The sequence below is a fragment of the Bos grunniens genome, chromosome 25 (genome assembly GCF_055505025.1).
Source record: "Bos grunniens cultivar Pamir isolate PY7600 chromosome 25, Bosgru_T2T1.0, whole genome shotgun sequence".
Lineage (NCBI taxonomy): Eukaryota > Metazoa > Chordata > Mammalia > Artiodactyla > Bovidae > Bos > Bos grunniens.
The window spans coordinates 588,544-657,333 of NC_141189.1; the positions used below are offsets into that span (position 1 = coordinate 588,544).

The window sequence follows — 68,790 nt, forward strand, 5'->3', positions numbered from 1 at the left end:
GACTTGATGGACATGAGTTTCGGCAGGCTCCAAGAGATGGTGAAAGACAGGGAAGCCTAGAGTGCTCCAGTCCATGGGGTCGCAAAGAGTCGAACACGACTGAGCGACTGAACAACAAAGCTGTGGTCTGCGCCAGAATCACCTGGGACTTTATGAACATGCAGATTCCTGGGGCCTGTGGAGTGAGATCTGTGGTAGAGACCCTGCCGTCTGCATTTAACAAGCTTCCTCAGTGAATCCCACGTTCATGGGAGCTTGAGAAGGAAAGGCATTTGTTGGTGATGGGAGCCACGGGAGCTGAGAGAGGCTCCCCCTGTTCCCAGCCAGATGACCCTGGGCACCTCCCTGCCCATCTGTTCAGGGCTTCTGGCTGCCAGACCAAAGATGCCACAGACTGGTCTTTACTGGTCACAGTTCTGGGTCCAAGACCAGGGCACCAGCAGGGTCAGGGCAGGGCCCCCTCCCCTGGTTCAGAGACGGCCATCTCCTGGCCTTGTCCTCACTCGGCGGAAGCGCACGGGGGACCCAGTGTCTTCTTAGAAGGGCACTCACCCCATTTGTGAGGGCTCTGCCCCCATGACTTGGTTGCCTCCCAAAGGCCAGCGCAGACACCATGCCACAGGGGTTAGGATTTCACCATATGAATCTGGGGGCTTGAACATTCAGCCCACTGTATCATGTGAGTCTCACTTCTCTATTACAGAAGGAAGTAGCATCTCTCTAAGATTCTTCTGGTTTGAAATAAGATAAGTCAAAGCCAAACTAAATCAGACAAAATACAAAGTAAACATAATTTTATTAGCTCACATCATTGAAAATTTCCAGAAGCTGGACTCTGGCAGACAGATTGGCCTAGACACCACAGAGCCTCTGAGCCCTCCATCCCTCGTCTTCAGGACTGCTCCCTGGGTGCAGCCTCGCCCTCCAGAAGCTCCTCCACAAATGTCAGCAAGACCTATTCTGGACTTACCTCTCTTGAGCTGGTGATCTTGAGAAACAGACCTTTCCTCTCTGTTCCAAACGTGAGTTCACATCAGCCTGTGAGGCAGTCTCTGAGGCCTTGGGGCTATGCTGAGCCAGGGCACATCACACACTGGAAGGACCAGGGGCTCAGACTGGCCAGCCTCAGCCAGGTACCTGCCCACCAGGTCCCACCAGATCCACAAGGTCCCACCAGGCCCCACCAGGCCCCTCCAGGCCCCACCAGGCCCCTCCAGGCCACTGCAGGCCCCTCCAGGCCCCTCCAGGCCCCTCCAGGCCCCTCCAGGCCCCACCAGGCCCTGCCAGATGGCACCAGATCCAGGAAGAGCCCAGGCTGCTCCCGCAGCAGAGCTCATCTGAGGCCTCGGACGAAGCCCACCCCTGGCCTCACACAGGGAGGAGCTGGCGAGTTTGTGCCTGTGAAGGACACAGCCTGCATCTGTCAGGGCGAGGGCTCTCTCAGTCCAGCTCGGTGTGGTCATGTCGTGTGTCACATTCACGGGTCTGCGTGGCCCTGGCTACTTCTAGGACCCAGAACCTAAGCAGACGGTACCAGAGCAAAAGCAGGACAGTCCTCTTAGCCTCACACCCACGTCTCCTACCAGTTCTCCCGGCTCCACAGGTGGACATCCAGGCCCTGCTGGACCAGGGGGTGGGCATCGCCCCACACGCACCAGGAGACCATGCTGGGTGTGCTGGGCAGACCTCCCCAAGTAGCCTTCTGATCTGCAAAGTAGAAGCAACAGCTCCTGGCCACTGTTTGCCAGAAGACAAAGAAATTGTTACCAAAATCTCGGCTCCCAGCCCACCGATGCTGAACAGAAATAGGGAGACAGAGTTTGGAAGAAACAGAGTGGCCTTATTGCTTTTCCCGGAGGAAGAACACGGCAGGCTAGCACCTCAAGAACTCTGCCCCCTCCCAGGGGATCATAAGGAGCCTTCCAGGTGGAACTCATAGTCCAGGGTAAGTGGTTAGGATCAAAGAGGTGAAGTTTGCACCCTTCTTCTCCTCGCGTTGTTTTAAAAGTCACCACTGAGGTCAGGCAGCCGGGTAGCTGGGTCCGCTCGTCTCTGGGTTATCGGCCTGGGGCCTTCTTTCTGCAAATGCAAACAGCTCTGAGGGGTGATTTGCTGTAAGATAGTGCAGGTGGAGCAAATACCAGCTGCAGGACGTGGTGTACACAGCGTCAGGGGGTGACAGGCCAGCTTCATGAAGGACAAGCCTAGTTATGGACACTACAGATTAGTAAAGTTAAAATGAAACTAAGGCTGAGGAACGCTTCACAACCACCCAGGAGTGTGGGTGGGTCTCGGGGCTTAGGCGAACACCCGGGGCCACAGCAGCTCCAGAGGACCAGCCAGGGCTCCTCAGATCTCGCACGGAGCAGATGCACGTCACAGGGCTTTGTCTTTAGCATTTCTACCCCGGCTGGGTCAGGCCTGCAGGTCCGCCCTCACACCCGGCCGGCACACTGGCCTGCTCTGCCTCAGAAACGTGCGCAGGGAAGTCAGGCAGCCCACGAACGCGCAGCTGCAGCAACGGCACCGGCGTGCCCAGCGTTCTTAAAAGCAGAGGTGCTCGTGTCCTCCGGAGGACACGGGCGTGGAGCGGGGTGCACAGCGTCTCCGTGGAGGCGGCCGTCTGGCCCCGCTGTGCTGCTGACGTCGGTGGGCTGATCACTGCTGCCCGAGTGGTCAGAGCCAGGGAGGTCAGTCCGCAGGATCCCTGTGCGCCTTTCTTCTGGCCTGCAGGGCAGGCAGAGGAGGCTCGGCCTCCGATGGGGGAGCAGAGCCAGCACCAGCAGGAGAAACAGGTCCTGGAGGGCCTCTCCATGGCCGTGGCAGTCGCCCACCCACTCCGTGCGAGGGTCGCTCATCCACCACCCCAGCTGTCTGGCAGTTACGTGATGTCCATGGTTCAGTGGTCTCTCAGGCAGCACAGTCCTCTTGGTCACGGAGACCATGCTTCTGTCCAGACCAACCAGCCTCCCAAACTGGAGTCTGCTTGCGGGGAGCCCCCGCCTTGGGTACCCCTGTGTGGTCTGGCTGGCTGCTCCCAATCTAAAGGGCCCAGGGTCTCCCCAGAGCCCCTCAGACCCTGCAGTGGTGTAGGGGTGTCCCTGGGCCCGCCAAAATCAGGGTCGAGAGGTTCCAGGGTCCCCATCCCTTGCAGTTCCTTCAGCAACTCCATTTTGATGTTTTATCCACTTTTATTTACGTATGTTTTTGGTTATCTATTCATCCGATCAATCTGTCAGGGTTGAACTTTAACTTTTTTAAATTTTTACTTTATACTGGAGAGTGGTAAAAGAACCCGCCTGCCGATGCAGGAGACGTAAGACACACTGGTTCAATCCCTGGGCTGGGAAGGTCCCTGGAAGAGGGCATGGCAGTCCCCGTGGACAGAGGTCCTGGCGGACTGCAGTCCACAGGGTCACAAAGAGCCAGACACGACTGACGCGACTTGGAACAGCACAGAGTTGATTAACAGGGCTGTGCTAGTTTCAGGTATACGGCAAAGTGATGCACTCTCGCATGTACAGGTATCTATTCTTTCTCAAATTCTTCTCCCATTTAGGTTATTAGAAAATATCGAGCAGCATTCCATGTAGAGCCTTGTTCGTCATCTGTGTTGAATACAGCAGTGTGTGCGTGTCAGTCCCAAACTCCCTAACTATCCCCCCGCCTCAGCTCTCCCCGCCAGTAACTGTAAATTCCTTACCTAAGTCTGTGAGTCCGCTTCTGTTTTGTAAATAAGTTCATTTGTATCCTTTTTTTTTTTTTTTGATTCTACACATAAATAATATCGTATGATATTTGTCTTCCTCTGGTTCCTATTAAATCTTTGAATGTGACGTGGGTTGAAAAAGGCTCATGAAGTCAGGCTGCTCCTGTCCTGATGCCCGGGAGGGGGGTGTGTCTGTCCCTCGGAGGCTCCAGCCGCCCCCGCCCCCACGCATGAGGCTGCCCTGCAGTTTCCTTGCTGTGTGGGCTCCAGCCTGGCCCTAGTCGCACCCACAGGATTGCAGGCAGAGGAAATGGGCCCCCGACTCTGTGCGGATAAGGATTCCCTGAATGTTCCCGCTGACCTTGGCTAAGTCCAGCCTCCTCAGCAGTGCATAAGTTCAAGCTCTCCTCAAGGTCAAAGCAGGACTGGGTGTCCGCTGTGCCTGCTTAACGAGCCATGAAATGAGCCGGGTGGGCAGTTGCTTCTCACGTCCCAGCCTGAGCTTGAATGAGGGCCTGGACGTTGGGGGAGGGAAGCTTCTTGTCACAACAGCTCCAGGCACTGCCCTGTGTGACCACCTCTGACTGAAGGATGAACATATATGCACACACCCCATTTCCCATTATCTTGAATTTTTCCTGTAATTAGTTCCTCCATTATCATTTTGGGAGAATGTTAACATCATTGATCTTCGTTTTTTTGTTATGAGGAGCCTGGATGGGAGGCCCCCAGAGTTGGGGCTCCCTCACTCAGACGCTCTCCCGACCTCCCCCCACAGACCCCCCTGCGCCCCGAGCCCCCAGGCCCTTCTGGCTCAGTGAGGACCCCCAGCCCTGAGCTCTTGTCTCCTCTGTTAGCAAAGCCTGGGTCTCTCTGTTGGAGAGAAATCTGAGGAAACACCACCCGTAATCCTGTGACTGTAACAAATCCTTTTCCACATTTTCAGCACTAATGTGGACACTGCACGTGACCTCTGTCTCAGCACACATACCATTGTTCTAGAACGTACTTGACACTGTTTCTCAAGACCCAAGTCACGTTGGAGCCTGTTGTGACTACATCGTATTCAATAGCTTCCTCCGCTGCGATTCGCCTCCCGCCCTCCAGCGCTGAAAGGTCCTCTTCCTCCGTGTGTGCGTTTTACACATTTTGTTTGTTTGTTCGTTTGTTTAGTTGTGAAGTTGTGTCTGACTCTTTTTGACCCCGTGGACTGTAGCCCACCAGGCTCCTCTGTCTCTGGACTTCTCTAGGCAGGAGTCCTGGAGCAGGAGCCATTGCCTCCTCCAGGGGATCTTCCCAAACCAGCGATCGATCTCCTGTCTCCTGCATTGCAGGCGAGTTTTTTACCGCTGAGCCACTGGGGAAGCCATTACCACAAATATCTTTAGGAATGGAGGCCTTTTTGTTGTTGCTATTATGTTTTTATTTTTCAACTGAATAGTTTCCTTCTGAGGTCGATGGGATGAATAGTTTTAAGAGTCTTGACTTTCAGAAAGGCTGACTGACAGACTGCAGGGCTGTGACACTTGCCTCTGGGGGGGACCCGGGTGGGTCCTCAGGATGGAGCTGAGGCAGGCACTTGGGACAGAGGACAGGCCCGGCTCTGGGGTCCCCCGCAAGTGTCACGTCTCGGCGTCATCATCCCCAACAGGAGGCACCCTCCTGCAGCCCCTCACCGAGTGCGTGGCCAGGACCCTGGTCTAGGTTCTGCGGGACAGTGCAGGGCAGAGGCCTCCTCAGAGCTCAGTGATCCGGTTCTGACACCCCCACCTCCCTCCCTCTCTCTTCCCCTCCCTCTCTCTCTCTCGATTCTGCTGTGAGCAGAAGGAGGCAGAGAGGCCCATGTGACCTGGACCTACCCCACCCCTTGACGGCCCTCAAGGCTGGAGACTCACCAGGCCACCAGAGCCCTGAGCACGGGAAGCATGAGAGGCCACACGCTGTCGAATTACGACGCTGAGCCTTGGGCTCAGCCGCGCCCGCTGTGGGCCAGTTCACACTTCCGTGCTTTCCCCCGTCAGGGGTCCACACGTCTGCCCTGGCCAGCCAGCTTTGCAGCTGCCCACCGCAGGGCAAGGCCACGCTAGCCCAGGGCTGTCTGCGGGACGGGGCCCTGCTGTAGGAAGCAGCCTCCGCCCTGAGAGGCTGTCGTGGAGCCTCCAAGAAAGTGATTCTGGGGCCCCTGCTCACCCTGGAGAAGGAGCGAGGCGCCGCTTGCCTGGCCGTGAGCGGAGCCCCAGGCAGCCGTCCGGGGGTCCCGGGCCTCTCAGTCCTGGACGCAGCCACGCTCAAGGGCTGAGTGCGCCCGGCTCCCTGTGGGCGCGGTGCCACGTACGCTCAGCCAACAAACAGGTGAGTGGTCCAGAGGGTTAATCAAGATGTGTGAAAGTGCAGGGCCTCAACCCCAGGGGGCCCTTTCCAGGGAGCCATGGCCAGCAGCACGGGTGGAGGTGGGCGGGCGGGGCCGCCCAGGACCCGCAGGAGGACGGGGCCGACGGCCGTCCTGCTGCCTCTGCTTGCTGCCCAGGGCTCCTGAACGGCTCCAGGCTGGAGCAGATGCCGCCTCCCAGGGGGAGACAAGAGCGGAGAGGGGGCTGTGGCCCTGGGGCATCAGTGGAGGTGACCCTTCCAGACCAGCAGGGTCCGAGGGACTTGGACCCTCTCGGGTGATTCTAGCACTCGGTACAGCAGGGCCCGTGGCCCCGGGGGTCACTCGCCTCCAGGCAGCTGCTCTAGGATACAGCCGACACCCAGCCTCCTGGATGGGGAGGAGCAGGGGCTTCCTGACCTCTGGGCCCGGGACAGGGCCCTGCACACGCTTGGTAGCTCAGCTGGTAAAGAATCCTCCTGCCTAAAAACCACTACAACATTGTAAAGTAATTAGCCTCCAATTAAAATAAATTAATCAATTGGAAAAAAAAAAAGAATCGGCCTGCAATGTTCAATCCCCTGGTGAAGGGATAGGCTGCCTGCTCCAGCTTTCTTGCCTGGAGAATCCCATGGACAGAGGTGTCTGGCGGGCTACAGTCCATGGAGTTGCAAAGAGTCAGACACGACTGACCGACTGAGCACAGCACATGTGTACACATAGCAACACCCACATGTGTGCACACGTATGTCAATGCACCGGCACACATGTACATGCATCAGTACACATGTGTGCACACACCCCACACAGGAATGCGTGTACACACGTGCACACCCATCCACATCTGTGTGTGCACACGTATGTCCCTTTTCCTTCAGCTCCTCCCAAAGGGGCACGTCCTGATTTCCCTGTGATGGGCCTGAGTGCCCAGCGTCTGAGCCCTCGGGCACTGCTTGGGAAGGCCCTCCCCAGTGTCAGAGCCCTGTGGGTGGCAGCTCTGCTCGCGCGGCTCCCCTGCCATCAGGACCAAGACCTGGGCCTTCTGGCCACCGGGGCCTGTGTTTCGGGGGTACCAGTACCCATGGCTCCAGGGCCTCCGTCTCAGGCCAACCCTGGTGTGCCCACCTCGGTTTACCCACTTGTGCAGCGAGCTGAGGGGCCACCAACCCTGGTAGGGGACGACACAGTGCCACTTGCCCAGATCCTGGCCGGTTTTTCCTGCATCCCTGCGGTTTCCTGACAAAGGGGAGCATGTTAGCATTTGAAGTGTTCTCACCTCTTGCTATTTTTGCAAGAGGCCTGAGCACAATTGTTAAAAATAGAAATAATGAGGGAAAGCAGAAGCTCTGACCTTGAGTCCTGAGGCCGGGACAGGGTTCCCAGTCCCCTCTCTGGCTTGAGATGATAAATGATCATGGTGCTGTGTCTGCCCTTAGCTAATTTATCCTTGGCTTAAAGAGAAAGGTTCTGCCTTTTTTTCTTTGTGGGGGCAGGAGCTGGAACGGTGCTCAGGCCTCACTGCTGAATCCGGTCTTCTGAGGCATCCTCTGCCTGGACCTGCTGTGGGGACCCAATTCCAGGACCCCCAGGAGCCTCACACCCCCTATACTGGCTGAAGACCAGTGTGTCCCTCCCAGACATCTGAGGATGTGCAGGAAATCAGCCTCCACCTCCTGCCGCCAAGCTGCACGTAAACGCTGCCAAGGGATCAGAAGACAGGCCCTCCTGCACCCGCGCCAGTGGGACCAGGGCGTCGTGCCCGCTATTCGCCTCCTGGGCTTGTTTGCAGCAGGTTGGAGATCTGGTATGTGGGGCGCACTGACCCTTCTGGGCTCTCCGGGGGCCCCAGCGGGCTCCTGAGGCCCCAGTGGGCTCCTGAGTCAGGAGGACCTGTGGGAGGACCCGGGTAGAGGCCTGGGACTCTTTTCCAGTTCCCACACCTGCGTACGGCTGTGTGCCAGTCCCCAGTCCAGGACCCGAGTCTCTGAAGTGCACGCACAGCTCTGTACAAGCTCCAGAGCAAGCTCCCCGCCGCTGCGGAGCCAGAGAGCTGATGCCTCTGACCTCACATGGAGCCTGGGCCACCACTCGCCTCCCTCAGCTGGTGGCCACCCCTTAGCACGTGGGGTCCTTTGGGCAGAAGGAGCTGCAGAGGGTGGGTGGGGTGGCCGGCCCGTGTGGTCTGATACGTGTGAGCTGGGGGCTGCGTGGTCTCAGGAGCTGCCCCCACCAAGGCTCTGGGACGGGTGGCCTGAGGCCCAGAAGTCTAGGAGGGAATCTCCAAATTCTGCAGCAGGCGTGCTCCTCGAGTAACACGGCCGTCTTTAAAAAAAATGTGCATAAACAGAAACTTTATACAATATTCTGGTACATAAAATTATGCAAACCAAAGTGTCTCTTTAAGAAGAGCCATCTGAGGCCGGGGCAGGATACTGCAGTTCTGGAATCCTGTTCTGCTTCCATCTTCACTTAGCAGCGAACTGAAATGATTTTTGTATATATAAGTGGAGGGAACAGATATAAAGAAGACTCTCTCTTGATGTGCGAATCTTATGAAATTGAAGTTCCGGTGTCCATGGTGAAGTTTCGTTGGGCCCCAGCCTCCCACCAGTGACACCGGCAGAGGCTAAGTCATCCCAGAGCCCTGACCTCCTGCGTTGGGCTTGATGAAGGGCTGGGGAGAGCCGAGGAGGCTGGTGACCCAGGCATCCCGGAGGCCCAGCTCTTCTAGGCAGAGGAGAAATGATGCATCTCAGGAACTGGGAATAACTTGCCCAGAGGCTGATGGATCGTGGCTGAAGCAGCCACTTCTTTGAGCGCCGTCTGGAGGCCAGCCAGGCCCGCCTGCCTGCACCCGAGTAGACACAGAAACGGCAGGTCTGCAGGTGGTGTGGGGCAGAGGGTGATCAGGCCCCAGAGGAGCAGCGGCTGGGTTGGCAGCTGGGCCGGCAGGGGCCCCAAGGAAGCCCCTCAGGGCCTCTCTGCTGGAAGAGGAGCTCTCTGGCCTCCCCTTCCCCTTCCAGCGCTCTTCCCGGGCCGCGTGCCATCCACCGGGTGCTGGTCTGAGTTTTGGGCACTTCCCACACTGTTCCGCTGCTCACGCTTCCCAGGTGGCTCAGGGGTAAAGAATCCACCTGCCAATGCAGGAGACACCTGGGTCAGGAAGACCCCCTGCAGGAGGGCATGGCAACCCACCCCAGTATTCTTGCCTGGAAAGCTCCATGGACAGAGGAGCCTGGTGGTCTCCCGCCCGTGGGGTCAAAAGAGTCGCACACAACTGAGCACGCGATACTCACTCCCTACTCACCCTGCTGCTGACGAGGTGGGCGGGCGGGATGGTGGCTGGTCCAAGCAGGGGTCCGTCTCCTTCTGTCTCACCGATGGGGCTCTGGGGTGAGACGAGACCCAGGCGTCTCTGCACCATTTCTACTGCAGACTGAGCATTTGGTTCCCCAACACATTTGGGTATTGAGGCCTAACACCCGAAGTGACTGTATCAGGAGATGGCTTTGGCGGGGCGGGTGAGGTCCATGCGGTGCAAGCCTCGTGAACGGGATCAGTGCCCTTGTGAGAGGAGACCCCAGGAAGCTCTTCTGCCCTTCGGCCAGGAGGACTCAGTGAGAAGGCAGCCAGCTGGTGACCAGGGAGGGAGACCTCACCAGACGCCTAGACCTAGACATCCAGCCTCCAGCAGAGAAATCAGCATTTCTGTTAAAGTCCCCTGACTGCCCTGAGAGACCCACGGGGACCACGGGAACTGAAGGGACGTGGACGCGGGCGCCCTGCACCCCGCCGCTGCTGAAGGGTCGTGGACGTGGGCGCCCTGCACCCCACCGCTGCTGAAGGGATGTGGACACGGGCGCCCTGCACCCCGCTGCTGCTGAAGGGACCTGGACGCGGGCGCCCTGCACCCCGCTGCTGCTGAAGGGATGTGGACGCGGGCACCCTGCACCCCGCTACTGCAGACATAGGACGGAGGCGGGACTGGAACAGGGGGCGGCGGGGGCGGTGAATATTCTGCTGCTTCCAAGCCCAGTGGTTTCAGAGAATGGTTTTGTTTTTCGATTGGCCTCGTAGGTATTTAAAACATCAGCCACACCCCAAATTCTTTGTTCTTGGTCCAAAGACACTGAACTGGGGTCACAGCTGAGGCTGCAGACCCTGGCGGTCTCCTCAGCCTTGTGGGAGCCTGGCGACCTTGTCCAAGGGGCCCTTCCCAGGTATTCAAGATGGAGCAATGGCCCCCAGTCGCGCCTCGGCCCCTGCTGCCCGTCGCTGCTGGCCGTGTGCCCAGAATCCGAGGGAGCTACTCCAGGTTCCTGTGAATTATGCAGGCCACACCCCTGCGGGCAACGCAGGGCCTTGGGAGCCTCTGAGGGAAACCAAACCCTGGGGTCTCCTCTCGCCCATCCTGCAGCACAAAGGGTGTGTGTCCAGCAGGGGATGCCAGCCCGGGGGCAGGAAGCCGCGTGACTACAGGGCGGAGTTTCTGGAGAGTCCCCATTCCTCTGTGTCATGGTGGGTACCAGTGTTTGTCCAGCCTTCCACTCCTGCCTCTTCACTTCTCATTAACCCTATTTTTACTCCAAAGTGCTGAGGCCTCTGAAAACCATTCAGATCTTCGCACCTGCCTTCTGAAGTGAGAGGGCAGGCTGAACGTCAGATGTGAAGGGGAAGAAGAGACCTTTGCCAAGGCTGTGTCCCAGGAAGGGTCCTCTCCCCTGCAGGCCCCCAAGGCCTGGGGCAGGGCACTTTTCAAAGAGAACTTGCTGCCCCCGCATCCTCTCAGAGGCCTCCCCTGGCTCCTCAGAGAAAATCAAGACAGCTCTGGGCGGCCCCAGTGTGGACCACAGTCAGACCCTGTCTGCGGGGCACACCCCAGGGAGGGCTCTGTTCAGAGGGACTGGTGGGGACGGTGGTCCGGGAGGTTCGGGGCGCCTGCTGTGTTGACTCAGGTCACAGAAGAGCTTGAGAGAAGTGAGCCCGCTTGGCACCTGGCTCTCCTCCCGCCTGGAGCTGGTGACATGGGCTTGGGCCACTGGGACCCCCTCCTGTCTTGGCCGGCCTCAGTCCCTCTGCCCCGACCTGGGATCAGTCCCCACCGAGGGCCCCGCCCTGCTGCTCCTGCCCTGGGTGCCACGCCCAGCCTTTCTCCAACCACTCCTCCTGTGGCTCAGCTGGTTCCCAGGAGCCAGCCCAGCTCTGGCGGGCCCATGTTCATCTTTGGAGAGAGTGCAGACGAGGAGCCGAAGCTTTGGGAAGAGGCTGAAGCCGCAGGCTCTTTTGGCCAAACACAGTGATTTCCCTGGAGCGCACTCAGCCCTGTCCTGATTCTGCTGCAGCACCGGTGAGGCTGGGGCAGGTCGGGCCTCAGTCACAGGAGCCCCGGGCCGGCGGGGGTCTGTCGACCTTGCATCCGACAGAGCAAGCGGAGGGGGGGTGCCTTTGGCTTTCACCCCTCGGTGAGGGCCTGGGCTGGAGAGGCTCAAAGAGGAGGAGCTGCTTTCCTTGTCTTCTCATAAAGAGAACGGGATTTGGCCAAGGAGGTTCCTGCAGGTGTCTGCAGAACAAAGGGGGAGGAGAGAGGCCAGAGGCCTCCGTGGGGCCCGGAGTGAATGCCGTCCCTGTGAGGCTGGTCTGGGCCAGGCCGTGCCCAGAGGCGGGGCGGGAGGGCATGGGCGCTCTCCTTGCTGCAACCGCTCGACGGGCAGGGAAGCTGGAGCGGGGAGCACACCTGGTCAGGCGTCACCTGGGCTGCCGCTCAAGGCTCGGTCCGCAGGCTCTGCCCACGTGTCCCAGGCAGCGCACCGCCTGTCACCACAGCGATGGCACAGAGGTGTGATGAAAGCCATCTGCCGTCGTAAAGCACGACATCGCTTTTCTGCTAAGCCAAGCCTAGGGCTCAGCCAAGAAACGGCCTATAAAATCCCAAATAATGACCTCACGGCATACTTTCCAATGTAAAGACCATTCTGGGCAGCTGTTTCCAGATTCTTTAGGTTAAGCCACTTTACACCCTGGCTTTTACCATGTTCGCCATCTGACCCTACCAAACGCTGTCCCGCAAGCCGTCTCAGGATGCAGGCCCCGTCCTTCTGGGTGACATGTGGCAAGGCTGTGCTCCTGAGCCATTTGCCCGCAGACGCCCCGGCAGGCTGGGCCAGAAACACCCGTGGCCTCCACGGTCTCCAGAGTGCCAGGAAGGAGGTTCCGGGCTCTGTTCTGTATCTGTTTCCATGGTAACAAAGAGAACACAGGTTTTGTCTGGTCTGGACATAAGGCCCTAATTCAGGGGGTTGCCCCTGGAGAGAGCTGTGGGAGGCCCCTCTGGCCAGGTCCCCCCGACTCTAGAGGAGTCATGGGATCTTCACAAGCTGGGTGGGGTCCTCAAACGTGGCTCGTCACTGGAAGCATGGCTGAGGCAGCCAGCAGTGTGTTGGACGGTGCCGTCAGGGTGGACCTGAAGCTGGAGGGGCGTCAGGGGACCCCAGGAGGACCGGCACCCCACCATGTCAGCAGGAGGTGTCTGCTCTAGAGCCAGAAAGTTGACAGCTCTGATTAAGAAGTTTTGCTGTAATTTATTCTCTCACTTGAATCTTGCATTTGCCTTTAAATATCAAATCTTATTTGTCTGATATTTTCATTCTAATCAGTAAGCCTGTAAATTACATTCATGCATAAAATAATGATGTTTGTTGAACACCTTTTTACAAAATGCCTGCTTCTAAAATTATTCCCCTACACCCAGGAAAACACAGAAAAGCGTCACTGGTAACTTGGAGACAAAATTATCTAGTCCGTCTTCTCAGTTTTGGCTTTTGACATTCAGATTAGCAGTGGACAACCAGTAAAGTCCCTCGGCCGTCGCAGGGAAAGGGACGACTCAGTGAATAATGTCTTTAGTTACCGGGCCCTCCTCCTGCCCGGATCTCCCAAACTGGGGGCCACGGCCTGGATGACGCAGGGCCCCAGTACCCGAGTGTGCCTTTCGGCTTGGGTTGAAGGCGCCTCCACTGTGGTGCCTGGTTGTTCCCAGGACGGAGCACTGTGCTGTTGCTGGTGCCGCAGCCGGCCGACCCGGCAAGCAGCGTCCAGCCCCAGACCCACAAACCAGCCCTGGAGCTCCTGGGGGAGCGTCTCTGCCCCGGCGCCCAGACGCTCCGCCAGACCCGAGTCCTCCTCCTCCACCTGCAGGTCTCCACCCTCGGGGCGCGCCCCGGGCCACGGAGATCTCACACAGTTCTGAGCACCCCGCCTTCCCCCACCCCCCCTATCCCAGAGGCCCGGCTTTCTCCTCTTTTCCGGCAGATTCCACAGCGTTTTCCCTCTCCCACTGGCCTTTTCAGAGAAATACCTCTTGTGTTACAACATCTGCCGTCCCCACTGTTTGCTTTCTACGGCATTTGGTCTCGGTTTGTTCTGCCGGAATCATCCCTTCTTTATTTGGGCTTGTTTCATTGTTCTTTTCCTAGTTTCTTTAGCTGAAAGTTCGGTTCACTCAGTCATCGCCGTTTCCCAGCAAACGCAGTTTTCACTGCAGGTTTCCTCTGAGGCCCCTCTGGCAGCCATGCATGGGTTTTCATAGGGACTATTCTCATAGTGCTCACTTTCAAATAGTCTAATTTGCCTTTTCGTTTCCTTCATAAACCCCAAATTATTTATAGCAGTATTTTCATTCGTGGTATTAATTTCCAGGTAGAAATATTTTTAAAGCTTACCTTTTTTTTTAAATGAAACTGCATTCTGTCCAGTGAACAGACTGTAGATGATACACGCCAAGTGTATCTGTATACACGTATGTGGGTATATGTAAATCCAGACTCCATGAACCAACCGTAGATTATATACGTTTATGTATGTGTATGCGCGCACACACACACATGCACACACACACTCAGAGAATAGACTATAAATTTCCTTCCTTTAAAATTTCTTGACAATCTCCCTGATAGTCAGATGGTCAGTTTTTGGTGGCTATATTATATGTGATAGAAAACAACATAAATTATGTATTTGAGCGATATCAAACGTACAAAATAAAGTCAAGCCTTTTTATTGTTTGATTCGCTCTTTCTCTTTTTTTCTGGCTTTTGATGTGTTGTGTTTTAGTTAGCACAAAGGGGCTCTGTTTCCCAGGGGCCCTCAGGCTCTGGCTGCACGCGGGGGAGTGAATGGGCCAGAGTCCCCGCAGGAGGTGCCTGATGGGCCGCCCGCCAGGTCAGGGGGCCGGGTTCATCCACAGGACGCTTCCCCCAACCCAGACGGCTCTGGTCTTCTTGTCCCCCTCCTGCTAGTGGTCAGAGTAAACCCCCTGCGGAGGCCCATCACTCCCACCAGCCCCAGGTCCAGGCAGGCGGGGAGGGCAGGGGTCTCCCCATGCTCTTTCGTCCCCTAGACGAGGGTTAAAGCCCCGAAGCCTGGGACGCCTGGGCAGGCACAAACGGATACCCTGTGCAGACCAGGACCCCGCCCACCACCCGGAGGCCAGCGTTCCCACCAGGCCAGCTGCCCCCACCCCCAGCTCCCGGAATAGCCTGTGGCCAGGGCAGGCCTGTGGTAAACAGCCCAGGAGCCTCCCCGGTGGGTCTCAGATGAGTCATCCTCTGAAAACACAGGACTGTGGGTGCCGGCCCAAGGCGGAGGGCAGGGCCCTGCAGGCCTCCTTCCTGCTCGGCAGGCTGGACACAGGCTGGGCCGGGGGCGGGCAGGCTGAGCGAGCCACAGGGAGGGGCAAGCCAACGGGCAGGCTACGCTGCTCTCCTCTGTGCCTCGGGAAGGATGGTCCTGGCCCCCCGGAATGTCCCCCGGGCACTGAGGCAGGACCACGTTCACCCCGCACCCAGCAGTCCTGCCCACCCGGCACGCAACGCCCACGTCAGGGCACAGGGCTCCTCCCAGCCTGGCCCAGCCGCCTGGGCACCCCTTCCCAGGTGACACTGGATTAGGTTCCAGGGCTGGTCCCACCGCCTCACACGTCATCCACGAGGTGCTCACAACACCTCTTCGGCACAAAGGCCGCCACTTCCCTGCCCTTCCCTGTCCAGGCACCAGCTTTCTTGCTTGAAAAGACTAACTGTGCCCCTGCCAGGCCCGCTGGCCTCTCCCTGCACCCCCGGGAGGTTGGCACACCAAAACGTTCACTTCCCTGAGGATGACGGTCTCACCGAGGCAGGACTCAAGGAGCACCTGGCAAGTGGGGAACCAGGGGTCCTAAACGGGTACGAGGCAGGGGCCTCACCCCTGGATCAATCCCCGGGACCTCGCCTCTCTCCGCCTGAAACACTCCCCCTGGTTGGGACTCCCCTTGTCCTCTGCCCAGCCCCTGCTTCCCGGGGCCCACCCAGCCCTGCAGCCAGCACCTCCTCCAGTCCTTGCAGGGCAGCCACGGGGCCCGCGGCAGATTGCCTTCAAGAAGCCCAGGGAGAGGTTGTCCAACAGAGAAAGGGGCTCCAGACCAGGATCCTCAACAGACACAGGACCGGGCTGGGCCTGCCCGGACGCCAGCCCCCCAGGCCTCCAAGCTGCTGTTCTCTCCAGGCCAGGTTTCTACACAAATGTCATTTTCTCAGGGGCTGTACCTGCTAAACAGCCATCTCCGCACCCAGAACGTGCGCTATTCCCTCTCTGGGGCACCAGCTTGATCTTTCCATGTAATTCCTGGGGCCGCTCGACTTGGCTAACACTGATGCGCTGGAGCGCCAGTCTTGGGAAGAAAGCCGTCCCCAGACCTGCCCCCTGGTCTCGGAGTAAGACATTTAGCCTCCCTGTGCCCTTCGTGAAGCAGCTCGCCTGGCCCAGTCTCTGCCCGGGACAGCACAGCGGAGGCCTGAGGGAGCTTCAGCCCCGCGCGTCTGTGTGCACATGTGCTTTACCGACTGCGCTGCAGCCTTTGACCGTGTGGGTCACAACAAGCTGCGGAACATTCTTAAAGAGAAGGGAATACCAGACCACCTGACTGCCTCCTGATAAATCTGTCTGCAGGCAAAGAAGCAACAGTTAGAACTGGACATGGAACAACAGACTGGTTCCAAATTGGGAAAGGAGTACGTCAAGGCTGTATATTGTCACCCTGTTTATTTAACTTCTATGCAGAGTACATCATGAGAAACACTGAGCTGGAGGAAGCACAAGCTGGAATCAAGATTGCTGGGAGAAATATCAATAACCTCAGATATGCAGATGACACCACCTTAATAGTAGAAAGCAAAGAGGAACTAAAGAGTCTCTTGAGGAAGGTGAAAAGGAAAGTGAAAAAGCTGGTTTAAAACTCAACATTCAAAAAACTAAGACCACTGGCATCTGGTCCCATCACTTCATGGCAAATAGATGGGGAAACAATGGAAACAGTGACAGACTTTATTTAATCACTGTGGATGGTGACTGCAGCCATGAAATTAAAAGATACTTGCTCCTTGGAGAAGGAAATGGCAACCCACTCCAGTGTTCTTGCCTGGAGAATCCCAGGGACGGAGAAGCCTGGTGGGCTGCCGTCTATGGGGTCGCACAGAGTCGGACATGACTGAAGCGACTTAGCAGCAGCAGCAGCAGCAGCTCCTTGGAGGGAAAGCTATGAACAATCTAGACAGCATATTAAAAATCAGAGACATCATTTTACCAATAAAAGTCCATATAGTCAAAGTTATAGTTTTCCAATAGTCATGTGCAGATGTGAAAGTTGGACCATAAAGAAGGCTGAGCACTGAAGAACTGATGTTTTCAAATTGTGTTGTTGGAGAAGACTCTTGAGAGTCCCTTGGACTGCAAGGAGATCATACCAGTCAATCCTAAAGGAAATCAACCCTAAATATTCATTGGAAGGATTGATGCTGAAGCTGAAGCTCCAATACTTTGGCCACCTGATGAGAAGAGTCCACTCACTGAAAGACCCTGATGCTCAGCAAAGTTGAGGGCAGGAGAAGCGGGTGACAGAGGGTGAGATGGTTCGATGACATCACTAACTCAATGGACATGAGTTTGAACAAATTCAGGGAGACAGTGATGGACACGGAGGCCTGGTGTGCTGCGTCCGTGGGGTTGCAGAGTCAGACATGACTGAGTGACTGAATAGCACAGTGCATACCCGTCTGTGTGTCTGCGTGTGTGTCGTCTGTCTGTGCCTGTGCCTCTCTGTGTGTGGGTGTGTATGTGTGTGTCTGTGCATGTCTGTGCATGTATATGTTTCCTTTTTGTGATTTCCGAGGATGAGTCCATTAAACCAAACCAAATTACTTCTCAGAGCAAAATATGAAGGAACCAGGCAGAAAGATTTGGCCAGGAGTTTCCATTCTCTGACCTCCTGCAGTGGTGGTGGTGGTTTAGTCGCTAAGTCATGTCCAACTCTTGCAACCCCAAGGACTGTAGCCCACCATGCTCTTCTGTCCATGGGATTCTCCGGGCAAGAGTACTGGAGTGGGTGGCCAGGGATCGAAACCGGGTCTCCTGCATTGCAGGCGAACTCTTTACCAACTGAGCGACAAAGGACGTCCCCTGACCTCCTGCGGTGAACACTCTGTTTTGAAAGGCTTCTGTCCTCTTTGCCTGTTGACACTGGACCCCAAGTTGGATAGTGGCTCGTGGTTCCTTCCTTGACACATGCCCTGCACCTGCCCAGGGCAAGGGTGTGAAGAAGGCACTGATCTCAGTGGAGCATGTGTATTTTGAGGGACAGAAACCATAAAAGAGAACAGAAGGTGGTTTGGTATCATGATGGCGTCAGTGGGAAAATAATTTGAGTGGCAGGTCGAGAAGAAGGTGGGTGGGGCTAGTGAGACAAGGCTTTTGCCAGATGCTAGTTGAAATAGAGCGAGAGCTGTGTGTGGGAGCCGTCGTATCTCCCAAGAGCATGGCGACTGTGCAGAGAGGTCACCGAAGTCACAGAGAGCCCCAGAGAGGCCCCCAGCCCTGACGTCCACGCTTTCTGGGGTCTGCCCACCCCATGGCCACTAAAGGACACTGAGTGTGCGAGGCCTGGGCCGTGGGGCTGGAGCCTACAGAACCCCAGGGCCAAGGGAGACACTCTGATGATCTCAGACCTAAGCGCCTTCCTGCCTGGTTCCCCTCCCCAGATGGGGGGCTGCTTCTCAACCTCCGACGCAGTTTGCGTCACCTCCTTGGTCTCTGAGTAACCCTGTGCAGAGCCTTATCTGCGCGCAAATGGCACTGTCAGTGTGAGAGGGGGGAAGGGATTCCACATCTGGGGGATGAATGCCCCCAAATCCCCATCTCCGGTCAAGCCCACCTCCGCCTTTTTTCCCCACCCACCCTCAGCGCTAGCCGCAACACATCACCCACACCAGCTCCAGGAGGGCTCAGCCTTCACCGGCTTCACATGGCCTCAGAAACATCTCTTTTACTGACTTGCTGGGCTGGGACTCCCTTTCTTCGCCTCAAGTATCTAATGGGCACCTTCTGACTGTCAGGCACTGAGATTCAGTGCCGAGTCTCAGGGAAAGTGGACCCTGAATTCACACTCGAGGAAACATCGGTCCTGAGAGAGCAATACAGTGAGTTGGTGGGACAGTAGGGGTCCCACCCAGGGCCCCCACCAGAGACCGGCCTCCCCTCAGTCCTGCCAGAGAGGCCTCATCTATTTGCTCTGGAAACTTGCAGGGCCTAAGGACAGGGGGCAGGGAGACTGGTGGTGGGTGTGTTTGTGACGTCTCCCTTGGCAAAGTTCACCTCCCGTCCCAACTATGATTTCAGGCAGAAATGCACATTAATATTTCCTACTGGGGGTCCAGAAGCTGCGTGGGCCGAGGGGTACCGCCCCTCTAGCTGTAGGTGGCCGATTCTGCTAATGTGGGGAGGTCAATGCATACACACACACACACACACACACACACACACACACACACTCTGTCCACACAAACACACACTGTCCCGCCCAAAGCGAGGGAGGTTCGGCACACCCAGGCCCCTCTCTCCGTGCCAGGCGGATTCTAACCCGGGCGCCGGCGGGGCCAGAGTTAAGGAGCAGGCTGGTCCCCTGGAGGTGGAGTGGCCTGCGCGCAGTAGCCCCGAGGCTGCGCAGGCCTCCCCTCCGGGTTTGGGCCAAACACCCCGCCCCCCTCATCTTCTCCAGGGGCGGCGGCCACAACACCCCCGCCTCCCCGTCCGCCCGGCCAGGGGCGCGGGACCCGCCCGAGGCGGGGGCGTGGGGCACAAGGTCGCCGCCCGGGGGGAGCTCGTTCGGCGGCGCAGACGCCCAGCGGCCTCAGGGAGGGACTTGGCCCGGGTTTCGGCCCTCGGCTCTTCCGGGAGAGCCGGGAGGCTGAAGCGGGCCGAGGTCGGGGCGCAGGGCCCCTCTCGGCGGAGCCTGCTCAGCGCGGTCCCCGCGCCCTCCGCCAGGCTCTCCGCGCTCCCTCGGCACACCGCGGGGAGGAGGCGCCCTCTCCGTAGCGGGCCCAGCGCTGCAGAGCATCGCGGGGCGCGGCCGAGGGGAGGAGAAAGGAGACAGCGGAGTAGGCCCGGGCTCCCGGGACGCCAGCTCCGCCAATCTGCGGGCGCTGACGCGGGGGGCGGCTCCGCGGCGCTCGGATATCTGCCCGCCCGCCGGGGCGCCGGGCGCCGAGAGGTTGGGCCGCGAGGGCGCCGCGCTCGGGGACGGCCGCTGCACCTGCCCGGGACCACGCCGGCCGCTCCGCGCGCCCTGCCCCCGCCGGCCCTGCTCCCGCCCTCTCCTCAGTCCCAGCGGCCCCGCGCCCTGGTTCCCTACCAGGTCCCCACCTGCGGGCCGCGGCGCGCGCGCGCGAGAGAGCGCCGACCCCTGCCCAGGGAGCCACCCCTTCGCCTGGCCGGCCGGGCACCCAGCGCGGCCCACGAAGCCGTGGAGACTGTTCCGAGCCTCGGATCGGATTGCGCCGCACGGTTGCCGCCGCCACCTCCGGGCCGCCGCGCCTGGGCCGGGATGGGCCTAAGTGTCCGGCCCCTGAGCGCCTGATGAGCGCGGCCGCGGCCCCGGAGACCCAAGCGGGCCGCTACGTGTGCGGGGCCTCACCAGGCTGTGCCCCTAGCTCCGCGGACCAGGACCGCTGGGCCGGGCCGGCCGAGGGCGCCGCCGCTCCGGAGAGGAGAGAGGGAACTGCCCGGACATGGCCGGGCGAGCGGGCGCTTTGGCGTCGGGCGCCCTCCGCATGGGACAGCCCCAGGGCTGGTAGCTGGCCGACGCCAGATGGACCTTGACCCGCGCGGCGGCACCGCGTTCGTGCCGAGTCAAGGCTAGAGGGGCACGGGCGGGCGGCGCTCCGGGGGCGCCCGGAGGTCCAGGCCGCGCTCGTCCGGGACCATGAAAATGATTCTGGTGCGCAGATTCCGCGTGCTCATCCTGATGGCCTTCCTGGCGGCTTGCGCGCTGCACCTCGTGCTGGATCTGCTGCCCAAGCTGGAGCGGAGCGCCGCGCGGCCCTCGGGGGAGCCCGGCTGCTCCTGCGCGCAGCCCGCGGCGGAGGCGGCGGCCCCCGGCTGGGCCCAGGCGCGCGGACACCCCGGAGGGGAGCTGGCGGCCGCAGCCTCCGCCGCCGGCGACGCGGGCTGGCCCAACAAGCACACGCTGCGCATCCTGCAGGACTTCAGCTCCGACCCTTCCTCCAATCTCACATCCCACTCGCTTGAGAAACTGCCCCCCGCAGCAGAAGCGGCCGAGGGCGCCCCGCCGGGGCAGGATCCTGGAGTCCGGCGCCCCCCAGATCCGGCTCACCGGCCGCTCCCCCGCGACCCTGGCCCGCGTGGACCTGTGCTGCCCCCTGGCCTGAGCGGGGACGGCTCCCTCCTAACCAGGCTGTTCCAGCACCCACTGTACCAGGTCCCCATTCCACCTCTAACGGAGGGCGATGTCCTCTTCAACGTGAACAGTGACATCAGGTTCAACCCCAAGGCAGCGACGGCGGAGAACCCAGACTGGTGAGTGGGGCGGTGGTCATTGAGGTGGGCGCTGGAAGGCTGGACTCCCGAGGCAGCCAGGAGCCATTTGAGAATCAAGACCCACCCAGGGCTGCTTCCTGGGAGGTGCCCTTGCACATCCGAGGTGCTGTGTACAGAGCGTCAGGGTCAGGGACTCCCCGGGGCGTGGACCCTGCAATAGGAGCCCCAGGAAGGGGAGTTTGGGGGCACGCAGTAGGCAGGCTCCAGGCACTGCCTTTGTCTCCAAAATGACCGCCTCCCTGAGGAGGACTGCTGGGCGGCTGGGAGCTCTTCCCTGTGGCCACTGGCCTGGAAGGCAGGCGGGGCAGGCGGGAGCCGGGAAGAGTCGGTTCTGCACTTCCCGGAAAGCAGTGCTGGCCTGCAGGGCCTGATCTCTGGCTCACAAAGGGACTCGGGCAGGGAGCGAAAGCGCTTCCTTGGGAAGCGACTGGCTGCCGGCTTCCGGGGACTTGGCAGCGCTGCTCTGGTGGACACGTCAGGAGGGTCTGAAGCAGCCTAAGGAGCTTTGTAAACCAGTCCCTGAGAACAAAATTAGTGAGGGCATGCTGACCCCCCTGAGGCATTACTGAGGGGTTCTCCCAGCCAGGGTGCCAACCTTGCCAGCTGCAGACAGCAGCGGCTCCCTAAAAGGCAAGTGGCGTCCCCCAGGGGCATCCCTTTAACCGCTTTAAACCCCTGCCCCCAAGGCCCTCGGCCACACAGACCAAAGTAAGCAGATGCTGCAGCCCAGGTGATGAAATATTAACCAGCAGCAAGGCCAACATAAATAACTACCTGCGAAAGGTTACCCAAGCAGCTGAGGGGAAAGGCCAGCTTTCCAAAACATCTCATAAAAGCCTTTCTCCTTTGCATTTGGATCAGGCCCAGGGTTTTCAGTCTAAACACACCAAGCTGTTTGGTAGCCTCTGAGCTTTGTCTGCTGGCCAGGTTCACCGAAATGCTCAGCAATTTGAGAGGCGGAGCCGTGAGCCAGGCCTGAGCCTCTTTGTAGGAGAGAGAGCGAGCCTGGAGCCAGCAGTCAGTGATGGGGCCCCTGGGCAGCTTCTTGTGACCGTCATGTCCGTCTTGGGGCAGCATTTGGCTGAAAAAGCCTCACTTGCAGGTGAATTAGCACTTCGACAAGTTCCGCTGTTCCCTCCGGCAGCAAACAGGCTCTGTCCTCCCTCCGACTGGCCCTTTGACTCCAGAGACAAGGACGGGCCACGTGGGCAGCAGGTCCTCGATTTGCGCCTGGGCTGGAGTGAGCACCACTTTCCTCTCTCCCCACCCAAGGCTGCTTCCTGAAAATCAAATTTAGCCTCTTGCATCATTGCTGCCCTGAAGCAGAATACCCAGCGAAGGCTTCCGCCAGACTGGGCTCATCTGCTCCCAGGAAGGCAGCAGCCCCTCATACCCCAGGCTGGCAACGTGCTTGTCAGGCTGTTTCAGAGACCCCAGGACAGACCCGGCGGGGCCAGGCCCTGACAGTCTGGGTCTGGTCTCCTTTAGTTATAGCTGTCTGCGGCGTCTCTCGAGGGTGAGAATTACGGGCCCTCAGATATGTTATTAGTCGGTTGAACAACAGCCACAGAAAAAGTGCGGACGTCGCAGGGTCCTGTTTGAGCAGAGGCTCCTCTAAATAAACCCACGTTTGTTTGGATCCACAGTGAAAACTTTGGCATCGGGGCCAACTCCCCCGTCCGTCCTGAGGCCTTGCTGTTTGTCCTTTCCCTGCTGACCTGGGTCACCTTCATTTGTGCAGGCCACACGAAGGTCCTGAGGATGAATTCCTGCCCACCGGGGAGGCGGCCGTGGACTCCTATCCCAACTGGCTCAAGTTCCACATCGGCATCAACCGATATGAGCTGTACTCTAGACACAACCCAGCAGTGGGGGCCCTGCTCCAAGACCTGGGCACCCAGAAGATCACCAGTGTGGGTAGGTGCCCTTGTGCCCGGCCGGCTCCTTGCTGAAGCATCACCTCCTGGGCGAGTTATACCAGCAGCCTTCCTGGAGGAGGCACCCGCAGGCCTTCAGTGCTCTCTGTAATTGAGGGGATGTGGGGGAGAGGGAAGGGCTGCTTTCTGCTCCAAAACAAGCGAGGCAGGACAAGATGCCGCCCAGCCCACCCTGTTGTCCTGCCGGGCAGGGGCGTGGGGGCCAACCCTGCAGGTGAGGAAGGGTCAGCCCTGGCAGCCGCAGGGAGACACCGCAGAGAGGCCAGAGGCTCCTGGAGCTCACATCTGCTCCTGGATTCGGGGTGGACGGGGAGTGACCGGGGCTCCACTCTGCCCGGGGCAGAGCGCCATGCACCGAGGTGACATCTCTGAGGACTTTGGGATCTGCAGAAGCAGAGGATTCAGGGCATCCAGTTACTGATTTCAAGAAAATGTGTCGGCGGTGGTCTCTAAGTGTGGAGGTTCGGTGCCATTGTTCTCGGGCCTGTAGGAGATTGTCTGTGAAGGTCCCCGGTTAGTCACCAGTGGCTCCCAGAGCAGAGGGGGCGGGCAGAGGCCCTGGGTGGGAGGAGAAGTCCTGGAAGGCCCAGAGGGTGGAGGAGGACTCGGGAGCATAGTGCTGGGAGCAGGGGGCTCCAGGCAACGTCTTCCTGACGTCGGGACTGTGCTGTGTCTTAAAGGTTCTGCTAACCCGGGTTCTGTCTGTCTCCGGTGCCAGGGAGCTGGGTGTTGCCTGCGAGGCTGGCGGCTGGGGGTTCCCAAAGCTCCTCAGAGGCCGCGCTGGGTGTCTCAGCCCGGCGCTGAGTTATTTCTGGCACCCGCCCTCTTCCTAGCTGTTCACCCTGAGAACATGATGAACACCCTCCCGGCCGGGGCAAGGTGGTGGTCTCCCCTCCTCGACGCCACCCAGGAGGAATCTAAGCGCCTCCAGCCCACCCGTGTGCTGGAAGGCGGTCTGTGCGGCCGGCGGGGACTGCTGGGGAGAAGCTGCAGCTGCCGCATCCCCTGCCCTCCTGAGCAGACGAGGCTGTTAGAGAAACGCCCAGTGTGGTGACCGCTTACGTCTGTTCAACAGGCTCTCTTGAGCACCTTCCGCGTCTCAGGGCCCTGTCTGGGCAGGCGGCTGGGGTAAGCCCAACCCCAGCAGGCTTCTGCAACATCCTGACTTGCTTGTTCCTGGGGGCCCGGAAGTGCACACAGGATGGGCAGAGAAAGTCCAGGGCGATAAGGGAGGAGGGGACCGCCAGCCCGCAGGACTGGGTCCTGGATGGGGCAAAGGCTTTCACAGTGGAAGCCAGCAGAGGACACAGGACTTTGGGGAGAAACTACACCAGCGTTTGAAAACTAGGGTTTAGGGGACCGAAGCATTCACGCTTGCAGGCCACTGCCCACCGTGGTCTCCCATCCGTCCAGTAGGCTTGGGCACATTGCGTCTTAGTCTGGGAAGCTGGCCTATGCGCCAGGCGTGTGCTGCACTGACTCGGGCTCTGAGCAGGGCCTTGGGCAGAGGCAGGGCTGGGAGGACCCCACAGGCTGGCCAGGCTCCCCTCAGTCCTCAGGGCACGGCCGGCCGCATCGCTCTCACCAGACGTTGCTCTGGGCCCAGGGGCCTGGGAGCCCTGGAGGAAGAGGATGGGCCTCGTCCGTGCCCTGGGGACTCACCTTGGGCCACCCCGTCGGGTCTGCCCGTCCCAGGCTTGGTGCCCAGGCTGCCTGACATCCCAGTGGCCCACCCCCAAGCCCCAGCCTGCTCTGTGCCCAGCAGTGGGGCCTGGACTGAGGGCCTGCCCAGCTGTGTCCTGCGGGCTGTTGGAGCTGCCCTCGCTGCTGGACGACCCTGGCCAGCTGGCCCTAATCTGTGGGCCGGTCAGAACCCAGGCTGGCACTCACAGGCGCCCAATGAGCATGGGAAGACTGGTGATGGTCCTGGGCGGCGTCCCCCGCAGTGAACAGCAGGCTCAGTGTGTCCCGGCTCCCCCAGTCATGGGCCGGAGTGGCTCTGGGCAGACAAATCCAGCTCTGTGGGCCTCCTGGAGTCTCTGCGGATCACAGAGGTGGTCATAACCTCGACCCTGTAATCTCCAGCTTGCAAATCCAAAATCATAACCCATTTGACAGCAAAACCCGACCCAACATGAACGGACATGGAGGCAAAACCTAAAATGAGAGGCTGTTTCTGAATCTTCGTTTTTCTCTCTTGGAGTAAACGTTCTCATGTTCCTCTGCGGACACGGCAGTGTGTTTAAGTCCCGGGCTCTGCCCCTGCCCCGCCCCGCCCCGCCCCAGCTGCAGGCCCTCTGGGCTGGATGCCCTAGAGGGTGTGTGTCTGAGGCCTGCCTCGAGGGCTGCTGAGAGGTGGGAACAGAGGCTGGGGCACCTCTGCACAGGGTGGCAGTGCTGGGCAACCCGGAGCCTGGTGAAGGCCTCAGCTGGACGCTCAGCCCCACTCTGCACGGCCTTGGGCCTGGAGGCACTCCTGGGAACTCACACTCAGGAGGAGACCCTCTTCCTGGAGAAGCAGAGCGTCTCACTGGGAGTGCGGCTGGTCTGGCCAGGCAGAGGGCTCCCCTGGAGAATGGACGCTTTCCCTGGGGCGGGGGCGGTGGGGTTGGCTCTCCCATCTGGCTGGACGTTTGGATTAAAAACCCCAGTGCTGAGACAGTGGCTTCTGCCTGGGCCCTTGGCCTCACAAAACCACAGGGTGGATTTAGAGACAGGGGTCCCTGGATGAGAGCTGTCTGCCGCTGGGGGCCCTGCCCTGGCACTACTCTGACCTGTGGGTGGGAGCAGCCCTCAGAGGCCCCTGGGAGCCTGGGGTGCAGCCCTTCGGGGAGCCTGGAACCGCCCTTGGGGTCAGGGTTCAGCACCGCCGTCCTTTTGAGCTTAGAATGGAAAAAGAGCTAGAAATCCAGCCTGTCTCCCAAGTCCCATCCTGCAAATAAGCGAACAGGCCTCCGAGAGGGCGGGCTTGCCCGTGGTCAGCTCATTCCCGCCCCCAGCTCCCGGCTCGGTCCCGCCCTGAGTGGTCTCTTCAGTCTTGGAACGTGAGAGAAGGTGTGGCAAAGAGAGTGGCTCCTTCCAGACCCCCAGAGACATTTCTTTACCGCTGGCTCCTGGCTGCGTGGTAATGGCCCTTGGCCGCCTTTAAAGAGTTCAGATATTGTCTGCCTCCGTGCAGCTTGAAGCCAGGCCTGTGGAGGTCTGGGCTTGCTGGTGACGGTGGTGACGATTAAATCGATATCGTGGACAATTACGCATACAGAGTAAATGACACAATTGACTACTCTGTGCTCTGAGTCATTTAAAAAGAAGTCACGTTGCAGGAGAGGATTCGGGCAGCCTCTGACCTGAAGCGCAGGCCCTGCTGTTGTTTGTCCAGGTCAGGACGGAGCTGTGGGTGGAGGTGAGCAGAGGAGATGGCTCCACTGGATGGACTCCCCGGACACTCACTGGCCTTCTCTGGCAGCTGCCCCAGGGGTCTGGGGGCCGTGAGGCCACCCTGCCTAGTGAGCAGGCCCCTCAGGAGGGCAGCTCCTGTTCCAGGAAGGCCACAGTCCCAGGCCCACTCGGGGACACCACTGCTTCGGGCCCTAGTGCCCGGAGCTCTTCCGACTCAGCGGCGGGGAATCAAGAGTGCCCTGTAAGCCGGATGCCCAGCCTGGGGCCAGAAGGCCTCCGTCATCCCGGAGGGAGGACCCAGGCGCCTCAGGGCTCCAGGGGGAGGCGGCGAACAGCTGCATCCCTTCCCTGTTCTCTCCGCTGTCGGGCGAAGCGAAACACAGAGTCCCCATGGTGCTGACCCAGCGCCCGCTCCGTCCACGCTGAGCTTACGGTGGCCGCGGCCCTGGGCTCCAGCCGACGGCGCTCTGAGTGGGTTCCCGAGCCCCAGGCGGGAGCTGCTTTCCAGCGGGGGTGCTGTGGTTTCCCTTTCCTGGGAGTGGGTCTCAGCCCTGCCCCAGCCCCATGGGGGTGCTGGGCGAGGGTGCAGAGCCCCCTTCGAGAGAGGCGGCTATGGGAGAGCGGGGAGCCAAGCGCCCCGCTCCCGTCTGCGGCCCTCCCATCCCTCCGATCCATCCACTGTCGCCCGTTTCCCAGGCCTGGCCACGCTCCTGCTACGGCTCCTCCAGCCCGGGCCCCCCTTCCTGACCCTGAACACGCTGCCTGTCTCAGGCCTCCGTTCCTGACCCGCCGCGCCCGGGTCTCCGGCTCCCCTGCCCACCAGTGCGTCTGCGCTCACAGGCCTCCGTGGGCAGCAGGTGACCAGGCTCCTTCCCTCCCACTGCAGCCATGAAGTCCGGCGGCACACAGCTCAAGCTCATCATGACCTTCCAGAACTACGGGCAGGCGCTGTTCAAACCCATGAAGTAAGTGCCGGGGCAGGGGGCGAGGGTCGTGAGGTTGCGTCTCAGCCGCTCAGCCCTGGTCTCCTCACCAGAAGGCAGCCAGGCTCTATGTGCATGGGCTCAGCTGTGCCCGTGAAGCTTTATTTCTGAAGCTAGCACGTCAGCTGATTTGACCCCTGATCCCTATTCCAGATAAAATAGAAACTGTGCTCCCAAAATCAAAAGGAAGCACTCAGTGGCATCTGAAAATTGTGGGGACGGTGGAGAAGGGACGTTTGGAAGGCAGACAGCCCCGGAGACTCAGCACGTGCATCTGTGGCCTGTGGTGTCCACCCTGGCGGTCCCGGGGCTTGGGTGTCTCCCGTGGGCTGTTCGGTTAGTTTCACATGGGCCATTTCTGTCCTGACGAGAGGGTTCATCGTGTTTAAAGCACAGGTTGCACCCCCAGGGGCCCATGAGGCCACTCTGTCAGTGTGGAAAGGAGTCCACGTTTCCTGTGGACTCGGGGAGACCGCTGGCCGACCGCTGCTCTATGACTGTGACGACCACCTGGGCTCACATGCCCCGTGCTCAGGAAGGGTGATGTGGGCTTCACGTGGGTCCCTCGGGCCCTGGAGGAGACGGAACTCCCTGGCACCGCGGGCACCTGCGTGCCCTCTCAGGCTGGAGCTTGAGTAGAGGGGCCCCTTCAGGCCCTTGATACCTCGGCGATGTGCTGGGGAGGAGGATGCTCTGGGCAGGGGCAGGCTCCTACACTCACTGCTGGCCCAGTGACCAGTGGGCCTGGCCCTCCCTGGCAGTCACAGGAATCCAGGACAAGAACCAAAACCCACCACGTCCTTGTCACCCCCTCAGCTGCACTTTGGGGCACAGGCCTCTCATCTCCAAGATGCATCAAACACAGTCCAGCAGATCAACCCCAGGTGTGCGCAGAGCCGCGGGGTGGGGAGGGGGGGCACGCCTGGCCCTGGAGGGCAGGAGTCCAGTGGTGCGGGCAGGGCAGCCTCTGCAGGGGCCCCAGGGCTCGGGGCTTTGTGTTGCTGGGACTCTGGCGGCCCACCAGGGCGGTGGCTCTGGGCTCCGCACCTTGGCTTGGGGTGGGGGTAGGGGCTCTCGGGGGACTGTCCCGGGTCAGTCCTCACCTTGGGCGTCCAGCCGTGCTGTGCGTGCAGGTGCCTTGGGGCCACGCCCGTGTTGAGGGCTTGCACACTGTGGTTTGGTGCTCAAGCATCTCTGTGGGTTAGAGGACACGCCACTGTTGTCATTGTTCTGCCACGTAAAGATGCGGGAACCAGGGCTTGGCAAGGCGGTGCAGACCACCCAAGGCTGACCCAGACTCTGGAGCCTCCCAAGGCCAGGGCGCCCAGCCTTGAGCCCCTCTCGGCCTCCCCAGCCTCCCCCTACCGCGAGGTGACCGTCACCTCTGTGGTCACAGGAGGCGTGAGTGGCAGCCTCTGTGCCCTGGCAGCGGGGGCAGCCAGGCTCCGGAGGCCGCTTGGAAAGGCTGCAGAGTTCACACCTGCCCTGAACTCTCTGCCCTCAGCCTGTGTGTCCTGGGAAGGACGTCAAAGTTCCTGTCGGAAGGCTGCGCACGGAGGGACAGCCTAGGGTGTGGCCCGTGTCCCATGGGCTGAGGCTGAGGCCGGGCTGAAGCGTGGAAACGGTGGGGAACCCCCCGGGGGCCGGGGAGGCTGAGGCCGGAGGACAGGTGTGCGCACGGCCAGCCTCCCTGCACGCTGCACTCCCGGGCAGCTGGCCCTGGCCGCAGGGCAGGCTCTGCTAGGCTCACGCTGCTGACCTCATGCGCTGGCCAGCCCTCCTGCCACCCTGGCTGGCCTGGCCCAAGCCGACCCTGGCTCTGGGCTCTGACCCACCCCAAATCCGGCATCCGCTGAGGTCTGGTCACTGGCAGCCGCCACCCTCCCGATGACCCTGGGGCACACCGTTCCTGCCCCTGCGGCCGTGTTCTGAGCAGGAAAGCAGCTGTGGTTTCTGACCATAGCATTAAGAAAATAAATATATGATTAATAATTCCCTTAAAAAAAAAAAAAACCAACTTTCTTCTGTGAGCTCGTAATAGCTCTGCAAGCTGAATGTTCTGAATTAATCAGGTGGTAGTTTTTCTCTGAGATCCTGAAGGACGTGTGCTGAGAGGACCCAGACAGGAGCGGTCCTGGGGCGGGAGGGGAGCCTGGCAGGGCTGCAGGCTGCGGTCCCCGTGGTGTGAGGGGGCCACTCATGGTCTAATGGGTATATTTTAATAGACGTTGAAAAATGGATAACTAGCACGTTGGTCTGTCAGTTGCTGGATAGTCTTGCTTTTAGTGTTAGAGTAAGATGTTTTAACACCTTTATCCACATACAATTCGCATAGATCGCAATTCAGCCACTTGGAGTCTGTCACCCAGTAGCTCTCAGCACATTCACAGAACTGTGCGGCCGTCCCCACAGTGTTGAACTGATCCGTTACTCCGGAAAGAAACCTTGTGAAGAGCTGCCCTTCCTCCAGGCCTGGACACCACTAGTCTGCTTCCCGTCTCCGTGGACTTGCCCATCCTGGGATTTCACGTGGACAGCGTCAGTCACTGTTGGCCTCTGCATCTGCTTCTCTCGCAGAGCGCTGGGTGTTCAGGGTGCCCACGGCGTGGCGCGTACCTGAGCCTCCTTCCTTTCTGTGGCTGAACACTGGACAACGCTGCCTGGTGTGAGCGGCCGCGTTTTAGTCGACTTAGTTCCTTTTTGCGGCTGAACACTGGACAACGCTGCCTGGTGTGAGTGGCCACGTTTTACTCGACTTAGTTCCTTTCTGTGGCTGAACACTGGACAACGCTGCCTGGTGTGAGCGGCCACGTTTTACTCGACTTAGTTCCTTTCTGCGGCTGAACACTGGACAACGCTGCCTGGTGTGAGCGGCCGCGTTTTACTCGACTTAGTTGCTTTACTTTACTCTTGCCTGTCAACGGGTATTTGCCTCAGCTCCGCTTCTCGAGTGCATGGGCGGCGTCGTGTGAGCATCTGTGTACAGGCCTCCACCTCTTTGGGTGAAGCTTGGGAGTGGCACTGCCGGGTCCAGAATAACGGTGCGGCTGCTGAGAAGCTGCAGCCGCCTCTCCCGGCGGCCACCCTCCCCAGCGATCTCTGCAGGCTCCGCAGCCCTTGTCTGTATGGTCCCTGTTGATCCTCACCATCCTGGTGGGGGGTGGGCCGTGTCTCTCTGCGGTTGTGACTCACAGTTCTCTCCGGACTGATGACTGCGAGCATCATCTCACGTCCTTGTTGGCCATTTGGATCTTCTTTGGAGAAGCGTCTGTTCAGGTCTTTGCCGCTTTCTGTTCAGTTGGTCGTCTTTCCGTTAGTAAGTTGCGAGAATTCTTATTTGGGTTCAAGGCCCTCATCACACACGGGAGTCTTCTGAGGCACAGGGTTCTCGTTTGGAGGACGTTGGATCCGACTATCATGTTGCTGCCGCTCGTGCTCTGGTGCGGTATTTAAATTTTAACGTCAGAAGAAGTCCATGCTAGCTCGCAGTGGTGCCGGTGACGTGTGTGCCTAGATGGAAGCCCTGGTGTGTCCGCAGAGACAGGAGGCCTGGCAAGGCCATGCATGTGTGACCTCCAGTAAGTTCCTTCCCTCCCAGGGACTCAGTTTACCCAAATGTCAACGAGGGCATTGTAGGCAAAGGACTGAGGTCTAAACTCTATTGGACTGGCTTTAGGAGACAGGGCACCACGTTTATGAAAGGAAGCCGGGAGGGTTGGTGGTTTGGCGAGGCCGGGCGAGACTACACAGATAAGCCAGAGTGTACATCAGATTTCACCATGCTTCTTAGAAAGGAAGCTTCCAGGCCTGCTCATGACACTGGCTGTGACCACCTCCCGGCATAAATGTATATTCAGCCACCGCACTCACACCGAGCCCAGCCCGGCCTCCTGCCAGGCTCAGGGGCAGGCTTGACTCAGGCCTGGTGCTCCTGCCTCTGAGGGCCTTGACCATGGGGTGCGGGGCCTGGTGCTCAGGCCTGGTCTGCAGGACGGATGGGGGAAGGAGGGCTGAACACGCGTGTGAACGTCAAGTGGGCATCACCCCAGGCCAGGAGTCCAGCCTGGAGGGGGTGACACATTCTAGGACTGGGTGGCCTCTGCAGGCTGGAGGACCAGGGCCACTGTGTGGAGGACTACCATGTGGCTTTCTAAACTGAGATTAACTTAAACGAGATGAAGTTGCAGCCTAGTCTTTCACCACACCTGGGCCATCAGGGGTTGCACGTGGCTGGTGGTGCCATGTTGGACATGCCCAGAGTCACAGAAAGTTCCCTGGGACAGAGCTTGTGGGGAGATGAGGCCAGGCAGCTGGAGAGAGGCAGGGGCCAGGCCCTGGCGGGCATCTGGACTGGATATGATCTCTTCCCGTGCTGTGCAGGGACAGAGCTGGGAGGGCGGGAGGGCTCCCCGGGAACAAGAGGTGAGGTGTGGGGTGAGGACGGGGACAAGCCTGGGTCCTAGAGACTCGTCGGGGCAGGGGGAGGCAGATGCCCTGGGCCCAGGGACAGACTTGCTGGGGCCGAGAGAGTGAAGGCTTCCGGCCTGGGGGACAGTGGCCAGGGGGCCCTGTCAGGGGTGTCCAGGCGGGCCAGGAGCATGGGGCAGGGCTGCATCGCGGAGGGCATCCTTTCTGTAAGACCTTGCAGCCCCCATGCCATCTCTGGGCTGCAGTCGCCTTCTGCTGCTTGAGGCTGGACAACAGGAAGCTTTGGGTCCCGGCCCTTCTGGGACTTATCTGTCTTCAACCAGTGAGGCCGTGGGTTCGTACTGGTGGGGGTCTGGGAGCCACTGCAGCCCCCTCCCCAGGTCCATCCTTCCTGACTGTCTGGGTGTCCTGAGGTTTTCAGTTTTGAGTTGTAGGCATTAGAAGGATGACAACGATTGAGTGAGCTGTTTAGGGTGCACAGCTGGACGCAGGCTGCAGACCCAGCTGCAGCTGTGCTTCTGCTCAGGTCGCTGGCCAGCAGAGACTCATCACTCCCCGCAGCCTGGCGAGGCTGCTTTGAAATCCCTGTCTCCACCAAAACAGCCGGGTGACCACCTGAGAGTTTGAAACCCAGAGCTACCACGCCCTCTGTGCTGCGTGTGGTTTGGGATCCAAAGCATGTTCAGATGCAGGGAGGGAAGGGAAGCACACGTCCCCCAGGTCGCTTTGAGGCAAGAATAACTCCAACAGCAAGGCGACACCCCCGGGACAGACGGGCCTGCTGCTGGAACTCTGCAGACCCAGCCTTGCTCGCAAACCAGAAGAGAAAGAGAAAAGCCCCGTGGGCCAGGCTCAGGGAATCTGAAATGTGTCATTTCAAGTCTGGCTTAACGAGCACCTGTCATCCAAGGCTCGGGAGCTGGGGGGACAGTGGGAGGTGCCCCCAAGGAAGGCCCCAACCTGGCCTGGAGGCAGGTGGGGCTGAGGTCGTAGGTCCAGGAAAGGGCACCACGCCAGGCCTCATGGGCCAGACAGAGAGGCCACTGTTGCCTGTAGCCGTGGTTGTAGACAGGCAGGCTGAAACTCAGAGTGGCCGGGGACATGCCCGAGGGCACCAGCCAGCAGGAGGTGGAGCTGGAAAGACCACTGAGAGTGAGCGTCACTCAGTCGTGTCCAACTCTTTAGGGCCCCGTGGACTATACAGTCCATGGGATTTTCCAGGGCAGGATACTAGAGTAGGCGGCCATTCCCTTCTCCAGGGGATCTTCCCAACCCAGGGATCGAACCCAGGTCTCCTGCATTGCAGGTGGATTCTTTACCAGCTGAGCCACCAGGAAAGCCAGTGTGATGGAGTGGCCACTGCATGGTCCCTATTCAGATCTCAAAGCAGTGGCCACTGTGATCTTTGACGTCACTAACATGTAGGTTCCTTCCTGGCTCCTTAAGTGTAGTACAGTTCGATTGTAACCCCACCTGTCCACACCATGTGGGCATCGGGGCTGTCGTGGGGAGCCGTTACCGCCCGGGCCATGTGGGCATCGGGGCTGCCATAGGGAGCTGTTACCGCCCGGGCCGCTCAAGGCATCGGGAAGCTTTTCTCGCTCCAGAGTCGGAGACCACGGTGCCGCCTCCCCAAAAGCTCCAGAGGGTCCCTCCTGCCTTTTCCCTCCTGAGTGTGGCGTCGAGTCTCGGCTCTGTGCCGTGGCCACATCACCTGTGTTTCCACCTCCATTCACGCGGCCTGTCCCGTGCATCCCAGTCCAGACCACCCTCTTCTTATGAGGACGTCGGGCACTGGATTCAGGACCAGCCCGATCCACGGGATCTTTTCCTAGTGAATCCCGTCTGCCACGTCCCTATTTCCGAGCAAGGCCACAGTTACAGGCTGGGTTGGGACTTGAGAAGACGGCGCAGCCCTCTCCCACACACAGGTGAGCCGAGCTCTGTGCTCACACCGCTGCCCGCATTGGTTTCCTCTGTATGTTGGACAGCGGGGTGATTAGATCAAGGGCGAATGTCGTCAGTGCTCGTAAAACGCACCACAGCTTTAGCTTTACCAACGCTTCGAGTTCCCCACTGTCCCAACTTCTCAAAATATAGATTTGCATTGACTGGAGCGTTCATACAGAAATGCAGATGGTAAGCAGATCTTTGCAGCACAGGCAAGTAACCAGGTGCCCAGGTGCCCAGATCAGGAACAACAGGCAGCCCCCGGGCTCCTGTGACTCCTGCAGTTTCCGCCTCCCAGGGTGACCCCTGCCTTCCCGTTCCTGACACGGGAATCCTCACTGCCTTGCCCCCCTCCCTTGCTGCCGGTGGGTCCGTGAAATGCCTCCCCCAGTGCCCAGGCTGGATGCCAGTGCCCGTGATGGCGGTACACGCAGAGCCTGGACTGCTCACAGGCGGTGAACGACTTGCCCGCCTGGACCAGGCCAGGCCTAACCCGAGTCTGGCCCGTGGAGCTCACTCCCTGCGTTTGCGGGCAGCAGCTCCCCTCTGTCCTGCCCTGGGTGCCTTGGTCTGGAAGAAGCCCTGTGGAGCCTGGCAGGGGAGGCATGTTGCTGCAGGCCCTGCAGGGACACACGCCCGCCGCTGCCCGCCGCGCGCTCCTTGTTCATGCTGCAGCTTGGTCTCTGTGAGGCTGCTGCGCTGGGCCAGGGTTTCCCGCTCCAGGGCCCACGCCCTCCCCGTCTCGAGCTCGTCAGGGTTCTACAGCCTCCACTCCGGCCGGCAGAGGCAGGGACCCTGTCACTGATACATCAGGTGGTTTTATTTTTATCACCAGCTCTCCTTCAAGGAGGAGGAAATTGAGGCTCCAAGGTCTAAATGTGAATCGGGAGTGGGCGGCCGGCCAGGCCTTGCTGGGGCCCGAGGGTCTGAGACGTCAGGTCCCTGCCTGTGGGGCACAGCTTGGCAGGGAGCCTGGACCCGGGGTCTCTGCTGGGGGTGGGGGGCGCCCATACCGCCCGCTCCTCAGGCGCCACGCATGAGGAGACTCTAGGTGTGCAGGCTCCTGTTACGAAGGAGAGGGTGTGTGCGCTCGAGAGCATGCGCGTGCGAGCCCCTCCCAGAGAATCCGGCCCTGAGCAGCTGTCAGGAGGCCCGAGGGGCACACACAGGCAGCCGCAGAAGCAGTGCAGGCGGGAGGCCGCCTCTCGTTGGAGCTCAGCCTCCCCGCCCCCAGGCCGCGCTGTGCTCTGCCGGCCTGGCCGCCCTGCCTCAGCAGGCCGCTGGCACCCGGGTCCCCTTCCTGCATTTACCCCGGGGAGGCCCAGCCCCTGCCCTGAATGCCAGGCTGCCCGGAGCCCTGCGGTTTATCCGCAGCCTCAGTTGACCCCCATTGAGCCCTGGGTGCGGTGCTGTGGGGCTGCTATGTGACCTGTCCAGTGTCCCCGGGAAGCTGAGTCCAAGCGGAGGGCCCGCCCCGGGCCGCCCCACGGGTCCTAGTGGCTGGTCCAGCCCTTGTGCTGGGCGCTGCCATCCACGGGCTCGAGGGCCCGGGGCGACATCACTCCAGCTCCACTCACGCCTGCTGGCTCGCTGTGGGCCCAGACTGCGTAACTCAGGTGACGACAGGGGTCCACTGTCTTCTCCTGCTCCCACTGGGAATTTGGAGTGATTATTAAATCTGTAACCGTTGCAGGGAGGTTGGCAGGGAAGTAGCTACACAGAAAAAGCTTACCACAGCCTGCCGAGAGTGTGGTTCTGGCCCAGCCCCGCGTCGCCCCCGTCGAGCAGGTGGGGGCCGTGCTGTCTCCCAGGCCCCCAGCTCCTTCAGGACGCCCGCCCTCATGGGCCATGACACGTTTCCTTGGGAGCTTCTGGAAAAGATTATCCCCTTTGTTCAAATCAAAGCGTCAAGTCATTCTTTCCGAAAACACCCTCCTGCACAGCAGGAGAGAGTCTCTTTGTGCTTCTCTCTGGTGTTCGGGTCTCGGCTCTGCTCCCTGGGGGTCGTCGCTGTGCTGTTGTGAAAGGGGCAGAAGATGAAAAGGAGAAAAGAAACTCCGGTCACAGTTCCCTCGTGCTGGGAAAGAGGCCACATTGGGGGTCTCAAGAGTCGTTTGATCAGCTAGTTGTTTTTTATGCCCCAAAAGGAAATATTGCAGACCCGAGCTCTTAAAAAGCCTTAAGAATGAGCCAGAATCTATTCCCTATGCTGGGGAGGAAGAACAACATCACAGCAGTCACCTTGGTGCTAAATACTTACTCCACAGTGTAGTAGATTAGGGGCATCTTTTCTTACCTTGAATAAAAAGATGAGGAACAGGGGCTTAAATACAGAAAGCAAAGAACTGGGGGCCTGTGTGCACGGTTGCCGGGGATAGCACTCATTTCCACTCTAATTCTGTTCCTTAGTCACATCCTCAAACCCCAGACGAGCTGGCAGAACAGTATTTAGAGCAGAGTAGAGCTTCCACTTCCAAGCAAACCTACCCCCCATCCCCACCCCTTTGCTTTGGAAAGTGAGTGTCACTACAGCTCCTTTTAATGGAAGCGATGTCAGGCACGCTTTACAGTTACAGACCTTTGAACTGTTTTCAGATTGGTTTGCATGAAATCCACCTTAAGACACTTGAGTGTCTTATGAGTTAATTATTTTACCCAACCACGAGTGAGCGTCTTGTCCCGTGTCCCACTTTGAAGAGCTATCTGTTGGAGACCCTGGGAGGGGAGCGGGGATTGGCGGGGGTGAAAGCCCCTTGGGACCCCTGAGGGCGGCCAGTCAGCGCTGGTCCCTGACACTCCGGCCGCGTGGCCTGCGGGGGGCCAGCTGCTCTGTGCCTGACTCCCGTCCTCGGGTTGGTCATCCTGAGGCCCGCGGCCTCCAGGAAAATCCTCCCGACAGGGAGATAGGATGGTAGGAGTGGAGCGCGGATGCCCGAGGTTCTGAGTAAGACAAGTGCGTTCTCCCAAACAGACCCCCACCCCCACAGGGGCCAGAATTAGCAGGAGCTTCTGAGGGAGCGACCTGCCCGCCCGCCCCAAGCATCTGCCACTGAAAACCTGATATTAAACAGCTTAATATATCTCCTTAATGACAAGGTGGCTGCCTTCTGCTGTGTGAGTGGCAGGGAGGCTCGGGACAGGAAGGCTGGTTTCTGCTCCCTCGCCCACCTGGTGCGTCTGGCAGGAAGCAAGGTCTCCCCATGGGCTTTGCCCCCATCGGGAGGCGGAGCCTCGTCCCCGAGGCGGCCTCTGCCCCAGGGTACCACCTGGTCAGCAGCAGGGTCTTCACGGAAGTGGCGGGGTCAGGGCCCGAGGTCGAGGCGGTCACCTGGACTCCTGAGCAGACTTGCCGTGCAGTTGTGTGTGTCCTTTGGAGACGAGAAACCAGAGGAGGGATGTGGTGACGGAGGCCGACCTGGGACCCAAGAAAGCCGGGCGGCCCGGAGCGGTTCCACCCCGGAGACACCTAGGTGGGGCCGGGCGGGCCGGAGCGCTCCGCACCCACGAGAGACCCGGGAGACACCTAGGTGGGGCCGGGCGGGCCGGAGCGCTCCACACCCCCGAGAGAGCCAGGCGGGGCCAGGGCGGTCCGCGCCCCCGAGAAACCTAGATGGGGCAGGGGTGGTCCGCGCCCCCGAGAAACCTAGACGGGGCCTGGGCGGTCCGCACCCCCGAGAGAGCCAGACGGGGCCAGGGCGCTCCGCAACCCCGAGAGAGCCAGGCGGGGCCGGAGCGGTCCGCGTCCCCGAGAGAGCCAGGCGGGGCCAGGGCGGTCCGCGCCCCCGAGAAACCTAGATGGGGCCGGGGGGGGGGGGGGGGGGGCGGGGCGGAGCGCTCCACACCCACGAGAGAGCCAGGCGGGCCGGAGCGCTCCGCACCCGCGAGAGAGCCAGGCGGGGCCGGGGCCGTCAGCACCCCCGAGAGAGCCAGGCGGGGCCAGGGCGGTCCGCGCCCCCGAGAAACCTAGATGGGGCAGGGGTGGTCCGCGCCCCCGAGAAACCTACATGGGGCAGGGGTGGTCCGCGCCCCCGAGAAACCTAGATGGGGCCGGGTCAGTCTCCGCCCCCAAGAAACCTAGATGGGGCCGGGGCGGTCCCCACCCCCGAGAAAGCTAGAAGTCTTGGACGGGGCAGAGCGGTCCACGCTCCCAAAGTGGAACGGGGCTGGAGTGATCCGCACCGCAGTCCATGGTGGGCTGTGACCTACCCAGGCCCTGGTTTTGGGTCCTGGTCCCCAGAACTGCAGGACACGGACCCCCCTCCCCGTGGCCCCAGCGCCTGAAAGGAAGAGGGGGCCTCCCCAGAGGCGGTGGGGAGACAGGAGCTGCTGGGCTCTGCGGTCTGTGGCCTCCCCCCACCCTGCCACCTCACCCGGAAGGGGATCCAGTCAGACTGCCTGCCCGTGAGCCCTGACCGTGCGAGCCTGTGGGCACAGCCCTGGCAGCAGCGCGGGGCACTGGAGAGTTCTGCGGAGGCGGAGCTGTCGTTTGCTCAACAACCACAGAAGGGACTCGGGGGCGGGGGAGGCCCGCGGGAGCCCCGTGCTGTCTGTGCCCCGGGCGAGTGGGCCCTGCAGGGGCGGCTCCCTGCCCTGGGATGCCGTGTCCCCTCCCGACTGCAGACTGCAGACCCCTCTGCCTGGGCCTCAGCTTCCGGCCTGAGTTCAGGCACTCGGGGCCCTCAGCGCAGACGGGACATAGGAAGGCCATGTGACAGCTGTGTGTGCCCTGAGCGGTTGCACAGTGCTCTTTTTCCAGAGTTTGACCTGACGATTAGCTGCCTTCTCTCCTGCTCACCGCGTGGGAGTGCGTGGCCCCGTCCCACTCTGCACGGGCTGGCGGGGTGGGGCCGGGGGCCGTGGGGCTTTGCTCCCCCTGCAGGCATCCCCCCTGAGCCATCGCACCTGCCACACTTCAGAGGGCATCAGGGGCGCATCCGCTCCGGCAGCCTGGTGGGGGCGGCAGCCAGGGTGGGCCTGGGTGGGCAGAGCTTCCCGGCCAGTGTTCCTCCCAGATGTCCAGTGCAGAGGGGCCCCCTCCGCCCAGTGCAGCCCCAGCCTCCGTCTTAGGCCGGGGCCCCGTGGGCTGAAGCAGGGCCTCGGACCCAGCGCTGGGCCCTGCACTGGGGCCCCTCTGTTCGCGAGCTGGACCCCCTCACTGTGTCCTTGTCTACAGGGTGGGGGACACTTCACGTCACAACCCAGGGAGTGTGCACACAGAAAGCGCTCAGCAGGGCACTCTGCTCGGAGGAAGAGCCAGTTAGATGTTGGCTTTTGTTCCTTCACAGATTTTGGTCATAAGCTGCCAATTTACTCTATTTTTAACCAAAGCAAAAGTTCTCTGTTTTCCCACAAGTTGAGGAAGGCTGAGATGCTGACGGTAACAGTGGGAATAGTCAGGGGGCTGCTCCTCTGCAGAGGGGACGGTGGTCCGGCAGCAGCTCTGGGGGGGCACCACGGTGAAGCCCTGTGGGGGCTGGGGCAGCACCTCGCAGAGACTAGATGCACCTCCTGGGAGGCACGTCCTCCCCTGGGAGCCAGGACCTTTCTTGGGGACATGGGGACGGTTTTTGCTGCCAACCCTCTGGGGCTGTGGCCCCTTCTCCTCTGTGAGCAGACACCTGACCAAGTGGCTGGAGGCCAGCACCCTCGAGCCTCACTGTGCCGGGAGGTGGTTCTGATCCTGGTAGATTCTGATTTTCAGGCCCCACAACTAGAGCCGTGTCTGACTTTGGGAGCCCAAAAGAAAGCCTCTGACTGGGTCAGACACGCAGTTCCTGGCCAGGGCCTGCCATTTCCAGCTGTGTGTTTCTGCAGACGACCTGTGTCATTAAAACAAGGACAGGGGATGTCCCTGGCAGTTGAGTGGTTAGGACTCCATGCTCCCAGGGAAGGGGGTTCGATCCCTGCTTGGGGAACTAAGATCCCATCTGCCTCTCAGCCCCAAATCAAAAACGACCAGAAAACAGGGACAAGGATCAGAGCCTTGCGAGGCTGCCCCAGGATGAATCGTGCAGCCCAAGGAGGGCCCGCGAGGCTTCTGTGGAAACAGAGGCGCCTTCTCTCAGAACCTTCTGCGTCATTTCTTAAAAGTGTGGTGGTTTCAGCATGACCAGTTCTGGAGGAGACAGACTGGATTGCACAACCTTTCCAAGGTTGCTAAACCCCGGTGCCCTTTGTGCTGCTGTGGTGTTGCCAGAGATTCTGCATTCGCTTCCTGGTGCTGCTGTAGAAAGCGATATAGGGCCAGATTCAGACTGAAATTGAAGAAAGTAGGGAAAACCACTAGACCATTCAGGTATGACCTAAATCAAATCCCTTATGATTATACAGTGGAAGTGAGAAATAGATTTAAGGGCCTAGATCTGATAGATAGAGTGCCTGATGAACTATGGACTGAGGTTCATGACATTGTACAGGAGACAGGGATCAAGACCATCCCCATGGAAAAGAAATGCAAAAAAGCAAAATGGCTGTCTGGGGAGGCCTTACAAATAGCTGTGAAAAGAAGAGAAGAGAAAAGCAAAGAAGAAAAGGAAAGATATAAGCATCTGAATGCAGAGTTCCAAAGAATAGCAAAGAGAGATAAGAAAGCCTTCTTCAGCGATCAATGCAAAGAAATAGAGGAAAACAACAGAATGGGAAAGACTAGGGATCTCTTCAAGAAAATCAGAGATACCAAAGGAACATTTCATGCAAAGATGGGCTCGATAAAGGACAGAAATGGTATGGACCTAACAGAAGCAGAAGATATTAAGAAGAGATGGCAAGAATACACAGAAGAACTGTACAAAAAAGATCTTCATGACCCAGATAATCACGATGGTGTGATCACTGACCTAGAGCCAGACATCCTGGAATGTGAAGTCAAGTGGGCCTTAGAAAGCATCACTACGAACAAAGCTAGTGGAGGTGATGGAATTCCAGTTGAGCTATTCCAAATGCTGAAAGATGATGCTGTGAAAGTGCTGCACTCAATATGCCAGCAAATTTGGAAAACTCAGCAGTGGCCACAGGACTGGAAAAGGTCAGTTTTCATTCCAATCCCAAAGAAAGGCAATGCCAAAGAATGCTCAAACTACCACACAATTGCACTCATCTCACACGCTAGTAAAGTAATGCTCAAAATTCTCCAAGCCAGGCTTCAGCAATACGTGAACCGTGAACTTCCTGATGTTCAAGCTGGTTTTAGAAAAGGCAGAGGAACCAGAGATCAAATTGCCAACATCCACTGGATCATGGAAAAAGCAAGAGAGTTCCAGAAAAACATCTATTTCTGCTTTATTGACTATGCCAAAGCCTTTCACTGTGTGGATCACAATCAACTGTGGAAAATTCTGAAAGAGATGGGAATACCAGACCACCTGATCTACCTCTTGAGAAATTTGTATGCAGGTCAGGAAGCAACAGTTAGAACTGGACATAGACCAACAGACTGGTTCCAAATAGGAAAAGGAGTACATCAAGGCTGTATATTGTCACCCTGCTTATTTAACTTCTACGCAGAGTACATCATGAGAAATGCTGGACTGGAAGAAACACAAGCTGGAATCAAGATTGCCGGGAGAAATATCAATAACCTCAGATATGCAGATGACACCACCCTTATGGCAGAAAGTGAAGAGGAACTCAAAAGCCTCTTGATGAAAGTGAAAGTGGAGAGTGAAAAAGTTGGCTTAAAGCTCAACATTCAGAAAACGAAGATCATGGCATCCAGTCCCACCACTTCATGGGAAATAGATGGGGAAACAATGGAAACAGTGTCAGACTTTATTTTGGGGGGCTCCCAAATCACTGCAGATGGTGACTGCAGCCATGAAATGAAAAGATGCTTACTCCTTGGAAGGAAAGTTATCACCAACCTAGATAGCATATTCCAAAGCAGAGACATTACTTTGCCAACAAAGGTTCGTCTAGTCAAGGCTGTGGTTTTTCCCGTGGTCATGTATGGATGTGAGAGTTGGACTGTGAAGAAGGCTGAGCACCGAAGAATTGATGCTTTTGAACTGTGGTGTTGGAGAAGACTCGAGAGTCCCTTGGACTGCAAGGAGATCCAACCAGTCCATTCTGAAGGAGATCAGCCCTGGGTGTTCTTTGGAAGGACTGATGCTAAAGCTGAAACTCCAGTACTTTGGCCACCTCGTGCAAAGAGTTGACTCATTGGAAAAGACTCTGATGCTGGGAGGGATTGGGGGCAAGAGGAGAAGGGGACGACAGAGGATGAGATGGCTGGATGGCATTGCTGACTCGATGGACATGAGTCTGAGTGAACTCCAGGAGTTGGTGATGGACAGGGAGGCCTAGTGTGCTGCTATTCATGGGGTCGCAGAGTCGGACATGACTGAGCGACTGATCTGATCTGAACGCCACACAGCCCTAGTCTCTTATGGTTCTGGAGGTCTGAATGTGAAATGGATCTGTGGGCTTCCAGAGACTCTGGAGGGAGTTGGCTTTCTGCTGAGGGATGCTGGAGAAGGCAACAGATCCCCTTCCAGAGCCTCTGTCTTCAAAGCCGTCGGTGTTGCCTCTCCTGCCTTCAAGTCTCCCTGCGCCTCCCTCTTTTAAGGACACTTTTGATGATGTTGGGTCCATGGAGATAATCTAGGATAATCTCTGCATCTCAAGATCCTTAACTAGATCACATATGCAGAGTTCCTCTTTCCATTTAAGGTAGTATATTCATAGGTTCTAGGGATTTCAATCACAGATTTCCTGGGGGAGGTCAGCATAGTAGTCAGTCTCACTTTAGTCTGAACAACCACAATCGGGTATTATTGTGCTTTCTTCTGAGCTCAGGGAAGTCCCTCTAAAGGAAGGGGCTTGGCTGTGGTCCTCTGCAGAGGCAGGAGAGAGGGGCACGCATGCGGCCCCCAGAACACTGGCTGGGTTTCACAGGCCTGGGATTTGAAGGTATCGGGGTGCCCTGCAGAGCCTGCTGTCTGGTGGCCTTGGGGCTTCTGAGCCAGGAGGCATGTGACATTCTAAGGCCTCCTCATTTCCACCAGCTTCTGCCTGTCTGCCCCTTCTCACCCCAGTCACCACTGCCAAGGCCCTCTTTCACTCCAGCGGCCACCTAAGCCCATGGTTTGCCTTATTCCCCAGTTGCTGACCAAGAAGTCAGCCTTAAAGCTTTTCATTTCTCTGCTGCGCAGGCCCCAGGCCAGGGTGCCAGGCTGACCTCCGAGGTAGTGTGGGGGCTCCAGGTGCTGACTGCTGTCCGTGGGGGTGGGCCCCGGGAGGCTCCTCTGGCCCCTGGTCCCAGGTCCCTTAGCAGAGGAGGACCGCACACCTGAACTCCAGGGAACGCTGATCTCCACCCCCCACTCAGGGTGAGGCCCGGGTGCCCAGCCAGCCCCCACTCCGACAGCACCTCCTGTTCACATCCGCATGCCCCCCTTCCGAGGAAAAGGCCTGTGATGGGCCTCGCCCCACGACCCCCTCCCACACCTGAAGGAAGGAGAGGCTGCCAGGCGACCTGGTTCAGCTGAGTTCACTCTCCCGCCCAGTGCACTGGGCTCAGTACTTTTCCAAAGCACCTGCTGCTCCCCAGCGCAACCCAGGAAGTGGCAGAAGAGTGGGCAGACAGGCGAGGAAAGAAGTCCTATTCTCCCCAGAGGGGCCAGTGCCCTGGGCCCGGCTTCCCACGGACACTCCCAGGTCGTGCCCGGCTCAGCAGCGGGGCCCTGGACACGCCAGCATCCACCACCCACCCTCCACACACACGCACAGCCCTGAACCCTGCGATGTCCTCTCAGGCTTGGGCTGCTGGAACGGGCATCCAACAGTGGGTAAGCAGAGCTGCCTTCCTGTGGATGGCCCAGGGACGGAGGTCACCGGAAAACCCCGAGGTGGGAGATGGGAAGGAACAAGGAACTGTTCTGGAACCTGGTCACAGAGCCTCCAGGAAGTGTCTGGTCTTCTCCCAGAGCCGCAGGCTCAGAGCCACCTGCGTTGCAGGTGACCTCACTGGGGTGAGCCAAGGTCAAGGAGAGGGGACAAAGGCTAAAGCGGTGGTGGTGGTGGCGACTGAGGTCGGATGCCCTGCTGAACCGCGCCGGGCTGCGGAGGGCAGTGCAGGCCGCTCTCAGCAGAGTTCGTGACCGCAGCCCTGGAGCGGGCTGGGGAGGGCAGTGCAGGCCGCTCTCAGCCGAGTTGGTGGCCGCAGCCCTGGAGCGGGGTGGGGGGCCCCGGGGCGGGGTCTGAGGGCCCACTGCAGCCCATGTTTGTAAAGGGCTCTGTTTGGAGGGCTCTGCGCCACAGGCTGGCAGTGAGTTCTGACGTACTTTCCAACAAAAATAATTCTTAATTCCACAACAGACTGAAAAAATAAAAGGCCAGGAACGTGTGGGGTGGGGTTTGCAGGCGACTGGAAGACGCCGCCTCTCGGAGGGGGCCGTCCTGGGGTCTGCATGCTCCAGGCACACAGAGGGTCTGCAGAAAAGAAACCTGGTATAATCTGCACCACCCCGTTTCCAGTTAAACTCTGGAGAACCAGTGCTGTGTAGACAATGCTCGGCTCAACCAGGGACTTGAGTCAGCCACCACTGTCAGCCTCAGAAATGCCCAGCCCGCCAGCAGCTGCAGACACAGGGCCGTGGGCGGCTTCCAGTAAGGGAGCCGTGCTTATTTGGTTTGAACCACAGCATCTTCTGAAAAAAACTGGCTTGCCAGCATTTAAAATCAGGATATTCCACCAAGAAACGCGGACTCAGTCTCCATGAAGTCTCAGGATCTTCGCTAGTGTGGCCCTCCCTTCCGCTGGGCGCCCTGCAGCCTGCGCCCCGCGTGCCAGCCCCCTCCAGGGTCTGTGACGGAGAAAGCCGCGCCTGGGGACGAGGAGGCCTGCGCCTGGGCTATCAGCAGCCATCCCGGGGGTGCCCTGTGCGGCTCACAAGGGGCCCGGGGCAAGGCCAGGCCGCCCCAGCCAGAGTCCTGTCCTGGCCAGTGTTCCCCTGCCGGAACTGTGGGCAGTGGTCTGTTGCCAGTCACAGGCTGGTTCCTGGAAAGGCTGATTCAGGTGACATTCAGGGAAGCGAGGAGGAAGGGGTGTGTCCTGCCAGGCGCTCTGAGAGCACAGGGAGCAAGGGGCCACCAGTGGGCTTGCGCCCTGCCGGCCTGAGCCTCACATCCTGAGGGTGGCCGTGTGGTCCCAGCACCTGCGCGCGTGTGGCTGGCAGTGCTGTCGGCCGGCACGGGCGTCGGACGCTCCAGGGGCTCTGGCTGAGCCCTGCTGCGTACTGGGGAGGAAGGCCTCGGACAGGGGAGCAGGCTGGGAAGCGTCACCTGGAAAATGCGCTGCGTCTCCTGGGCTGGCGCATTCCAGCCCCACCTCGGCCTCCGCCCTGAGGGGAGGTGTGCTGTGCGCCAGGCCACAGGAGGCCCGAGTTCTCCTGGATCTGTGTTCCCAGCTCGGGGAAAGGTCGCGACCTTTGCAGATTCTTGAGTTTGAGGGCTGCGCTTCCTCCTGGGTGGTGCTTCCTGGAGAGAGGGTCCTGGTGGTGGAAGCGGGCCCGGAGCAGACCTGGATCTCATCCAGGGAGGGTGCGTGCTCCTGCTCGGCCTCAGACATGTGCTCCACATGTGAGGTCAAGCACCAGCCATCACTGTGTTTGCAGGATGACTGACGTTCGCAGGGTGACGTCTGCCCTTCAACGCTGTCCTGCATGTGGTCTCCTGCACATGGCTGGGTGGGGGGCTGTCTGCTGCTCACGGGGGTGCCCAGGACATCAGAGCCATGGGCTCCTGGAGCTCCTCAGTCCTCCCGTCTCGGGGGGACGTGGGGCCCAGGCAGGGCCAGGCTCTGCTCCCCTCACCACATGCGCCCATGGAGACTGGGCGGCCGGCCCAGCGGGGCTTCCCAGGGGCCTGGGGGATGGGGGATGTGAGGGATGGGGGTGGCCATGCTCGCTGTGGTTCAGGGGAGGCTTGGGAAAGGAGCCACCTCCGAGGAAGAGGCAACAGATTGCAGTGAGAGCTCAGCCGGCAGGTCTCACACGCGCACGACACGGTGTCCGCTGTGACCCCCATGGGCCGGGCTGCAGGCCTTGTCAGCTCTCAGGGTGCTCACGTGCCCCGTGGGCCGGGCTGCAGGCCTTGTCAGAGCTCTCAGGGTGCTCACGTGCCCCGTGGGCCGGGCTGCAGGCCTTGTCAGCTCTCAGGGTGCTCACGTGCCCCGTGGGCCGGGCTGCAGGCCTTGTCAGAGCTCTCAGGGTGCTCACGTGCCCCATGGGCCAGGCTGCAGGCCTTGTCAGTTCTCAGGGTGCTCACGTGCCCCGTGGGCCGGGCTGCAGGCCTTGTCAGAGCTCTCAGGGTGCTCACGTGTGCTCTGTAGGACTTTTACCCAAACGCCGAATTCCTTTGACTGAGGACTGAATTTCTGAAGACTCCTTTTATGCTGGGAGCTGCAGGCTGGTGGGGACAGGAGGCTGACTGAGCTTGGGGAGACTCCAGGAAGGTGGGACAGCAGAGCGGACACCTCGGAGCAGGGCCCTCCCCATGACTACGTTTAACACTCACTCCCAGGGTTCCTGAGAGCCTGACAATCAGCTCCTCGGAGCTGGCACGAGCCGTGCACCTTCCACTGGGAGGATTTCTCCCTGAAAACTGCTTCAGCCTTGTCCTGTTCTTTCCAGGCAAACAAGAGAGCAGGAGACGCCTCCCGACTTCTTTTACTTCTCCGACTATGAGAGGCATAATGCGGAGATCGCCGCCTTCCACCTGGACAGGTGAGTCCCCTGCGGGCGCCCCGCATCATCGTCGTCCCCCCGCAGGCGCCCCGCGTCATCGCCACCGCAGGCATGGGCTGCTGTGAGCTGGCTGTCAGGAATCGGGGCCAGGAGACTTGGGGCGTCAGCTTCTCTGACGAGACCCAAGGTCGCGAGTCCCGCAAAACGGCCCTTCCCTTGGTGGCCCTGGGTCTGGTGCAGCTCTGCGGAAGAGGATAGACTGCTTTGGGGCTCTGCGGGGCCCCTGGCTTCTGGGGAGGAGTGGAGGTTGGGGCCTGACAGGGGAGAGCAAGTCCATTCAGATCGGTGGAGCGCCCAGAGGCACGAGTGAGGACGCCGCTCCCTGTCCTTCCACCAGGATCCTGGATTTCCGCCGGGTTCCTCCCGTGGCCGGCAGGCTAGTCAACATGACCAAGGAGATCCGGGACGTCACGAGGGACAAGAAGCTGTGGAGGACCTTCTTCATCTCCCCAGGTGAGCCCTCCCCAGTGAGCCCCCTCCCCGTGTGACCTCTCTCCCAGGTGACTCCCTTCCCTGGTGACCTCCTTCCCCAGGTGACCCCTCCCCGGGTGACTTTCTTCCCCGGAGGACCCCACTCCCCAGGTGACCCTGCTCCCGGGTGACCCCCCTCCCCAGATGACCCCCTTCCTGGGTGACCCCCTCCCCGGGTGACCGGGACTGCCCCTGCGCCATGAGCAGCCTGGCTTCAGCGCTGTGTCTGCGTTGCCGTCTCAGAGCTGCCAGGTGGTCTTCATCATTCCTGACTCTGCCCCTGGGCTGCGGGAGATGTTGCTGCTACCAAAGGCTGAGGCAAACTCCCACCCTCCTGAGAAGTCTTCTCCAGGTGGTGCAGCCAGAGCGGACCTCCGTTCTCTGGACACCCCGGAAAGACCCTCACGTGGCTCAGGGCCCTGCAGCTGCCCTCTCCTCTGTGCAGCGCTGGACACGGAGAGGGGCTTCCCCTGGCCCCTGGGGGGTGGCACTGCCCCGCCCTCGGGCCCCTGCCCACTCCAGGCGCATTAGGTCCCGACTGCGTGGTGTCACCCTTCAGCGCACGCACGAAGGAGGGCCAGGCTCAGTGGGGTCGTCTGCCCACTTGCGTCAGACCTGATCCTTGGGCTCCCTTCCTCACCACCCGCTTTGGGCCAGGCGACCCCTCCTGAGACTGGACCCCGAGGAACCCCTCCTACATCCTGGGGCTTTTGTTGCTTGTATTTCGTCTTGGAACGTTTTGCGTTGTTCCACTGATGCTGGCACAGCAGAGTGGAGTGACCCATCTGGGCCACCAAGACCCCACAGAGCATGGCCCTGGCCCCGACCCTGCAGGGATGCCTCAGCTGTGCCAGGCACTCGCCCAGCCAGTTCACACAGACAGAATCCACTCGCCAAGTCCAAAGATCCACTGGCCCAGAAGCTCCTTCCTTGTAGGTCAGCATGCTTCTCAGCCGCGTGATGAACTGGTCAGAACTGAGGCCCACGGCCCTCGTCTCATTAGGGGCCGTCTCTGTCACCCGAGCCCACAGAGAGGAGAGCAGGACGGGACCCCCGAGGCGAGAGGGCTCCATCCCCTTTGAACAAGTGTCTGGCCCACGTGACGAAACCAAGGGCCCGAGCGAGAGCCTTGTTGGGAGGGTCTCTGAGGTCCTCCTGGCCACCCTGCCCGAGCCCTGCAGGCCTGTGGGGGCACGTGCCCACCTCAGTCACTTCCAGGGGACACAGGCTCACCCAGCCACCTGGGGCCCCCCGTCCCCACAACCCGGCTTTAAATGGTTTAGTTGCCACTTGGAGTCTGAGCAGTTTCGCTACACCTGGAAGCATCCTCACAGCGAAGGTGACTGGTCCATCCCCAGGGTCCCCTCCCAGCCCTGCGCCTGCCTTCTGTCTGGACGGGGCTGCTTCCGCCAGTCCCTCACTGGGGGGAGGCTCTGGGCAGCTGTCTCTCCCACCTCGGCGTTACCCTGAGTCACCGGTTCTGCGGCCCGTCCCGTGTTGTCCCTTCCATTTCTGAACCGGTTGATGAGCCCGAGCAGAAGGGACAAAGTAGCTTGTCTCAAGGAAGCGGAGGGACTGAAGTCCGAAATCTCAGGAAACGGACACGAGTCAAGCAGTCTCTCCACTGGATCTCCCTCCCGCTGGGGCCCAGGGGCCTCCTAGCTGTGCCGCTGCTGTGTTCCTCGAGCTCGGTGGTCTTACGGAGGTTTGTAAAGGAGCAAGGGCTCCTTTCCACGGTCAGCAGACAGTCAATTGTTAGTCTAGGCGGGTGATCTGAGAGGCAGGCGTCCCACCCCGCCCTCGTACCCATTCACACCTGGACCGGGTCTCCCTCGTCGTCATCATCGGCGGGCGCTGACATCCGCCCTCGCGGCCCCAAGCCGCACCGTTGCTCAGCCTGGTCAGTCCCAGAGGCGGGACCCGTGGGGGTCCCGGCTCCTGGCCCCTCTCCTGGTCCTGGGCCCCCAGCTTGGCGTCTGGCCCTGCCTGGATGCGCTCCTGCTCCCTATCCTGGAGCCGCAGGCTCTGGGCTCAGCTCCACCTGCTGCCGCTGACACCCGCCCTCTCCGCCCAGACTGTTTCTGTTCCCACCGCCTCTGCTCCGTCAGCCAGATTTCTCCCCCACACCCTTGGGAAGCGTTTGGTTTTCTCCTAAGCAGCAGGCTAGCAGGAAGCAGCTTTGAGCGCACTGTAGAAAACGAGGTCTGCTCAGATTTGTTTGGGGCGTTTCTGCTTTGCTGGCGTTTCCGCGCCGTCGCGGGGGTAGAAGCACCAGGAAGGCTGCAGAGGCCGAACTCTGCTGGAGCTGCCGATCCACGCCGCTGCCTCCAGCCTCAGGGCCCTGAGTAGCCCTGCTCCGGGGTCCGTCAAAATGGGGGAGACGTGTGCAGCCTGCAGAGGCTGGGGAGCCCGGTGGGCTAAGAGGTGGGGTGGCCAGCCAGCTGGGGGCAGCGTCAGGCGGGGGCAGCTGAGTCCCCATCACCACGGGACTGAGTGGGGGCCAGCGGCCAAGCCCGCGTCTGCCGTGTGACACCTTTCTCCTGCTTTCCTGGTGACTGTCACCGCGTCTCTTATCCCGAGATCAGCTCGCGTCCTGTGCAGGTCTCGGCTGCGAGGGGCGGGTGCGCGGCAGATGGGGAGAGGGCGCGTCGTGCACCGCCCCCCCCAGCCTCTCCTGCCCCTCCCCGCCACTCAGCCACCTTTACATCAGCTCTTCCCCACACTAGGGGGTGGCCGGGTGGTCCCTGGGCCTCTGTTACTCTGTGGTCAGTGTCCAGACTCCCACCGGGGGCCATACAGGTTCCCAGAGCAGACAGACCCCTCCCCAGCAGCCCTGCCCCTTGTGACACCCCCCACACACCCTTGGGGAATCTGAGATGGGCAAGGACTCACCCCTCCTGCCAGCAAAGCCCCAAAACATTCAGAGGAACCAGCCTGGATTCTCCAGGACCCTCAGGCTGGCAGGCTGGGACCCCTTGATCCTCACGGAGACCAGGGCCCTCCCCAGGGAGCCTGTCCCGTTGGAGTCCTCGGGTCCTCCCCGCCATCTGGCCTGCTGCCCTGGGCATCACTGTCAAGGGGAACGGGCACTGCATCCCCAAGCCCAGCCTCTCCACACCTGTCCTCTCTGTTCCCTGGGTCAGGAATGGCACAGCCCCCTGTTCAGGGACCGAGGCTTGGAGGAGTGAAGGCCCCAGCCCCACATGGGGCTACAGAGCGGAGAAGTGAGAGGCCGCAGGCTGGAGGAGCCCCACCCTGACGCCCCCGTACAGGCCCGGTTTGGGTTCCTGACAAGGAAAAGGCTGCGGGCCCAGGAAATGCCTCTCTCTTCACATGACTCCAACTAAAGCCAGCTTAGGCTTAGAGGTTACAGACAGGAATTCCAGGGCTCGGAGAGGATTTTCCTCCTGAAAACGGGCCGAGATTGAATCCTGTCGACACAAGAGACCTCAGGCTGAGCCTGGTCTGCAGCAGTGGCTGCAGGATCCTGAGGTGCAGGGCGAGGGCGGGCAGGCCTTGCTGTTGGCAGGGCGGGGGCCGGTGCGGAGGGGCCACGGGCTTGGGGCTTGTTTACCCCACAAACAAAGGCAGTGATGGGGCGGGAGACCGTGGTTCCACAGGTAAACACACGCACAGACACGCCTGCCGCCCAGCCCAGACGCGCTGCTCGACTCTCCTCCTGTGGGGATATGACCCACATGTCTTAAGTCTAGTGTTTGAAGTGTGCAGTTCAGTGGTTTTTAGTGCATTCTCCGTGTTGTGCAACAGTCCCCGCTGATTCCAGGATATTTGCTCACCCCGAAAGAAGCCGTCACTGTTCAGTCACCCCACTCTCCCCTCCTCTCTGCTCTGAGAGCCGCCAGCTCCCGTTCAGGTCCGTCTGTTCCCAGGGTTTCATGCACAGTGTCTGGCTTTGTCCATAATGTTCATGGTTCATCCACGCGGTGCTCCACTTCATTCCTTTTGTGGCTAAATGCTATTCCCTGTTACGGGCAAACCACGCTGACTCTGGGGATGGTCTGCTGGGAACATGTCTGTCAAGGGTCTGCGTGGACGTGTGTCTTCCCTTCTCTCGGGTGTGTGCCTGGGAGTGGGGTAGCCAGATCACCGGTTCTGTGTCCAATGCAGCAGCTGCGCCGTTCGACATTCCCACCACGGCTGCACCAGGGTGCAGCCAACGTCTCCACACCTTTAACCACACTGTTTATTATCTGTTCTTGTGGGTGAGAAATCGTGGATTTGATTTGCATTTCCCCGATGACTCACGGTGCCCAGCATCTTTCCCTGAGCTTGTTGGTCATTTCTGTATTTTCTTTGGAGAAGGATGCTTGAACTCCTTTGCCCATTTACAGATTGGGTTATTTATCTTTTTATTACTGAGATGGAAGGGTTCTTGTGCGAGTACTAGGTGCTTATTCGGTCATGATTGCAAGCATGTCCCCCACACTGCCTCACTTTGGAATGAGGGCCTTTTGCAAACCACTGAACAGAACCTCCGCAGACCCCAGACTTAGTTTGGAGGGTAATGAGGAAGAACCCAGACTCCGATCCGAGCTCTGCGTCCCAAGCTGTGTGGTCCCGTGGTCTGCGACGCAGGGCTCGGGCAGGTGGCTGAAGTCCAGGGTGAGACCGTGGGCAGGCCCCGCCCGGGAAGGGACGAGTCAGACGTGGTGCCAACACGCAGACCCCGCCCGCGGGCCCCTGCTGACCGCCCCCTCCACCCGCAGCCAACAACATCTGCTTCTACGGGGAGTGCTCGTACTACTGCTCCACGGAGCACGCCCTGTGCGGGAAGCCGGACCAGATCGAGGGCTCGCTGGCCGCCTTCCTGCCCGACCTGTCCCTGGCCAAAAGGAAGACCTGGCGGAACCCCTGGCGACGCTCGTACCACAAGCGCAAGAAGGCAGAGTGCGTTGGGGGCGCGCTGGGCCGGGGACTCTGGAATCCTGCCTCCCTGGGGTCTCGGGAGGGCTGGCTCCTGCCTGACCTGCTGCAGAGAACAAGCCCCAGGGTCTCGTCCACAGCAGATGGTGTGAGGAGCAACAGGGCTATGCCTGAGGCCGAGACAATCAGAAAGGGCCCCTCACACGGGCTGGGCGCCGACTGCCCCCCGGGTCTCTCCACGACTGGACGAGGCTTCAGGTCCCTTCCCCCCTTGAGAGAGACGCTGACCCTCCAGCCGTGGAGATGTCCTTGCCAGAGTGCCGTCCCGGGCTGTCCACACACGTGGCCTCCGGGTGGCGTAGTCCAGTCACTTCCTGGCCCTGCAGTCCTGCTGCTGCTGCAGCCTCGGCCCACGCAGGCCGCTATCACCTGCAGGCAGACCCTCTGCTCTGCGGTGACACCTGCTCTCACTCGGTCCCCCCGGCTGCCCCGTGGGTCCGCTGTCCTGAGCCGGGCAGCCCCAGGGGTGGTTTGGGCCTCCTTGTCTTAGAGGAGCCGCCATTCTGATGCCGGGCCCCCTGCAGGTGGGAAGTGGACCCTGACTACTGCGAGGAGGTGAGGCAGACACCCCCCTACGACAGCAGCCACCGCCTCCTGGACGTCATGGACATGACCATCTTCGACTTCCTCATGGGTACGTCCAGGGCCCCCGGCCCGCCCCGCGAGTGCCCCGCGCAGGCCCAGCGCCGCGCTCACACTCCATGCTCCCCGCGCGGACGCCAGACGGGCAAGGAGGGCTCGCCTCCGAGCCGCACGCAGGCTCCCAGCAAGCTTGTCCCCACAGGAAACATGGACCGGCACCACTATGAGACCTTCGAGAAGTTTGGGAACGAGACGTTTATCATCCACTTGGACAACGGGAGAGGGTGAGTCCTTCCAGCCACCGCGAGGGGTCAGCTGTCCCTCGGCCCAGACACACCCGGGGGGCAGGCGCTTTGTGGGAGGGATGGCCCGGCCCCCAAAGGCCTCTTGGGGTGACGCAGGGCCCTGGCCTGGGCTCCTGTGAGCTGGGGGACGGGGCCCCAGTGCGGGCATGTATGCAGGGCTCAGGCCCCTCTGGCTGTCAGGGCTGCAAGTGCCTGGACGCCTCGGAGGATCAGCTCTGGGCACCTGGGCAGCGTGTGGGGCCCTCACTCTCAGCTGTAAAAGACACCCCTGCAGCTGGATCCGAGGCCCCTTGCCCTTGGGCCTTGTCCACCCAGCCCGGCCAGGGCCTCTCACTGGCGAGCTTCTGCTCAGTACAGCGGCCGAGGGTCCGACGGGTTGCGCTCACCTGCCTCATCCCAGGCCCTGCGTCTGGGCTGGGGACGGCAGGAAGCAGGCCCCCGCCCAGCCCCAGGGGCGGCCTGGCAGCTCTGCCCATGTGCCCCGCCCACCCCCCAGCTCTGCCCTTCTTCCCTCAGGTTTGGGAAGCACTCTCACGACGAGCTGTCCATCCTGGTGCCTCTACAGCAGTGCTGCAGGTACGGCCCTGCCCCGCAGACGCCCCAGCCCAGCCCTCCCGCAGCCACAGGCCAGACAGCCTTCCCACCCCACCGGGGGGAGTGCCTCCCGGGACCCGGCTCCCCGTCCCCACAGCAGCCCACCCACCATGCAAAGGAAGACGCCGAGGCCCCCGGCCCCCACGCTCCCCACATGTGACTCCCGAACCCAGCCCCTCTCTTTAACAACCGGGGAGACAGGCCGTAGGGCCCAGCCTCCTGCTCCACATGCCCCTGGCCCAGAGACGGAGCCAAGCCACGGCTGCCTCCCGCCCCACTCCCGCCAGAAAGGACGGGGCCTGCTGGACCCCCCTGCAGGTGGGACCCTCCCCGGCACACCCGAAGCCGGCCAGCGCAGGGAGGAGGCTCAGGCAGGCTCCTCCCTGGGCGCCGGCCTGACCTCCATCTCCGGCAGGATCCGGCGCTCCACGTACCTGCGGCTGCAGCTCCTGGCGCAGGAGGAGCACCGGCTGAGCCTGCTGATGGCCGAGGCCCTGCGCGCGGACCGCGTGGCCCCCGTGCTGCTGCAGCCACACCTGGAGGCGCTGGACCGGCGGCTGCGCATCGTGCTGCGGGCGGTCGGGGACTGCGTGGAGAAGGACGGGCTGCACAGTGTCGTGGAGGACGACCTGGGCCCCGAGCACAGAGCCGCGGCTGGGAGGTAGTGAACGCGGGCCGCGGCCAGGCCAGCCGCCCGGGACCCAGGCCCACACGGGGCAGACAGGCTGCCGGGGCAGGCGCCTCGCTTCAGACCCGGGCAGCCGGGGGCGCGCGCTGTGCCCACGGACAGAGGCGGCCTGGTGGCGGGCCAGCACCCTTTTGTACGGAAAAGAAGCCTTTACTTACGATTTTGTATTTATACATGATGTAAATGTACGTGCACAGAGACGTTATCTGTACAGACCCCGACCACCCGCAGGCCACACTGGGGGCCACCCGGCCGGTCCAGACGGTCCTGAGAAGGGCTCCCACTCTGGACCGAGCTTGCAGTAGAAACTCTCCTCCCTTCCCGGGGCCACAGGAGGCTCCCGAGGCCCTCATGGACTCGCGTCGAGGGATGAACACCGCATGGGTTTCAGGCAAAGTCAAGGGCCAGCCGCCCCCCAGGTACCGCGCAGTCCTCACACCGTCTGGAGCCAGTGCACACGTGACCAATCTTGCAGCTGGCTACCTTCGAGGCATTTTCATGGAATAGTTTGCAATGTGGTAAAAGTGCAATAAAGATGAAGCAAGTATGTGCTCGGGCCTCACTGGCATCTGGGTCCCTCACTTCCTGCTGCCCAGCAGCCTGTCCACCCTTGGGCATGGCCAGTGTCCGGCCTGGAAGGAGGGCGTGCCTGTCCCATGCCTGGTGTGGTTGCTTCCAGGGAACTGAGTGCAGCTCCCCGAGTCTCTCCAGGGTTGGCATCACATGGGCTCCGTGTTCACCTGCAGGAACTGGCACGCACTGGGGCTGAGCCAGGGGTGGCCGGAGAGACCCAGCCCCCCAGGGCCCCACTGACGGACGCAGGGGGTCAGAGTGCCTCCTGCAGGCAGGCCGGGCCCTGGAGGAGCCTGCTGGCCGAGGGCTCACCTGAACCTCCTGTTCTTCGAGCAGAGAAATCAGAGCCCCTGTTCCTTTACTAGGCTTCCCTCACCTGTCCCTGCAAGTGTCCCGGGCACACAGATGGGGGCCACGTGGGGACTAGCGGAGGAGACGGCCGTCTGCAACGTGGGAGAGAGGACCCGCCAGAAACTTGGCCTGGGCTTCCAGCTCCCAGAACACAGAGAAGAGCCTGCGTCTCAGCCGCCCCGTCTGTGGTGTTCCAGTACAGCAGCCTTTGAGCCCCGACCCAGAGCTTCCCCGTCCGTCAGATCTCCCTGAGCTGAAGACAGAAGGAGAAGGGAGCAGGGGAAGCCTGCTCTGGCCATGACCAGGGGGAGCAGGGCCAAGGCTGTGGTGGTTACATGCGTTTAAGTTCATGCTCTCCCCAGTAAGAGTCTCTCTGGATCCAGAGTCACCCCTGCTTTGGGCGGAGAGGGACACTTGCAGAGAAAGATTCCCTCAGCCATGGAACATCCCTCCCCAAAGGGCAATGTCCCCTCCGTTCTTCAAAGTGATGGCCACGCCAAAGGGGCACACCTGGGGGACATCGCCTACCCCCCAGAGGGCACGCAGCCTCACCAAGGAGGCCCTGAGCTCCTCGGAGCTGCCCAGGGGCCCAGAGCTGGGCAGCAGGTGAGCCCTGGAGACAGCTTTGCTCGGCCTCAGTGCAGTGGGGACAAAGGGCCTCAGTCCAGGACTAGCTGGGAGCCCAGTGCGGCCGCAGGTGGGGCCGGCCAAGGGGTGGGTGGAGTTCCCGGTGACGGCTGGCTGGGGGTCTCCCGTCCACCTGAGTTAACAGGATTCTTGTGAAGACTGGGTGATGCACAGTCAGACTGCAGAGGAGCCTCGCTGCAAGAGGCTCCTGAAGAGTCTGACGGACACCCATCCGGTAGCACAGTCTCATCCCCTCACCGCAGGAGGCAGCGCTCAGAGGCTCAGAGCTGGGGCAGATCCCTGAGGCCTCCCGGAAGCCGGGAGGTGAGGCTGGACAGATGGACATGCAGCAACCTGACTGCACACACACCGAGGGCCCGCAGACGCTGCTTGGTGGGCTGGGGACGGGCAGGAAGTCAGGGCAATGGGCAACGGCAGGCGGCCAGGCCCCAGTGTGACGGCGAAAGGCACAGAGCGGGCTCAGACCCAGGAAGACCAGGACGGAGGAGCCCTCGTCACGGTGAGGACAGGCCTAGGGACAGGTGACGTCTGGGTGACAGTCCGCTCGGCCGTGCTGAGCTTCCCAGCCATGGCCACAGCAGCACTCAGCGCTGTTTCCCTCCAAAGGAGAATGTGATACAGCTGAACTGAAAGGCAGTGGGGAGACCCAAGGCCTCTCTCAGGAAGATGGGAAGTTAAAAAAAGAAAAAAAAAGAGGGGGGGAGTTATAAAACTTACAAAATAAAACGTTTGCCATTTAGAAACATGGAGATAGCATGCAAACAAGGCAGGAGAGCCCAGCCTAACCCTGACCCTGACCCTGACCCTAACCCAACCCTAACCCTAACCCTAACCCAGGAAGGCGGACACAGAGCGACCTCTCTGGACCTTGGTTTCAGGAACAGGGGTGAGGTGGGCAGGGGTCCGCTGTCCTCCCTGATCTGATCGGTAATGTTGTTTGACTTTTGAAACTGGGTCCGTCTATTCAGTCAGTCAGTTCGGTCCTTCAGTCGTGTCCGAGTCTTCGCGACCCCTTGGATGCAGCACGCCAGGCCTCCCTGTCCATCACCAACTCCCGGAGCTCACTCAAACTCATGTCCATTGACTTGGTGATGCCATCCAGCCATCTCATCCTCTGTCACCCCCTTCTCCTCCCACCTTCAATCTTTCCCAGCTTCGGGGGCTTTTGTAATGAGTCAGTTGTTCACATCAGGTGGCCAAAGTGTTGGAATTTCAGCTTCAGCATCAGTCTTCCAATGAATATTCCAATGATTTCCTTTAGGACGGACTGGTTTGATCTCCTTGCAGTCCAAGGGACTCTCAAGAGTCTTCTCCAACACCACAGTTCAAAAGCATCAGTTCTTCGGCGCTCAGCTTTCTTTATGATCCAACTCTCACATCCACACATGACTACTGGAAAAACCATAGCTTTCACTAGATGGACGTTTGTTGGCAAAGTAACGTCTCTGCTTTTTAATATGCTGTCTAGGTTGGTCATAGCTTTCCTTCCAGGAGCAAGTGTCTTTTAATTTCAGCTACAGTCACCATCTGCAGTGATCTTGGAGCTCAAAAAAAATAAAGTCTCACCGTTTCCGTTCTTTCCCCATCTATTTGCCATGAAGTGATGATGCCATGATCTTAGTTTTTGAATGTTGAGTTTTAAGCCAGCTCTTTCACTCTCCTTTTTCACTTTCATCAAGAGGCTCTTTAGTTTCTCTTCGCTTTCTGCCATAAGGGTGATGTCATCTCTGTATCTGAGGTTATGATACTCCTGCCAGCAATCTTGATTCCAGCTTGTGCTTCATCCAGCCTGGCATTTCACAGGATGTACTGTGCATATAAGTTAAATAAGCAGGGTGACAATATATAGCCTTGACCAATATACTCCTTTCCCAATTTGGAACCAGTCCATTGTTCCATGTCTGGTTCTAACTGTGGCTTCTTGACTTGCATACAGATTTCTCAAGAGGCAGATCAGGTGGTCTGGTATTCCCATCTCTTTAAAAACTTTCCACAGATTGTGATCCACACAGTCAAAGATTTTAGCATAGTAAATGAAGCAGTAGTAGATGTTTTTCTGAAATTCTCTTGCTTTTTCTATGATTCAGGGGATGTTGGTAATTTGATCTCTGGTTCCTCTGCCTTTTCTAAAACCAGCTTGAACATCTGGAAGTTCACAGTTCATGTACTGTTGAAGCCTGGCTTGGAGAATGTTGAGCATTACTTTGCTAGCGTGTGAGGTGAGTGCAATTGTGCAGTAGTTTGAACATTCCTTGGCATTGCCTTTCTTTGGAATTGGAATAAAAACTGATCTTTTCCAGTCCTGTGGCCACTGCTGAGTTTTCCAAATTTGTTGGCATATTGAGTGCAGCACTTTCACAGCATCATCTTTCAGGATTTGAAATAGCTCAACTGGAATTCCATCACCTCCAATAGCTTTGTTCGTAGTGATGCCTAAGGCCCACCTGACTGCATTCCAGGATGTCTGGCTCTAGGTGAGTGATCATACCATCATGGTTATCCAGGTCATTAAGATTTTTTTGTACAATTCTTATGAGTATTCTTGCTACCACTTCTTAATATCATCTGCTTCTGTTGGGTCCATATCATTTCTGTCCTTTATTGGGCCCATCTTTGTTTTCCTCTATTTCTTTGCACTGATCACTGAGGAAGGCTTTCTTATCTCTTCTTGCTATTCTTTGGAACTCTGCATTCAAATGGACATATTTTTAGTTTTCTCCTTTGCCTTTCACTTCTCTTCTTTTCTCAGCTATTTGTAAGGCCTCCTCAGACAATCATTTTGCCTTTTTGCATTTCTTTTTCTTGGGGATGGTCTTGATCACCACTTCCTGTACAATGTTATGAACCTCTGTCCATAGTTCATCAGGCACTCTGTCTATCAGATCTAATCCCTCAAATCTATTTGTCACTTCCACTGTATAATTGTAAGGGATTAGATTTAGGTCATACCTGAATGGTCTAGTGATTTTCCCTACTTTCTTCAATTTAAGTCTGAATTTGGCAATAAGGAGTTCATGATCTAAGCCACAGTCCATCTATTACTTTGATACAGGTTCAAACAGCAGATAAAGCTGCTGGACGGGAGGAGGGAGGGGGGCAGGGCTGAGCCGTGAGCTGGGTGAGGGCCCCCTGCCCGGTCCTGTGCGCATCTCAGCGCAGCTGTGCAGGAAATCTGAATTCCGATGTGCCAGTTCACCATCTGAACCAATGCCCAGCCGGGTGAAGGGACTTTCCCAAATTATCGTGGGAGTGCCTGGTCCCTGGGACTCAGACTGCTGCAGTGGGGGATTGGGGGGGGGGGGTTGCCGAGGGGGTCAGGGAGGCAGAGGACATTGTGAACAGGCCAGGAGAGGCTTTCAGTTAAATCCCTCTCTGGGAGCCGGCTTTCCCATGAGATTTGGGTGGCGTGCTGGGTCCACAAGCGTTATAGGACAGCACCTGCCACAGGGCCATGGAGAAAGTGGCAAGAATTCAAGCATGATTGAAAAAACAAATGGGGGAAATCCAAACAAAAGCCCTCCTCAGGCAGCCTGAGAGCTGGTTACGTAGGATCAGGGGGCAGGAGGCAGCGGCCGTCTGAGGGCAGAGAGCACTTCTTGAATTAAGTTCGTTGAGTGGACAAGTCAGCCAGTATCTGGGTGGGGAGGCATGTGCGGCCCCTGCCCCCTGGGTCTGAGGGCTGCAGTGTGTCCGGGAGGCTGCAGAGATGCAGGTTGGGGGCTCAGCGTCTCTCCTGGCCCCGCCCGCAAGCCTGAGACAGAGGACAGGGAGGCCCCGGCCCTGCCTCCCCACGGGGGAGCAAGTCAAGTGTGCAATTCTTGGGACCAGCCCCCCAAAGGCCATGCCCAGAGGTGCAGGTTCCTGGATTCAGGGGCCCCAGGCTACCCTCCCAGGGTCCTGCCCAGTTCCCCCAGAAACTCTCCCTCAACCCACTGCCCCAGCCCTCACCCAGATGGAACAGAAGCAGAGGCGCCCAGAAGCCTGGGGCAGGAGGGGCTTGGACGCAGCCCGCCTTGGTCAGGAGAGCCCGTGTTGGGGGCCCACGTGCACAGGGGGCTCTTTCTTACCTTCTTTAAATTGGGGTTAGTCGCTTTGTAACGCGTTAGTTTCTGCCGTACGACAGCATCAGCTATGTGAGTGTGCTCACAGATGTCCGGCTGCGACTCCATGGACCAAAGCCCGCTCCTCTGTCGGTGGAATTTTCCAGGCAAGGATCCCCTCCTGCACCTCCCCCCACCCACACCGCACGGAGCGCCGCGGAGCACCGAGCTGGGCCCCCGCGTACGGCAGCCTCCCCCAGCTGTCTGCTTCACATGGGGTCGTCCTGTGTGTCGATCCGTCTCCTGACTCTTCCCACCCCACCTTCCCCTCCTGTCTCTCCCTCCCCCCTCCCTCTCCAGCCCGGGGTCCACATGTTGTTCTGGACACCTGGGTCTTTCTTACTCTGCTTGGAGCTGGCGTTCAGGAGCAGGCGTTTGCGGGCCGGGCAGGGGCTGGGAACCATGTTCACCCTCCGGGGGGTGGCTCCCAGCCTGCAGCTTAAATGGGATCAGAGGGTGCCTACGGCAGCAGGGGGCCTGTGGGGCCACAGTGGGCCGCCCAGGTCCAGAGCAGCCCCACTGGGCTGCGGGGGCTCGGATTGGCCGCCCCCCCCCCCCGCCTGAGGCCTGAGCTCTGTCCCGTCCCTGCTCCAGGTTGCAACCCCCCAGCTACACTCAGTCAGACGTGCCCTGTGGTCACTGTCGTCCTGGGGGAGCCTGGGAGGCTGTGGCGGACACGCTGTGCCTGGCTCCCTTGCACCATCTAGAGGAGACCCTGAGAAAAGCAAGAGCAGCCTCCTAGGGCAGAGGCGACCAGTCCGGCCTGGGAAGCACCCGCCCCGACGACTCCTGCATTCACGATCAGAATCCAAGGCCTCAGAAGCAGCGACCTGCAGTTCTGGCCCGATGGGCCCGTCGGCCTGGTGAGCTGTCAGCAAGCCCTGCCCCCCACAGGGCCCGGAGCGGGCCGGCTGCCCGTTCAGTGACCAGGGCCCGGGGCCCCGCCAGCCCCCAGGGCAGGCCCGGAGCCTGGGGAGGTGGCCTTGCCACCCTTTTGTCCAGGAGCCAGTGCAGCGCCCAGGCCCAAAAACACCCTTGGGGTCAACGGGTCATTCTTCAGCGAGTGCTGAACAGGAGTTCTGTGCACTGGTAAATATTTCAGCACCGAAGAAGGAGAGGACGGAATTTACATTGAGGGTTGAAGGGCCCTGGCCTTCCTGGAGCTTCTAGAAGTACCGTCTTGGGCAGCCCTGGGCTGTAGCCCCGCCTTCCACCCCACCCTTATTTCGTTCTGACCTCAGGTGCTGCCCAAATGCCTCATCCTGGAAGGTCTCCTGGCCTCCAGCCTGGGTGACTTCAGCATGCTCTCCCACGCCCCCTCCGACCACAGAGCTGAGGTCGGGTCCACTTCCCACCAGACGGGGCCGTGTGAGGACTAGGGGGTGCGGCCCAGCACTCCAGCAGCTCCGCCTGCTCAGCCCCCACTCAGCGGCCCAGCCACCCCCGACCCTGAACTCCCGCTTCCACGGGGCGCCTGCCCCCCAGCCCCGAGCCCAGGCCTTTCCGACCCGAGCCCGAGCCCACGCATACCCCATGGCCGGGCTCAAGGGTTCCCACTCCCCTGTTCATGGCCCCCAGTGGTCTCGCTTCCTGGGATTCAGGCCTGGCGAGCCCCCTCCCGAGAGGAGTCCAGATTGGTGAGGCTGAGAGGACCCTGGAGGGGCAGACGGTCACCGCCACAGCGGAGCGACAGGGCACGGCGGGTCCTCTCTCCACCTTTGCAGAGGGGGACGGCTTCTGTCTCTGAGATTTTCTATTTCAACCTTTTTGTCCTTTATGAACCTTCTGTAACACAACTTTTAATTACAAAATACAAAAGTGTGTAAGGGCAGAGGTCACACGAAGTCCCATCTTCGTCCTGTTCTCTGGGGTCGTCTGTGCCACGTCTGTGTCGGAAGTGCTGGTTGAGGGCTGCTGGGGCTCGGGGCTGCCCTCCCGCCCAGCTGGTGCCCCGTCTTCACACAGGCCCCCTGTGCCCAGGCATGTGAGCGCCCACAGGCCGCCCCTGACCCTGGAACTGCAGCCGCATCCTCCCCTGAAGGGCCTAGGTCCCACACGGGTGACCTGACTCAGGTGAGCTGGTCACCCTCCCGGCCCGTGGAGGGGACTGCACGGTCGGCCTGGCTCATGGGGTTGTTGTTCTCAGCGGTGTCTTGAGGACGTTTCCGGCTGACAGAGCGGAGAAGCCGTTCTTCCCACTGTCAGGCCCCAAATAATGACCCAAATAATATGTCATTTTCAGAAGGAAGCCAAGCAAGGCTCAGACACCTAAGGAACCAAAACACGTTGGGAAGGTTTTCTAACCAATCAGCCTTCATGTTTGATTCAATCAAACAAGTGACCAGGTTGAAGTGCCTCTCCCACCGTCCACTCTCTTATGCAGCAGAAGCTCATCCCGAGACCTGTCTCTGGACTGGCCACAGCCCAGGGACGAGGCCCTGGCTGGCTGGCCCTCCCCGGGCCGACGCTGAGGGGCCCCGGGGGGCACTGGGCACGTCCGCGCCCCTAGACTGGTCCCTGCGTCCTCTCCTCCCCTCCCAGGTGCAGCGAGGCCCACGGGGAGCCAGCCGCGCTCCTGCGGCTTCAGCAACGCCCCGCCCGGCCCGCCTACAGCAGGCGCGGGCTTTCAGGACTGCTCTCCTCTGACGGACCTGCTCCCCTGGGTTACAGTTGTTGCCCTGAAGCCTCAGCTCTCTGACAGATTCAAGAAAAGTCATGACTGTGCAGATCGCTGGTTTTCTCGCTGTGAGGGGGAGGGTTCTGCTCATTTCACTCTGTCAGGGGGCTTCCGGACCAGCCACCGGACCTCGGCGCCATGGTGGTGCCTGGCGTGTGGCTGGACCACAGCTTGCCCGATGCCTCCCTGCTGACGGACATCCAGGCTGATTCCAATTTGGGGAAAAGAGGAATGAAATCATTCTGAACACGTCACAAGTGCTTGCATAAAGTTCTGTCTTCACTTGGGATAAACACCCATGAGTGCAGCTGCTGGGTCACGTGGTAGCTGCACGTTTAGTTTTTAAAGAAACAACCAAAATGTTTTCCTGAGGGGCTGCACCGTCTGATGTTCCCATATCCCAGCATTTCTCATTTTGACACCTGGTAGAGAGGATGCTGCGGAGCCCCTGACTGTGTCTGAGCCCGAGTGCACCTCAGATCCCACTGCAGGAGTTGGAGCCAGGAGGGAGCTGGCACGGTGCCCCTGGGTCCTGGGCGCCCACATCAGCAGGCCGGCCACCATCCCCTGCTGGGGCAACAGGCTGGATGGAGCACAGATCATTTCAGAGCTGCAGGTGCAGCTTCAAAGGTAGAATCTTCTGGAAGAAGACTATTCAGGTGTCCTGGCCTTGGGCAGTCGCACTGACAGGTCTCATGGCCAGAATTTTGCAGACTGTTCGTGGACATGCTTTTTGCTGGTACGGCCACCTTGAAACAAAGGGCCCTCCTTAAGATCCCACCTGACTTCTTGCTAAAACGTCCTCCCCCTGTCTTTTCTTCCCCAGGCGCCCACCGGTGACCCCCAGAAGGACCAGTGAAGCAGAGGCTTGGCTAATGAGGAAGTTACAGAGCAGGGGGCCACTGGGCTCAGAGCTCCACAAAGGGCCCCCCAAGGAGGATACGAGGGAGACAGCACAGCAGGGACAGAGCGTGCCAGGGTGGGTTGGACCCTGTGTCCAGCTCTGATCCAGGGTCCCGGCGGCACACACCCTGGCCACCATTGCACCGGGGCTGAAGGTAGAGGGGCAGAGCCTGGTGGGGAAGGGGCTACGCCCCCGCCCTCTCTGTGGTCGGGCTCCTGGCAGCTCCGAAGTGCGCTCTGAGGAGCCAGAAGCCAGGGAAGGACCTCTGAGTCTTGGGGTGCTCGCAGGCTTGGGGGACCCAGGGAGCTCCGCCCTTAAGTCTGGGACAGCGCAAAGAGCACGAGGCACAGTCGGCGGGAGCGGGAGGGGGTGGCCCCCCCACCCCACCCCACCCGTCGGACCACCCAGCGCGTGGCTCCTTCCTCCCCCGCGCCGGTCAGGGGGTCACCGCGAGCCTGCTCTCCGCTCCCCTCGGCCGCTTTACCGGCAACAGGGGCCTCCCCCGCTCCGGGATTGGATGCGAGAGGACGGGTGGGGGCGGGCGGGGGGACCCGGGGAGCCCAGGTTCCCCGCTCAGGCGGAGAGCAGCCGGCAGCGCAGACGCCGCTGGTCCGCACAGGGGAGAACCTCCGCGCAGTCCTGGAGCGCGCCGGCGGGCGGCGCGGAGGAGGCGGCAGCATTGGCGACCCGCAGGCGGCAGGCGCACCGCGATGTTTGACAGCTCGCAGTATCCCTACAATTGTTTCAATTACGACGCCGACGACTACCCGGCGGGCAGCTCGGACGAGGAGAAGCGGCTCACGCGGCCAGCGTACAGGTGACCGCAGGGCCGTGCCGGGGCCACAGGGGTCGCGGGGGCCCTCCTCCGAGAGGAGGCCAAGACCAGCTCGGGCGCGGGAGGGCTCACTTCTCATCCGCACGTTGGGAGGTAGCCGAGAAGGTTCTCCAGCCTCCCCGGGGAAGCCCCAAGTGTGAAGGTGAGCTTCCCTGGTCTGCGCAGAGTTGCGCTGGGAGCTCCAGGGGGGCCCGACTCCAACAACCACCCCCGCCCCCAGCTCCCCGGTGCCCCGGGGAAGGGAGAGCGGAGTGGTCCCCGGGCGGCCCGGAGACTCCAGACGCAGACGCGCTCCGGGGTCCCTCCCCTGCCCCGGCCTGGCCTGAGCGCCGCTGTTTGCAGCTACATCGCACTGATCGCCATGGCCATTCAGCAGAGCCCGACGGGCAGGGTGACCCTGTCCGGCATCTACGACTTCATCATGCGCCGGTTCCCGTACTACCGCGCCAACCAGCGCGCCTGGCAGAACTCCATCCGCCACAACCTGTCCCTCAACAGCTGCTTCGTCAAGGTGAGGCCCCCACCCCCGTGCGGCCCCTGAATGTCCCAGGCCTGTGGACCCCTGGACCAAGGCACCCCTGATTGGGCTGTGGGGGTGCATTTTGCAGCGGCGTGCGCTGCAAAGTTCACGCGTAGCCTTCGCCAGCTCCCCAGCGACGCGCCCACCCCCAGGGCGGGGCATCCTTCCGGGGCCGCCAGGGGCTCCCCAAGAGAGCGCGGTGGGCGGGGCGCCCCGGGAGCCCGCCGCGCGCTGAGCCCCTCGTCCGCACAGGTGCCGCGGACCGACGGCCACGAGAAGGGCAAGGGCAACTACTGGACCTTCGCCGGCGGCTGCGAGTCGCTGCTGGACCTTTTCGAGAACGGCAACTTCCGCCGGCGGCGGCGCCGGCGTGGCCCCAAGGGCGAGGAGGCGAGGGGGGCGCGCGGGAGAGATGCGGGGGCGCCCCCGGGGCCCCCTGAGCCCCCAGTCCCTCGCAGCGAGCCCCCGACCCCAGCCAGCCCTGCCGTCCTGAGGAGGGACGCGCACAGGGACATCAAGTTCAGCATTGACTACATCCTCTCCGCCCCTGACCCCTTTCCCCGGGGCAGGTCACCCCACGTGCACCCCTCGCTGCAGGCCCGCCAGGTGAACCTCCAGCTTTGGACCGTGTGAGAGGGGCTGAGGTGCTCCGCGTCCAGGGCTGGCACCGGTCAGTCTGGAGTGTTCTCGGTGATTTCAGTCCACCTGAAGCAAAGAAGTGCGGTTCTGCCATGCTCCACAAAGTTCACAGACTCAGGCTCAACGCTGAAACCAGCCTGGGTTGGAGGGAAAGACGTGATGGGCTGAAAGGCGCTCATTTCCCTGTTGCCCCATTACCCCTTCAGAGCCTGAGAACTTAAGGGTTTGCTCTTGACTCACCCTGGGATCCTGCCTGAGGGCTAAGCGCTCACGGTCAGGGTCACGTTCACTTAGAGTCAAGGTCACTTCCTAGACTGCTGCGGGGCGAGCTGAGTGTTGTGTGGAGTTGGTGGGCGTTTTCTCTCACTGAAAACAATAAAAGCAAAGTACAGAAGGCTGAGTCAGCTATTGATTGATCCCGTGGACATGTCCCTGTCACGGATGATGTGACTGGAAGTGACAAGCGCGTCCCGTGTTGTGGGCTGAATATTTGACGGTGTTTAAAAATTTCTGTGCGCTCTTTTTATACAGGAAAGAAGGAAGGGAGGGAGGAAGGAGAGAGGGGGAAAGAGGGGAGGCCCAGATTTGGGACAGCGCTGGGGCAAAATGCACTTTTCCTGATTCTCCTGAGCAGCGAGAAAGCCCTACTCTGGCACGTTCCATCCAGCTGCTTTCCCGAGAAAGCAGACATTCCGGAGCAGACGGCTGACAAATTTCTGCTACACTGTGAGGTACACGGTTAGGAAGTGCACAATGACAAGCATTGGAGGTGGGTGCATCCATTTGAAATGTAAATGATATAATTACTGGGTAGAGACGGGCATTTAAAAAACACAATTATGCACAGTGAAACTATTTGACCAACCTTACCATTTTTCACCAGCCCATTTTTCGCAGAGTTAATTGCTTTCCGTGACTTAATTTGAACATTAGTATGGATTACACCTAATCTGATTCACTAGGTGACGATGATTGGCTAATTTTGTAAACGGCAAAAACACACCCAAGGAGGCTCGCTGTCTGGACTCAGAATTACCATCTTGCTTTATCGGACTTGGAGAAACTGGGGCTGGGGTAGATGAAGGAGGCAGGCACACAAGACTGAATTGGTCAGGAGACACGGTTGCACTCTGGTTCAGAAGGTTCGGAGTTTCATTAAATCACAGTATCCCGATTTTATCCGCCCTGTGAATAGAAACCCCGTGGAGTCCTTTCATGGTTTTGAGAAGATGTGTCTGGCCCTGACTCCAGAGATGAGCACTGGAAGTGATGCCCACTCACGTTTCCCATGCCCTCTCGGCCAGCCCAGGCCACCAACAGGTCAACCAGAGAGAACTGAGGTGTGTAACACGGAGGTCACTGCGCCCTCGCAAACACCCACAGACAGAACTCTCTCCTGGGGAAGCAGCCAGTATTGCTGGGCTCTCGGGTCAGCCAGGCACGGTGCTGAGCCTCCCCGAGGGCCAGCACCCCAGCCCTGTTCCCCTCGCTCCATACAGGTCAGAGACCCGCGGCACAGGGGGCCCAGGACTGGGACACAGGCTGTGACTCTGGGGTCAGGCTTCCTCCATGCCGTGGTCACACGCGAGTGTGTGCATGTGTTGTGTCTGTCTCATCCCTGTTACTTACACGCCGTCATCAGTCATGCTGACATCATTTTAAATTATACCAGATATAATTCAGATGGTCACCGGACACAGCTGGTTCCACACACAAGTATACGACATACAGACTATCTGAGGGTATATTTTTCTGCTTCCAACTGAGCAAATAAAGTTTCATTTCATCTTTCAACTTCTCTTTCTGAGTTTCATTCCAGTGATCAAGCGGCCAGAGCCGAGGGGCGGCAGCAGGCTTCACGATCTGGGTATGGCAGCATTTGCTTTGCAAAGGATATCAATCATGTTTTTCGAAGCAATGGGACATTTTCAATTTGCAAGCATGTGACACCCTTCGACTTCAGAAAGGCTCCCAGCCCTCACAGTGAATGGCATTTAATCCCCAACAACAGAGCAGGGCGAGGGCTGGTCTGACCTATTCAAATGTCGCCTCCACCACGCACACCTGCCCAACGCAATTATAATTAAATACTTTATGCCTCCCTTGCAAATCCACTGATTGATCACCGATACATACATCACCAGCACATTACCCCGAGCAGATGTCTGCCACACGTGCCACGGATCACCGAGTTTCCATTAGCCGGAGCCAGGGCTGTGCGTGGGAGCCGTGAATGAGCCACCGTCATGCAGAGCGCGCTCCTGGGTTGCGGCACCAGCTCGCAGGCCATGGGTGTTGCTGCTCAGAGCAGCTGCCAGGTGGGGGGCCTCCACCAGCGCTGGCGCTACAGGGCGAGGCCCGACAGGGCACGACACCCAAGGGGAGGGAGGGCGCCCCTGAGACGACAGCGGGCGCTGGACAGCAGCCCCCTTCTCTCCAGGGCCCCAGTGGCCAAGCCCACACGCGCACACGAATGGCCTCGTCCTGCGGCTCCAGCAGCCCAGTGAACAGACAAACAGACACCCGGCTCCGTGAAGCAGGAACAGATGAGGAAAAAGGCTCAGCAAGGCAGGGCCCAGTCCCACCCTCCCCACTGCGGGGGCCCAGGCTGCCCGTCCGGGGGGATGGCGCCCTCTGGCCGGGAGGATGGAGGCATCACACTCCCGGCCCCTCGCCCGCTCCGGGCATACACTAGCATGCGAGCCCTCGGGGCAGGACCTGACCTCTCCGCACCCACCCCAACCCCCGGCAGCCCGGCCTCCTGCCCCCAAATCAGGAGGGTCAGCACTGCCTCCCCGGGGCTCAGCCTGGGGTGCGGTCCCCAGCATCACTTCAAGAGGAGCTCAGGAAGGACACAGTCCGTTACTAGTAATTGTATTCGGCCAAATTAATAACAATCCATAAACATTGGCAAAATTGCTCATTTTCATCCCGTTAAAAACCCCATGTTTGTCTGATGTAAGTGGACCTCGCTGTTCTGGAGAAACCGGTTCCCCAGAACCCAAGGCACAGCTGTCAGGCTGACGCTGAGGACAAATTAACTGTCCTCGTGCGTAAATTACGCGTCCCCAGCTTTAGGCAACTTCAGGCCTAGAGTCCAAACAAGATGTAAGCTCACTCAGCTGAAACTCACGGGATTAGATTTATAATAGGCTGAGGGAGGTCGCACGGCTGTGCCTTTTTTAACAAGCAGAAACCAGGTGGGAGCACTGGGCACCCACATGGCTTTGCTCTGGTCCGTGCTGGGCTCGGGGGCAGGGACGGGAGGTCCCTCCTGGGGGTCCTGCTGGGCCCACACACTCACCCGTCGGGGGGCGGTTCCAGTCCACACCGCCTGCCCAGGAGCCTGGTGTCTCTGGGGCAACCAGCGGGTCCCCACTGCCCGCCAAGCCCAGCGACCACGCTGCTCAGCCCTGAAGAGGATCCAGAACCGCCCTCTCTGCAGACGCTCACGGGGCCTCCAGCTGCTGAGGGGCTCCATGTGCACTGGTGCCCTCCATCACCTCATACGGTCCCCGTCCAT

At 59.9% G+C, this 68,790-nt stretch overlaps 2 protein-coding genes across 2 annotated transcripts; both read left to right on the plus strand.

Moving 5' to 3' along the window:
• Window positions 1–19,642: 19,642 nt before the first annotated feature.
• On the plus strand, window positions 19,643–54,567 carry FAM20C (FAM20C golgi associated secretory pathway kinase). Its single transcript, XM_086376954.1, has 10 exons — window positions 19,643–20,975; window positions 22,738–22,913; window positions 27,219–27,297; window positions 46,323–46,415; window positions 46,774–46,889; window positions 51,635–51,815; window positions 52,376–52,485; window positions 52,636–52,717; window positions 53,255–53,314; window positions 53,748–54,567. Exons 1-10 carry the CDS (start codon window positions 20,362–20,364, stop codon window positions 53,995–53,997), a joined length of 1,761 nt encoding a protein of 586 aa, XP_086233080.1. The 5' UTR covers window positions 19,643–20,361; the 3' UTR covers window positions 53,998–54,567.
• A 9,291-nt stretch (window positions 54,568–63,858) lies between these two features.
• On the plus strand, window positions 63,859–65,661 carry FOXL3 (forkhead box L3). Its single transcript, XM_086376955.1, has 3 exons — window positions 63,859–64,090; window positions 64,451–64,619; window positions 64,881–65,661. The coding sequence occupies exons 1-3, from the start codon at window positions 63,984–63,986 to the stop codon at window positions 65,259–65,261; spliced, it is 657 nt and encodes a 218-aa protein (XP_086233081.1). The 5' UTR covers window positions 63,859–63,983; the 3' UTR covers window positions 65,262–65,661.
• The last annotated feature ends 3,129 nt before the right edge of the window (window positions 65,662–68,790 follow it).

Coding starts and splice junctions, on each gene's coding strand:
- FAM20C (XM_086376954.1), top strand. CDS start 20,362: ATGAAAATGATTCTGGTGCGCAGATTCCGCGTGCTCATCCTGATGGCC. Junction 46,416..46,773: donor GCCGCCTTCCACCTGGACAG/GTGAGTCCCCTG, acceptor TCCTTCCACCAG/GATCCTGGATTTCCGCCGGG. Junction 51,816..52,375: donor CACAAGCGCAAGAAGGCAGA/GTGCGTTGGGGG, acceptor GGCCCCCTGCAG/GTGGGAAGTGGACCCTGACT.
- FOXL3 (XM_086376955.1), top strand. CDS start 63,984: ATGTTTGACAGCTCGCAGTATCCCTACAATTGTTTCAATTACGACGCC. Junction 64,091..64,450: donor CTCACGCGGCCAGCGTACAG/GTGACCGCAGGG, acceptor CGCTGTTTGCAG/CTACATCGCACTGATCGCCA. Junction 64,620..64,880: donor TCAACAGCTGCTTCGTCAAG/GTGAGGCCCCCA, acceptor TCGTCCGCACAG/GTGCCGCGGACCGACGGCCA.